Raw genomic sequence first — 61,068 nt, 5'->3', positions numbered from 1 at the left:
AAGACAGTTAGGCCTCGGGCCATAGAACGCGTGCCATTCTGTAGATCCGTAAGAGACGATTTGGCTCGGGCCTTTCTAGGATTAGAAGACAATCTCCTTGTCCTCTTTCTAACGTAGGAAGCAACCCGTTATCAAGAATGCGTGTCTCGAATCAAGATGTCTTTTGATTTCCTCTCTAGCTAGTTTTATCCCGGGTATGCCTAATCGCATCTATACAATTCCTTTTCTGTCCATATTCGAGTTTCCTACCGCGAAATGCTTCACGGAGTCTGAGGTATACAACAAAAATAGCTCAAGCGGGGGTGGATGTACCCTATGTACTTACGCTAAAGTCTCTTCGTAGAAGTTAAGTTATCCCCAAGAAATAAAGGAAATTGTCTCTACACAAACAGCCAAGTGTCCGAAAAAAAAGTGAGTACGAATGAAAAGGAGGCTTGGAGAGACCAAATTCTTTGTCAGCCTCCCGCCCTTCAATACCGGTACCTAGCTGTAGCTCGGTATCAGAGCTCCGCGCATGTGCAATCGGCGCAACACAGAGAGGAAACAGAAACAGAGAAGTTCGTTTACGCCCAGTATTCTTAACGTATCACGTGACGTCTGGCTCCACGGCTCTGCACCGAGGTAGGTGCGCGTGAGAGAGATATCAGTCTGTGCCGTCATAGTTACCAATCCTCTTCGACTCTCCTTGTATGTGCTCACTGGAAAAACTAAGATTAAAACGTCACACTGCGTGAAATAAATGTTTGCATCTAACGCGTTTGGGACTATTACTTGTTGGACTCTAAAGAATGAGCTTTTGACTTTGGTTTCGACCGAAAATCCCTGGCTAGATATAACGATAGCGTCGACTGTCGACGCGAATAACAAGGAGTGGTGAGAAAATCTCGGACCTTGTTTCATGCATGCATTATTCACTAGCGGGATTTCCTTATTATACCGTTGCAAGCAGTAAATGACCAGTCGGCAAAGAATATAAGATGGAATACTAAAAGGAAAAGAAAATCTAGGTTTTCCTTGTTCACCCTTAACAACTTTTATACAAACACGGACATGAATATCCTCGAATATCGCTCCGTAGGCAAATCTACTTACTCTTGGTTTTTCCTTGGGAAAAAGATATTCTAACGATTTGTTAGGGAAACTCAAATAAGGATGGATCTCTTTCTAGAAATATTTATATTTGCGTATATGAAACGTCATTCCTTTGGGATTATTTATCTTGGTAAACTGTGTTCTTGTTACATTTGTGATTGTTGTTGTTTTTCAAGCTTGTTTGCCAGAAATATTTGGACTGTTAGGCATTCGTTTTAGTGCCAACGACCAACAGAATAGCGTTGGAAAAGACAATATTAGCTTTTAATGAAAAATACTTCATTTCTAATATTAATTATTTGCTTCCCAGATTATTATAACGTTTGTTTAATTAGGTTTGTTAGTTAAATTGTTCCACAGGTCTATGCGGTATTTAATGTCCTGAAATCAAAGGAGCTTCCTTAAAATGAAAATGTTTACTTTGTTGAACTTCTCTGCTCACGGTGAAGCTCACTTACAGTTTCAATATGAAAACCAAGTGTTGATAAAAAAATAACACTGAATATATAGGATATAATTTCAAATATTCAAATGTCATTTGTTTCAAAAATATATATATATTGTCTAAGGTAGGTATAAAAATATTCAAAATTTCACAGGCATTACCTGTTTAAAACTTTCAAGAGTTGTTGTTAGAGCTGCACGTAAATATAAAAAATCTTTTAGGCCTTTTTTGTTCTATATGTTTCGAGTTAACGAGACCAATCCGTATAAGAAAATAAATTGAGCCTTCAATTTTTTTCTCCTAAAGTCTGATTGAAGAAAATTCCGTGATCCCCTTCCCACTTTTTTATTCTTCTAAACTAACAAGATTTCGATTTCTTTATGCAAAATTCTTAAGACAAGGGCGGCGGGATGGAGAGCCTTTGGAGGATAAAAGGGGAAAGCTCCGAATAACGAACGATTCAATTATGTATTTGTTTTAGCTGTCAAGAGACGCGAAAGAGAAGCGAAGGCCGTAAGACGGATCAGCTTGGTATCCTCTAACAGGAGGAGCCGAGAGCTTCTTCCACCCCCCACTCTCCCGTACAAATCGATTCGAATATTTCTCGTATAAATTCAAGAGGGTACCAAACTTTAAGGTTCGTCGGAGGTGGTGCATGGTGGTGGTGGTGGCGTTTGGCTCTACCTCCGGTTCAAGCTAGTTTAAAACCGGAAAGCCCTTTAAATCCGAGATTCTGTATTGTTTCCAGTTGGTCCGTCTTGGCCGCCAGCGCGTTTCTCCATCCCAGTTTGCGGTTGAAAACGATTGCTTTTTTGCTCTGACGTTTCTCGAGATTGCCTCGTTTCAAAATGCCGCTCGCGTATCTTCCATTCTCGTCCTTATATTCCTTCATTCTCTCTCCATCCCTATTTTTCTATACACTAAGAGAGGCTGAGTGGTTTGGATACGCTACATCAACACTTTTAAATTCTTAATACTCAATTTGGAACATATATGGGAAGATGAGGAGTTACTACTCAAATATCTCTTTAATATTTTTCTTAATCAAACATCTTTATTATTGACACTCTTTATAAATAAAATAGCGCTCTATTTTACCATAAATTTATAAGATATATTCCATACAGAGAACGACGCGAGAATTGACTACACTAGGTTTTACAGTCCATCTACCTATTTAGTCTGTACTGAGCCTTTGACAGAGCCTCACCAGGCGTCGCTTTAAGAGAATCTATGACCTACGTCACTTCATGACAAGCTCTCGGTAACCAGTGACAAACGAAAGGAATATGTCTTATGAACTTATAGTAAAATGTATATTAGTGTTTAATTTTGAAACTAAAACTTATATCGTTGAGGTGTTTTATCTTGACCATTCCGTACCCAGAGATGGATCTTATTTCATGTAACAGGCTGCGTTTGCCAGCAGAGAGAGATGGAGTCTAAATTGGGTAGCGTATTCGTCGTATATATCCTAATATATGCATTATCTTCAATATGAGATCATTAAACCAATTTGTTTTTCTCGGATTCCTTCTCGAGTTTCAACTTCAGTAAAAGCATTCTTCTCCAATTACTGAAATAAGTATTTTCGTATAGTCCGGGTTTTAATCTAGGTCAATATTGGAATTTTAAAGTATACGAGCAGCCAGCATTCATTATGGGTATCCGATATTCGCGTAAGAGGATACTGTAGTAAACAGTCGCTACAATATTCTAGCCAATAGGCGAGGATATGACCAGTTCGATTTAGCTATGTATTCGACGCAAATACCTCGTCTTAAGCCGAAATATTCCCACTAGAGGGTTATCCTTATGGCTTTTACGAGAAGGTAATTTGAATATGTAACGATAGTACTGGCGGCGGTGATTTGATCTAGTCAGCGAGATCGAGCCTAATTGGACATCATATCATGAATATTTACGTGTATATTGGAAAGTTCCAAGTTTAACTCGAAGATTCTGATATATATATCGCCTTTGTGTACTCACTTCTGAGGGAATTCCACGGAATTAGTTTATTTCTATAATGACGCAAAACTTGGTAAATAATTCCAAAGTTAATGCTACAAAGGATAAGTTTAAATGATGGTAATAGAAGTGATGGAGCTAGTATTTGGTCTAAAATTCTGGTTGCAATCATGGACGAAAATAGCAAGGGGAAGAGAATTCAGAACTGGCTCTACCGGGCTTTTCATGCCAACCTCAGACGGTGTGAGGATATGATGGGCTGTAAGTGTATTGTTTGCAGCCAGGTAAAATTCAGTCACGTGACTAGCTCCCTCGCTTGTGGGTGGAAGGACTGACTTAGAGTGTGGTATTAACCTCTCCATCTATTTTTCCTCCATGTTCCAATGAATTTCGTATATATAAGAAAATATTTCACGACCTATTTTTTGACATTTTAATTCGGACTCGGGGATAAACTAGACGTGTAGGTATTTTGGGGTAGCTTAATTTAACCTCGTTTCTCCTTATTATAGTCCCGGATACGGTATGATAGTAATACTAAACTCTTCAAAAACTTCTTGACGTTTCTAGGCAATATTTTCCGGAGCGAACTTTCTCTGGCGCCGCTAAGATGAGCGAGGGTTAATAAAGTACGTCGGGGGCTTCTTTAAATTCGACTAAGATGGGAAGAGAAATGGCAATAAATTGATTAGATTTCTCGAGAACGGAGAGCTACGTCTTCTATCCACCGCGAGAGATGGGTATAAGAGAAAGACTAGGGAGAAGAGAAAAAAGTGGTATACAGAAGACCGAGTCTTCTTGAAGAAGAGGGGTCCCGCAATGGGTCGTCAGTTTGGGCGTCTTCCGAGCGTACCAAAAACATCCGAACTCTTTGCGGTTGAGCGGATGCAGCAGCCCGGCGTCTATCTTCTTTCTACAGACTCTTTTACCTCTCTCTCTTTCTCTCTCTCTCTCTCGCTTTCTCCCTCTCTCTCTCGCTCTCTCTCTTTCTCTTTCTCTCTCTCGCTCTCTCTCTCTCTCTCTCTCTCTCTCTTTTCTTTACCCCCAAAAGGCGAAGAACTTGACACACGCCAAGAAAAAAATAGAGTAAAAATCCCCTTTCAGTCTTCGATATTTCAGTTTTACTCTCTGAGGAAGCTAAACGGTGCAAAAAGCTTAGCAAAGGAAAAGAAAAAGGGGCTAAGGAAAGGATACAATCTGATAAACAGCAGATGGTATATGTTTTAGCTGCACCGCATCGGAGTTTGGCCAAATACTGTAACAAATCGGAGTTCTTACGTATGTCTGTATGCAAATTGGAGTGTTACGTTGAGGAATAGGCCATTTTATGCCGAATTTAGTACCCTTTGAAGCTGAAATTTTCTATTGACACTCGTAAAGAAATATTTTTCTTATATCTTTCTCCATTTTGACAAGTAAGGTCCTAATAGTGTTCTTATATTTCAACCCATTTGAGTAACATGTTAAAAAATACTGTTCTATACTCCACCCTATAAATGAAAGAATATTTAATGTTGGGACATTTTAAGTTTAACCGAGGCAGTTACTACGTATAAAACAAAACGATATCGAATATGAAAAACTTAAAATATTTATCCATTTTCCAATATATTGTAATATTTTTCGGGAAATGTGGAAGCGGCACGCGAAATTCTGTTTATCAAAAGGAGTGTCCACGTAAGAAATCGAAGTTCTTGCCAAAATACCTCTAGCTTTTTCGATTCTAAGCACAAAAAAATATATATATTTTAAAGGAAAGGAAGCTATTAAGATGGCGAGTCCCTCCTCCGAATTCAATCGATATTTGTGCCGCACGCTTATTTACATTATAGTTATTCCCTATTTCGATATCGTACAGCAAATCTCCGCGACGGAAAGAAGTGGTTCAAGTTATACAGTGAAAGTTTTCCCTGAACAAACACGCGGTTACCCGAAATTCAAACAAAACTTTTCATATAAAGTGACTCGAAACTTTTTCACTTCGGATAAATATAAGCGGCGGTGCTACTTTTAACTACGTTTATTTACCTCTTGGGAAATATCAAATCAATACTATTTTTCCCCATAAAACTTAACAATTCAATTCAATTCAATTCAAGTCTTGGGTATGATGCGTCGCGTGACTTGTAAAGGTTGAGTTTTCACTTTTGAAAACTTTTAATCCGCTTTAGGTTGAGGCTTATTTGTTTCTTGTTATAAATACATGTATGATTTGTTAGTCTAATGAAGTATTTAAATATCTAGAGGAAAGAATCTTGGATGCGGTATAAGCCGCTTGCCAGTTTCGGTTTTCGACGTAAATTTTCCGAAGCGGAAGATTTCCTATGGTTAATCTCCATAGTTTGACGTTTCCAATCTCGCGCGTGTTGATCGGATGAAACTTCCCTTGTCATCCGATATATTCAAGATTTAACCTAAGCTCGTTAATAATTATATTGAAATTTTCGTAAACAAATTGGTAAACTATGATATAAATTTCTCAAAACATGAACAATAGAAACATAAGAGGAATTATATCAAAACTAATTATGTTACGACACTTAAACAATATCCTTTGTTGAGTATTTCCATTCTTAATGCAGATAAAATCGTGGTCAACGCCCATAACAATCGAGAAGTCCATTTAAGGGAAAATATCTGTTGATTTAACTAGTTTTGGGTCATGAGAAGCTCAGTTTCGCTAATGAACTTACGCGATTTGCCTTTTAAAAGCTGGCATTCATTCCATTCTCCCGGGACTGCTCATTAGGTTCCAACGATTCGCCATGCAGCAAAAGCCGATTTCTCAGAACACCCGCCACCCTCTTCCTTTATCCGGAATTATTTTTGCTTCGGGTGTATATTGGGTTTCAAGCCAATTAGTCGATTTTTGAAATCCACTCTCCGTACACGCGACACAAAAGACCGTTCGCTTCCAAAAAAGGGGTCAAAGTTCACGAGGGAATAATATATATAAGAGTATTTTTAATTAAACTAGCTTAAGGAATGGAAACTTCCAGACTATACCCTCCGGATTCGCTCGTTTTCGGTTGTTGGACTCGCTATTTGTTTTCTAAAAGAAGATATTTTAATATTGTCGAGCTAGTCCCTTGCTGAACCAATAGGAAACCCGGCAACACCATGCACAACGCGCTTGCAAAAATTTTTTCTCTTTCTTCTTAACGAGTTTTCTAGTTTAGGTTTGTTTGTACCACAACGGAAAATTCTCAAGCCTTGAGGCCAGAGGGTATTCGAGTACCACCTTGCTGAAGCGACCCCGGCCGGGTTTCGTAACTGTTTTATTCTTTAAAATTCTCTACTTCCTCTCCATTGTTGACAGCCAAAATTTCTACCAAATTTGCCTCGAACTTCCTTCTAAAATAGAAATGTTAGGATACTATTTCACTATGTGCAGGTTGTGTTCATAGTTTGTGGACTCCTTCGCGTTTTGGTAGCGAAAATTCAACTTTGGTTCCTGGGCGGTGTAGCGCGACGATATGGTTGAATGGTTTCTACTTTCAGGAGCTATTATGATACGATAACCATTGATTTGAAATGTTGGGATCGTTCAAAAACCAAGCTTTAATTAGAGAAATAATTACCAATTTTTTTGAGTACGTACAGTTGTTGTTAGAGAATATTTGGAATTTCTCGATTTCCTCCAAATGGGATTTTCAAGTCTAAATTGTAAAAGACGTACAAGCTGCAACGTTAAAGGCGAACATTGGCTGCTGCAGAGGAGAACAATCATTCGCAGTCCCTTGATTAAGGGATTTCCCTGAGGTGTTGGAGGGAATTACTTGGAACATTAAATATTCCTATCCAGCCTAGGGCCCCCATCGGACCCAAGCTTCTCATCGTTCTCCGTAACTCCGCTCATCCTAGATACACCACCCCCTCGTCTCCTCGAATTTGGAAGGACTCCTCGTGACTGTTTGCTCTGCAGCTTCACAGTCAATATTTAAATGAGGGGAGCATGGTAGAGAGGTCGCACCAACCCTGGAAAAGCTGTTAAAGAGACAAACCGACTTATATATATATGTATATAATACAAAGCGAAGGCAAAAGTGTTAATCCCCCAAAGCGATTCTACTACATATTAAAAAAAGTTAATTCCGCTCTTTGAGACAGGGTGGCAGAGTTTTGGATATATTTGCGTTGTTATGGGTCTTTATCTTTAATTCTAGTATTTTGAGAGTTAACGATTTAGTTTAAACTTATATATATTTGGGTCAACCTTGAACCGGGAAACATAAACAGGGTGCTTCTGAAAGATCTGTAAGAATTAAGAGAGGTGTATGTTTTTTGGGAGACTGACACAGCCTTTAAGAATAATCTGCGACTGCGAATCTAGTGTAATCTTGTATCAAGTATACAATTTTCGTAAAGAGTTGTTTACCCCTCGAAAAGAAAGCCTTTGAAATAGATTATAACAATAAGAAACACTTTCATCTTTTTGAAAAACGAAAACATAAAATTTATAGAGTAAGTTTGAGAATATTTAAAAAGCATCTTTCCTTTGGGTCTATTTTATTTCTCCTTGTTTCTTAAGTTATATAATAAAAGTTTTTCTTCTTTTTACGATCTTGTCGACGTCAAGTGTCGTTAAAAACCGTTGTTTTCTTTTCTTTCTTCCATCTCCTTATCTCAAACTCCATCCCAAGTCTCTTATCCGAATTATGCTAAAAAGACATTTATTTTATATTTCAACGTTATTTTTCTCAAAAAATTAAGAGCCAAATTCGCAGTTCTTTTACTAAATTAGTAGAGATTTAATAAAAATATTGCTCGATGATACTTGAAATTCATCTAAATTATTAACAAATAAAATCAGAACATACCAAAGATGCTAGGCTAGCTAGATTCGTTGGAAAATACAGTGTAAACAGGGCTACTATTTACAGCACTCGTAATCCGAAAATCCAGGCATGGAAGACATAAGATTTAATTATTAAGTTCTGCTCTGTCGGATTATGTATAAGATAGTGAGGATTAAAAATTAATAACCTATCCCTGTTATTTCCTAGACTGTAGAATCAACTTAAAATCGATTTAATTCAAGATGATGTACTGTTTATACGAGCGTTGTTTACGATTATAACAATAGACCTTAGAACTAGAATACGTCAATATCTTAGTGGACTCTTATTTCGCTGTTTCGGCTTTGTACCTCATTTTAAATTCCCTGTGCACTTAGTTTAACAAACTTAATCTAATTCCGATTACAAATTTTCACTGTTGACAAACTCGAAGGAGTTAAAATGACGTCATACCAGAGGAACGGACACTATTTTTCGCATTATATATTTTTTTTCATTTTTAAGAATAGAAGCTATAAGCGTAGCGTGGCTTGTGACATAAATCCAATTCACTCGACGATAAAATCTAAGATATAGCTCTCTTCCTCCCCCCATAACTACCACCACCATTCTGGTACGTTTTTCTCCCCCTCCCCCATATGATGGCAGATTGATGACAGTGTTTTGGCGCGATAGTACGAACGTATATATAAAAGTTGACCTAATCGAAAACATCATGGTGGCCGCAAAAATACATTTTTTCCATTTAAAAAAGAATCTATCGAAAATTTCCCAATAATAGATTTTTTCTACCCATCCATAAGTTTTTGTATCTCGGGTGTACGTAGTACGCACTTGACGATAAAATAAAAAGTATGTCGAATGAGGATGAGGATGAGGGTTCGTCCACCGATTCGGCGTTAAAGTCAATGGTTCGAGCAATAAGAAAAGCGTTATCCTCAATAGAGAGAACTTTTCCGATGACTTTTTCTTCACTTTTTTTTATCCCCATCCTTCTATTGCTACAAAATGCGTGGAAATGGATGAAGTAAACGAGGCGAGTCGAAGAGAGGCTTCGAAGCGAAAAGCGATGGAGCTCTTATAGAGCGCTAAAGATGCCTAGAACGGAAATTGTATTGAGGCTCTCACGCCGCTACACCCGATATACTTTGGCGAAATTCTGGCGACGAAGGCAAGCAATCTGTAGCCTACAAACCTATTGGTCCTACTAGCTTCGAGACGCGAATAGTTCTTTAAAAAAAAACATAGACGACCAAATCTCTCATTTCGAAAGTATATCGTTAAATAAAATGCACGGTCGTTATTGCGAATATAAAGAACATCTTTAAATATACAGGTTTTGTTCGTATGTGGTTTCTTTAGTTAGACCTGTACTTACTTGGCCATGTTTTGTTTTTACAATTTTAGTTAATCTCTGGGACGCGTTTTATGATGCTGAAGGTCTTAAGTTATTAGTAAGTCACGTGTGAAGTGAGAGTAATAAAACCAAGACACTCGTTATCTCTTTTCGTATGTAAAATTGATTGGAGTATCCCATTTTCAAGTACTTTGGTAGGGGGTATAGTACCCAAGCCCTTGATGTGACTTCATGACCCTATCTTTCAAACCTTATTAAATAAATAAATATATGTCATGTTATATCTATAATATTTAGCAATACGTTAGTTTACGTTACTTGTACCTAGCAGAGATAAACCTCTAATTATATTCACATTATACTTCTGGAAACGATTGAAGCCTCAAATCTCCTTTTCTACGTGTCTAATAATCTTGAATTTTTCTAGAATACACGAATGAATTTAAGAAAATGAAATTTCCATTAAGTTAAAGAAATACTTTCTTTTATTCAGCAGTAGTCATTGTTTTCGAATTATTGGAGTTTGAAGTCACATCACTAGCTTCTGTCTTTAATTTTGAAAATCGCTTCAACCCAAACGAAACGAAACGATAATATTTTAATTCTAGAAACTTTTGAATAATATCGTAGTTCGACAGCCGGCAACGACAGGGTTATTTAAATGGGATGAGTTCCATGAAAGCGACATTATGGAACTCAACCTATATTAATGCCTGCTCTTAATATTCAGAATCTTTTCTCTGGAAATTAATCCCCATAGGATACCGAGACCTATGCCTATATAATAACTCCATATTTCAAAGAGCCTTTCACCCGAATACTTAGCTTTCACCGTACTTAATTCAAACCCAATAATATTAAAGAACGCATCAATCAACTTGCGCATGCGTCTTAACTAAAATTTATCTTAGAAAATTATTGATTTTATGTCACGTGTAGGTTTCCTAATTTCTTGAACCAATGCAACAATATGAAAATTTTGTTATTAGCAAATATAATTTCATCTCACGATTGATTAGATTTAAATTTGAAAACAGAGTCGATTTAAATTCCCCTTTTAGCAACGAATATAATTGGATTTAAATTCTCGTTCTAAAAATGATACCATGTCAGAAACATAACAAAGAAAGGAAAAGAAAAGATGGGCATGGAAGGATACGAGACAAAGGGCATTATAAAACGCTAGAACCCCGAGACATATTGGGGGAATCACCCCCTTCATTAAGGGCCAGTGAGGCGCAACTACCCAGGGTTTACATAATGCATTTATACAGGCTACGCTTAGTCTCTCTTCAAATATTAGGTTCAATCCCTAAACGAGCCAGATTCGGACTTTATATAATATACTTGTCTGTACGACTCGGGGATGGCCAGGGATATGTAGAAGTTAGATGGAAGACAGTATCATTAGCCCGAAGCAATTCGGAGAAACACGCTGCAAACGAAAGGCATATATCCCTGGAGAAACTGAGAGGGGGAACATCGAGATGTCCTCTCTTCGTATACGGCTGTCACCTTTTCTCCTTGTTCCACTCCACCTCCATGGTCCATGCGGGTAAACTTAATTCAACCAAGTTTCTAAGAGTGAGATATCAGGAAAGGAAAAATTACACCTCTTGGCCTTCAGGCACATTCGAGTCAGACTCTTGCAAGTCTAATACTGAAAAGGATATAGAGACACCATATTGGTGTAAAGGTGGCAAGGGGGAAGGGCTTTAAGCTCTAGTTTATTTCAATCCAAGTGTACATTCGGTACAAGCGCACTCAACTAGTATCTTCAAGAGGTAGATTACACTATTCAAGGGTTGGATTCGTACGTCTTTGTGATGCGGAAACCTCTCTTGAGACGCTGGTAAGGCGCCGGAACCTCCGTGTTTGGATGCCAAAGCGATAAGACGCAATCCGATTTTAAAAGAGCCGCGAGACAAATCAAACTCTCGGGAATTAGAATTTTCCATTTGGAAAACTAGGCCTAACGAAGAGTAAATACTTTTACATGTACCCTAACGAAACTCGCTCGCGATATTCCCCAGACGATTGCCTTAACTAAAGCGTGATTGAAATTTATTTGGCTGGAGTATTTACGTCTATGTTTATGTATAAACTTTATAATGTATACCGTAAGTTTTGCGTGATTTTAAAAATGCACCGTCGCAAGTCGTAAACATACATGAAGTTAAGAGACATAACGATATCGAATGATAAGACAAAGGAAGGCCTCATATTTTTCCTGGCAACTATAACGTTCCATCAGGGTCTAAATGGGAACAGACTCAGGATAAATTTTTGAAATCGTGTACTGGTATAGTTCGGGTTTCCTGAATTATAATCCAACCTAGCTATAAATGTGCCTTTTCTTTCTTCAGTGTCTCCGTTTACGGATTGGCCATCGGATCTCTAGAAAGATGGGATCGGGTAGGGCGACACTAAGATGGGCGGTTGCTTCTCTCACGTACGGTAGACAAGGAAGGGCTATTAAAAGAGTTCCTCATTAAAATCTCGCGTTTCCAACAAAGCCCACTCTAAAATTCTCCCTAGTAATGGAGAGGGAGAGAGAACTGCTTTCGTCAATTCTCTGGAAGGGGAGCTGGCTTTCCAACGTACTCTGTCTGATTTTGGCTGCAGATTTAGGTTTCCAAAATTGAACCCGAATCTAATCGAGTGGAAAAGCGAACACTTTCCAAAGAGACGCAATCTCTGCTTTCCAACATCCGTTACTTAAGAAGAATTTTCAAGATAAATATAAATCTTTACGCACCCAGAATGCATGCAAAGTAGTGTAATGTGATATAGAGGTTTGATCGTCCATAGTTGTGGCCAGGCTAGAGTGGTTCCTTACATCTATTTCGAAAAGAATTATCTTTTAAATCAGACACGGCTATTTTTCAAACATTATTTTCAGTAACAAACAGACTCAAATCTTTTCTTTATTATATAACTTTTCGATCCATGGTGTCAAAAATATCGCTGCTATTGATTAACAATATACGTCATAAAAATGACACTTTTTTGCGCCAAGTTTTATAAAATAACATCCAAGGGTCGCCCGCCTTGTATGATAGAAGAAAAAAAACCCCAATTCTCTTTCCTTTCTTTCTTTACAAGGCGAATTTCTAACTCGTAAAACTTTTAACACGAGGCTTAGAAAATTTAATTTCAGCAGCAACGTTTTGATGGACAAGAGGCTTCTGCCCTGGCGAATAGGGTTTAAGGAAGATAAAAACAAGAAGTCGCTTTAAATCGTTAATTCCAAGGCACTGCTTTTATTACAACTACTTTAGAAAAGGGACATGTCTTAAAAAGAACCAAATTATGGACGGCCATTGGAAGTAAAACGAGAGAGAAAAAGCAAAATTTGAAATTTAAGCTAAAAATTGAAAAACCAAGTATGACACTAAAGAAAGAGTAGTTCGATAGAGTGGGGGAAAGGTTAACTGACTTTCTTAATGGAAATCTGATTTAAGCCTTTGCATTTGCATGTAGCTGTTCCGAAACAAGACTAGGGAACACTCTCTCTCAATTCCTTTCTTCATTCCATTCGCTCTCCCGAATTTAAATATTTGCCCTCGATTTAATTTACTTTTTAGCTGTCACTGAAAAGCGAAGCAATCGAAAATCACCGACATTTTTGACAGCGTAAGATTATGCAGTGCAAGCGTTCTTTTCAAATCTTATTTATAATTTTCGCATTGAAATGGAAAAATCTTTTTGGAGTTATATTATTAAGGGTGCAGGGCTGACTGACTACATTTGAAAATGTGAATTTGTTCTTTTTTCTTTTAATAACTTTAGGGTTCGTATAAAAAAATAGACCAAAACGTTTGAAAGGGTGAATCATAAAAATAAGTAGTTGATTGGTTCAGAACATAACAGTCATGAATTAAAAATTACTTAACAAATATCTTCTTTGGTTTAATATTATACATTGATGCTTTTTCTGGTTCTTGTACCATTATGACAATCATTTAAAGAATAATAAGTAATAATATAAGTTCGTTAGATATGTTCCATAAGTTTGTCACTGGTTACAAACTGGAGCTTTTCATGAAATGACTTAGGTCATAGATTCTTGTAAAGCGACGCCTGGTTTTGGCACTGTCAAAGGCTTAGTACAGACTAAATAGGAAGATGGACTGAAAAACCGAGTGTAGTCAATTCTCATGTCGTTCTCGAACTAGATATCAGTAAGTCTCTAGCGTTCCAAAGCATAGTTAGTGTCATACTTATGGAACATATCTTATAAACTTATGGTATGGGAGCATTAGGGCAACGCGATTAAGTGGTCGTCTAATGCCACTTCAAGAATGGATCCCCCGTACGGAACGTATCTAAGTCAAGGACATTTTACGACAAATCAGGTATTTGTCAGAGACAAACAAAGCCATTAGTTCTATTAAATGAGTGTAGGGGGCGGGAAGGACACTCTAGAGAGTAACTTGGGGAAATGACAGATAGTCACCGGGGCGTAAATAGTCATACATTAGCCTCGGGCTTAATTGCTACGGCCCGAGCGGCTCTAGATAAGCAGGAGCTACTTTTTCTTGACTGATATCCCTCCCCTATTCGGTCTAAGGCTGCCTCTGTTTGCCTAATGACGGTAAATCACCTTTTTCTCTGCCTCCAGACCGAACAGGAAACTACAAACGTCGGCGACTTTTACATAACGTTCCAGTCGAAGAAACCAACCCTCTTTGGAAACGGATGTAACTCGGGCTAGCCTTTTCCACTGGAAATGAGGATAGAGGCTGTTTTAGCTTTGGTAGCTAGCCTCTTTATTCTCGAGGAATAAATCACACTTTTCCTAATCGCCAGTATAGAGTATATTGAAGTTCCATCTTTGGTAGGGGGATGGTCCTCGCATCCAAAGGCAATAAGATTCGAGGGAAGAAGAGATGAAAAAAGAAAGAAATGTCGCGTAGCTAGCCTAGGAGATGCGTGAATCGGATGGAAGCTGATATCTCCCGAGGGTGAGATAAAGTCCGGCTTAATGAACATCCGTCTTCGAGAAATTCCCCTAGGAGCTGTTAGCTATGGCGAAGGAAAAGGGACGCGCTTTCCCGAGTCTTGGTCACATTTCAAGCGGCGAGTCTTTTTCAAAAGAAGAAGAAGAAAAAAAAAGAGATTTAAAATTCGGAGAAAACTTTTCAACTGGCATTAATATACTCAAAACTTTTCACTCTCCGTAAGGAAACGATTAAAAGTTGAATATATTTATGTCTATATATAATACATTCACATATTGCCATAAATTTATAAGATATGTTAAATAAGTATGACTCTTCCTATACTTCGTAATGCCAGAGACTTACAGAGGCTCGATCTAGTTCGAGAACGACAAGCGAGAATTGAAGTCCTACACTCGGTTAGTTAATTTTGCAGGACTTCCATCTAGGTCCTATTTATTCTGTACTAAGCCTTAATTTGACAGCGGTTCACCAGGCGTCGCTTTACCTCGAATCTATGACCAGGGGTAAATAACGAAAGGAGTTAGAGACGCTAGCTTCCGTAGTGTAGAATACAGTGGGACTTTCAAACGTAGACACAGAAATGAGAAAACGCCTCGGTCACGCCGTCTATAATTCAAAATAAGTATGATATTTTCCAACCAATAGCGTGGCAGCAAAGTTTCGAAAGTCATTCTGGGATATCGATTTTCTACTGTCTGCTAGTGTTCGTCTGCTTACGACTGAGTGATAATTAGGCTTAGAGTAAAGTTTATTCATTAAGGTGCACTTGAATTAGAAACATGCAACTTTAAAGTTGGTAAATTCCTTATTCGATTATGAAATGGAATTAAATGTCGTTTTTGCATCCTTCAATACAGTTTTAGTTGTTTTAATTTCTTTAGTAACAGATACAGTCGATGATCCTGATCCCACAGTTCCCACTGGCACTGACTCGGAAAAATCACTAAGCCTTGGCTCATTGGGCCAACTCTGTAACCGCGCACTTACGGCAAAACAAGTTTGAACACATTGTGAGGATTTCCCCGGCTTCAAATTGCAAATTGTTGACTTATTTTTCTTCTTTAAATCGCTGTTTTCTCGAGATTGAATATACTAATTATATTGGGTTGATTTATGAGACGACTTCACAACATCGACACCCGCCATTTTACTTTACCCAGAATACCTTGCGGCGCGAGATTTTAAGGCAAAACTTTTAAGGTTCTGGTCCTATTTACAATACAGTACCAAAGATGGCACTACGTTAGTTACAAATTCTATGACGTTTCAAGGTCCCACTGTATTCTACACTACGGAAGCTAGCGTCTCTAACTCCTTTCGTTATTTACCCCTGCTATGACCTACTTCAATCACCTCATGACTAGCTCCAGTTTGTAACCAGTGACAAACTTATGGAACATTTCTTATGAACTTATGATATTACTGGAAGGTAATTTGCAAGGCGAAAACTTGATGAAAGCTGCGTCGTCGAGTTGAACTGAATATTAATGGTGTTTTGATCTAAAGTATAAAATTTTATACCGTCGTGATTTATTCTTGCAATATAGTCAACGTCAGAATTTATTGGATTTTGAAAGCAATTTTCTTCTTCGGTTGAAAACTTTTCTAAGATTTAACGTTTTTGACAAGTACCATACCCTAATCTACATGCTCGAATAATGTATTTAGGTTTAATATTTATCAAGTAATTAGTCCAATAAATTTATAAGTACAAAGGTTTTGCATAAAATTAAAAGAGTTCCTTTCAGATAAAATACTGTTATAATTTTTGGTTTAGGGTCTTGAAATTTTGGTACCTTTTGACTCGCTAAATTCCAAAGAATAATGCGCAAAGAGAATAATAGTTTTCTATGTACCTATATATCTAGAAACAAAACCCTAAAACCCCTAAAGCAAATATGGGAAACAGAATGCAGGGTCTGAAAAAAAGGGAGGTTGATCCAAGTTTGGTTTGGGCAAAGCGACACTCGGGGCGTATATGGGAGGAGGGTCATTTATTGCCACGCGTTTCTCGCGGTTAGTTACGTTTATCGATTTAAAGAGGCGGAAAATATGTTTGGCCTTATTCGTCTCTTAAACCCCTTCTTCCCTTATAAAGAATAACGCGGTAGGCCACAAAATAAGGCCTTGGAGTAACCCACCCAAACCCTGAAAGGAAATATGGATTGTAAATCTTCCGTTTAGCCGCCAAGTAAATAACGCCAAAACGCTATTTTATACTTGGGAACTAAAATATTATTTTTGTGGCTCTAAACAGTCTGCTCGATGCTACCAGGGATGTGTTTCCATTATGGATAAGTGACGGTGTGAGTTTTGGGTCTAACGAACTGATCTAAGTAGGCGTGCAGACAAATAAATCTAACTGTAGCATCTTTATATCGTCTTTGCTACTTTGTGTACTTCTTTAAACATTTCAGGTGAAATACGCTGTGTATATAAAGGAATGCATACAGCTAATCGGAATCTTAGTGCTATATCCATTTTCACTCAACGTATCTAGGCCGATCTTGACTACCAGCGTTGCTACCAGCCAATGAAATCGCAGTTAGAAAGACGTCAGAACTCAAGCCCGGCCCACAAACACCGCATGGGGCACAATGATTTCTAACTGTTGTATGCATTCCTAGTATAAATTGTTATTTATGGGTAGCAGTTTTCATTAGTCAAATTTTAGAAACATCGATCGATTTAAACTTAACACGCTTCGATGTTCAAAAATTCATTCCCAACAGAATGACAATTTCGCAGTCACTTGACCCTATTACTATTACGTTTTTTTTCTTCAATCAGAATTGAAACGTTAAAACTATCAATTTCTTCCTGAGTTTATCAGGAACAAAGTATATCGGTGAGTTAATTGCTTTCGAGGTATAAAGTTACGAATATTTACTAGAGCAGTGAGGGTTTGTGTGGTGGGCTGATAAGATTTGTTCTTATTGAAGGAAAGGAAGCTCTATGCAAAAGGTATTTTTCTTCGTATTGTTTGTTCGATGCAATCACGAAAACCTCCGTCGCTCCAATCCAAGGAGAGAAAGGGAGTCTTCGATATACGATCCAAATCAGGAAAGAAGGGAGAAGAAGGATTTTTTCTTAGTTCTTTTCTTTCAGATAACGCGTTAGCCGACGGTGTGATTACCCACGGAGAAAGCGTGGTTATACTCTGGCTGCAGTCTCCGTGGGAATCGACCATCGGTCAGTCAGGATCCAAACGTAATTGCATTAAGTTGGTCCCCTCCCAACGCTGAGCTATATCGGTTCGTTTCTCGATCTCCCCTGGCACGGAATGGGTTCTTTCACTTTCTCAATTAGATTTCGATTCCGGGTAATTGAATCTCCCACTCGTCTTGTTACTGTCGGATTTCTGGACCTAGTCGAGATAACCACCAATTCGTATACCAGAGGCTATAGTCGACTATAGTGGTGGTGGTGGTGAGATATTCCTTCTCTTTCAACGTTATATCAACTTTCAGGACACCGAAATACAATTTTTATATACTGCTTTGTCGATAGATGCTTACTACTGCGAAAAAGTGTTACTTTATATTTGATTTAATTTATTTTCAAGCTATAAAACATTTCCTTTTTCATCAATGTTTGCAGTTTCAAAAATACACTAGACGACTAAATAATCCAATTTAAATTTCATTCACTTTTAATTTAAATATTAAAATTTTTAAATTAAAACTAGCTGCCATTTACTAAGTTAAATGTTTCCTATCCTGTTTATTGGGAAAGTGAAGGTACTCTTTTTTTCGCCTCTTAGTGGCGCCCTGATTATTGTTCAATTTGCATATCCTGGTTATGAAATTTATAAAATAATGTATGAAGATTTCCAATAAGAATATAGTCGAAGAGACGGCAATTAAATAGCCGTAAAATATTAAAAATACTCTCAGATCTTGGAAGCTGTAAACGGTATCGGTCAATTTTTGTGGCGCTGACCGTCCAAGACACGAATAGAGACGAGCGCGTAAAATAGCCATGTATTCCATGGCGTTTCCGGTTTCAAAGAATCTTATTATTCTGTAACGAATAAAGATAAAATTATTTCTATTTTATTTATGGCTGTACGCTTTAAAACATACTTAATATTGACTTCATTCATAAATGGTTTTCCCAAAACTTTGGCAAAAATTAACGAAAGTGAAATTCTGCCGAAACTTCCTTTGCTCATGAAGTACTTATCATTAGTTAGGCATTCCTTTTTATATTTCTCCATCAAGCTAGGTCTGTCGGCAATGATAAGAGATTTTCCCAACCTTGTCTCCTCCATGTTTTTCTCCGAATAAAATTCTTTCACTTTGTCTTCGAAACCATTCGTTCCCACGATTTGCTTATAGACTGCTTGTTCCGAAGCCATTGGTGATTTCTAAGTGAAAGGAATCGTTGACGTACTCTAAGATGCTGACTATAAATGCATAAACATACCTGCAAATACTGCACGAGATTCGGATCTTGGAACGCTATAACACGAATATTAGGGTATTCAATCACATCTTGTAAACTATCAAAACGAAACGGAGTGTAGAATGATGAATTATTCGCTGTCAATTCGCTACTGTATAAGTTCATCATGACCACCATGGTCATCCACCACATGATGAAACAGAGTCTAGCCGGTGATGAGCGAGGAATCACATTTTTATTAGTGATCGCTAAAAATGCACACAATGTTCAATTAACGATTCTTAAAACCATATAAATAATTACCTTGATAAACTGAAGGCTTCACGAACAATGTGCAATGTTTTTGAAAGGATACTTTAAAACTTTTATGCTGTTTTGGAAGTACTTTAATCATACTGCGTTCCATAATGAAAGATATAAAGGTTAGGAGTAGGAATGAAACTGCCATGCAAATTTCCGTCTAATATATGATATTAATTAGTTCAAATATAATACTTAAAAAATGTGAAATATTTCTTACTTGTCTGTCGAATGGCAGTAAAAACTGTAACAATTCTGATTCAATACCGGGAGAGGCACCAGAAAGCATAACGTAGGAAGTAAACCAAATTGGGAAGCTTACTTCCGACGTATCTAGTTCGTTTTTATTATGAATCACGGGAAAAAATGAAAATTGTGTTTCCTAATAAAAGCATACTAATTGTGTTATTTATTTATTAAGATTTAGCCTCATATTTAACATATTCTTACGTTTCTATGTATTGACCCAGCAATACCATTCCATGATCCATTGCTTAGTTTATCTCCTAGTAGTATTTCCCTGTGGTTGTTATATATATTACATATACACAAAAATAAATTAATATATAAATATATATAAAAAATCATGCTTTGAAATTAAGTTCTTTTGTTAATCAACAATTTTGCTCATTAACATGGCAAACACGCTTGCTCTGTATTCAAAATCACTTACCCATCTTTGGCCCTAACCAGCTCGTACCTATCAAATTTCTTGCATTACTAATTATAAAATTTTTACGAGTACATTAATTAATTTTTAATTATACTTAATGTTCATTGAATTTGTAATATACTGCAATACAACTGCGCCTATGCCTTCCATTTTACTTCCATCATCACTCAATTGAAAATACGGCATAGACTAAAATAAATATTCTATATTGCAAGCCCTTAGCAAATCAATTACAATATAATGAACAACTTACATTAAAATACAGCGCCTTGAGAACCGGCAAATCCTTAACGCTGGACGCATTCATATTAAATGGATATAGAAGTTCTCCGAATATAAAATATTATTTGCCCCTTAAATCCACAATTTAATAACAAGGGCTCCTAACCTTCTAGGCTTCAGTGTTCAGGTGGTTGAATAATATGCGTTCCGATTTCCTATCAGTGTAGATGTACTTTCCATTTGATGTGAGAAAACGATTCAAACTACACGATTTTTACATTATCGCTGTGTTTAGAACGACACTTTTTTATTTTTATTACTTATGTAATGGAATGTAAAGGTTAAGGGAAATATTACTAGGCTACGAATTGTTAAACGTGCTAAAGTGCAGAGTTAATAAAGATATTTTTTTAGTATAAAGGTAAACCAACACAAAAGTTAAAATTTATTTCATTTAATGATATACAGTGCGGAAAAATATTTAAAAGCAGCAACAAATTTTAATTGAAACGAAAAAATTTAATTTTGATACCAGTCATTATTGAACTCGAAGGAATTTTTATTTTTATTGATAAAATTATTTCTTTGAAATTTTTTGAGCAAGAGAGGATATTCTTTCCTCCTTCTTTTTAAGGAACGTGGGTTTGATTTAAATTTAAAGTTTAATCGACTGAACACAAAGACAATTAGCATATTATACAGTAATTCCACCATAAATACAGTAGAGGCCGTAGCAATTAATACAATTAATAATTTTAAAAAAATTCTGAATTCATTAAATTTGAATATCGTATCGGCAGCTTTTTCCACCTTAGCTCTTCCAAGGCAGCTAATCAGTGGAGAAAATAATCTCTCCATATATTGATTTGCGTTACCAGTTTCGAAAAATATCATGATCCTATAATTAGAAGAAAAAGCTTAATACTTTTTAATTTTGAATGGGTTTTAGTTAATACCTAATATTCATTATATAAAAAAGGACTTGGTTTGCCCAAGCCTGAAAAACAAAACGATAAGAGTTTTTTCCAGTTGACTGAAGCGCGGATATTTTATTTTTCTATATAATTTTAAAGACAATCCGTATTTTACTACTCTTTAGAATTTAATTCAATCTCCTGATTTTACTGGTAATGGATTTATTTCCTATAAATTAATTGAAATAAAAAATTACTTATCTCAGATTTTTCAGGATAAAATTTTACGAAAATGGAATTGTTGAAAAATCTGAGATAAGTAATTTTTTATTTCAATTAATTTATAGGAAATAAATCCATTACCAGTAAAATCAGGAGATTGAATTAAATTCTAAAGAGTAGTAAAATACGGATTGTCTTTAAAATTATATAGAAAAATAAAATATCCGCGCTTCAGTCAACTGGAAAAAACTCTTATCGTTTTGTTTTTCAGGCTTGGGCAAACCAAGTCCTTTTTTATATAATATCTGTTCCTTCAGTCTGCATTTGTATTAATCTATTATAAAACAATTTTTTGCCTGAAATGCGAAATTTTTCACTTCTAGGACGAGGTTAAAAATGGTTCTACACTTCTACTAATTCTTATAAGATACGGCTCACAATTCGTTTTAGAACCCGAGCTTAATAGTCAACTTCAAAACCAACATCCTGCCACGATTTTTAAACTATCAAATCCGTATCTTTTACAGTCCACTCTACGATTACAATTATCCATGACATTGCGTTCACTGCCCTTGTACGTTTACAGTGAGTGGCACCGTGGCCAGTTGTTTTAATAAAAATACCTAGGCCACAGGTCCAGTTTAAAAAAAAATCCTTATTTCCAACACTGATCCATCTATCCTTATGCCTTACTGAAGGCTACAGTGAAATATCCATGAAGCGTAAGCTTCTATTATAAATCCATGGCCTAAGTAAGGCAACTTAAGCCTTGGTCGAAACTAACATCTAAAATATAAATTAAAAAGGTATCTTAAGTATATAATTTCAACCGAGACACATAATTAAACGAAAAATAGACCCGCCAAAGAAATTTTTAATAAATATAGTGTTATATTTATTGAAAAATATCAAGTTAAAGTTTCAAGGCGGTGAAAGGGCAAATTAGCGTCGTCTACTGTAGAGTAATGAACAATTAGCGTCGTCTGCTGTAGAATAATCTTTTGAGGTACTTACATTTTTAATTAAATTAACATACTTAGACTTAATTAATTTTGATGAAACTTGAAAAAGGCACACCTTGAATAGTTACTTGTTAATTTGAAAGTATTCCGAAACGTAACTTCGCTTTAGTTTTTAAATGATTCGATGTACAGGAGCACCAAAAACACCATGTTATTCCTATGGGAAAATCGGCGAAAATCTGTGAATTTTCATTTAACATTACGGGAGGGTGTGGGATCTTATCTAGAAGGGCCTACCGGCCCTCTAGAATTTGGTCTAAAAACTCCTTTCCTAAAATCTTGGAGATGATAAATGACATTGGAACCTTATTAAATGCCCCTTTACTCATTTGATACGTGCGATTATTTTTGCATTCATCCTTTAACTTTTCCATTATGGCTAAGGTATCGGTAACATAAATGGATTTTCCTAATATAATATTTTCCATGCTAGGTTTTGAGAGATAATCTTCCGCTTTATTTATGAAACCGTCTGTCCTGACAACTTGCTGATAGACAGCACGATCCACGGAATTGGGGGAGTCCTATCATAATGTGTAAAGTGTTGATATTATTATCAAGAAAGGATCAAGAATTACCTTTTCAGTTACCTTGAAATACCCTACTATCCCTGGCTCTTTGAACATTATAACCTTTTGATTGGGATATTTTAATACATCTTCTAAAAAATCGAAACGAAATGGTGTCGAGAGTGTCGAGCTATTGGCGGTTAACTGACTTCCAATTAAATTATCAAGAACAACAATGGCCATCCACCAAATCATGAAACATATTTTAGCTGATGATGAACGTGGTATAAGTTTCGTGTTGGTAATGGCTAAAGACGTAATTAATTATGTTAATAACTTATCTCTTACGCGTTATTTGTTATTTGCTTTCTACCACTTGCCTTGATATACAATTGGTTTTAAAAACAATACGCAATGCTTTAAGAACGATATTCTTTGAGACTTGCAGCTTTCTGGCAACAGGCGAAACATGTTGCGTTCCATGCCGAAAGACAGTGTTGTCAATGTTATAAAAGATATTGCCAAACATATTTTGGTCTAAAAGCAAAAAGAACAATTATGTTTTAAAGTTTTGGATTTTTTTTCCAATAATATACTTACGGCTATGTCGAACTGTATTAAGTGACTAGCAGACTCTGTTTTGAGTTTTCGTGAAATTCCAGATAAAATGGAGTTAGATGTGTACCAGAAAGGAGAGCTCAAAACCGAGCTCTCTAAGTTGTTCACCTTCAGAGCTGTAGGATATAGTGAAAAATGACTTTCCTGCAAATTTATAAATAATAATTCATAATTAGTGAAACATAATTAAAGTATACTATTTTAATTAACTCACGTTTCTATCAATCAGTCCAGCAATACCGCTCCATGATCCGTCATCTTGTTTTTGACCAATTAGGGGTAACATGTCAGCTGTCATTAATTTATATCTGAAATCAAAATTAATAATGCACAGAAATCTGATACAACAGTATCAACCAACTAGAACATTAAGCTCATCTGCTATCAACTACTACACCTTATTTTCATTGATTTGAGAATAAACTGCATATAAACGCCGCAAATTCCTTGCATATTAATTCCATGTTCATCGGTGTTCAGATATGGCATGTACTGAAATAATTTATTTACATATGGTTTATTATATAAAAAAAATTCAGATCTTACATTGAAATAATGCACTTTGTGAATAACCGAGTCATTCTTCCCTGTGATATTCATATCAAATATTTGACAGAAGTGATACTCAACTTGACTTTAGCTGTAGGTTTAATGCATCAGTATTCAATACCACGCGCGACAATTTTATTCTTGTAATTTAGTTCTTACAAAGTGCACGGAAAAATAAGTGCTTATATTGTGAACGACACGACTTTAACATTAGACCAGGAAATAAGAGCCTTAATTCTCAATCTTACATAGAGGGACTGGTCACTTCGCTGTCACGCACTATACTCGTGGAATTAGAAAGGATATCCTTTACAGAGTACATAACCCCTCGTCTTAATGGAACAATGAATTTTTCCCACACATTCACCTTAAAATCTTTGCACTTAGTAGCGTACTTACTGAATGTAAAAAAGGGCTCCATTACATACCGCTTTTATGGTTTCAAGATTTAATTGCTCGTAAAGCCACGTTCGTTATTAATATTAATTGTTAATTCATCTGCTTTGTGTGATAATTTACACCATTGGACATATTTTCCATGACAGTTTTAGATTAATTTAATAACCGATTTAAAGTTCGAGCTCATGAAATAGTTGAAATTTCCCTGGACCATTAGTAAACTTTTTAAGGATATATTTATTTCATTTAATAAAATACAGCTCAGAAAAGTATTAAAAAGCACCAACAAACTTTAATTGAAACGAAAAAATTTAATTCCGATACCAATCATTATTGAATTCGAAGGAATGTTTATTTTTATTGATAAAATTATCTCTTTGAAATTGTTTAAGCAAGATGGGATATTCTTTACGCCTTCTTTTTAAGGTATGTGTGTTTGATTTAAATTTCAAATTTAATCGACTGAACACAAAGACAATTAGTAGATTATACAGTAATTCCGCAATAAACACAAAAGAGGAAGTAGCAATTAATACACTTAATATTTTTAGAAAAATTCTGAATTCATTAAATTTGAATACTGTATCGGCAGTTTTTTCCACCTTAGCTCTTCCGAAACAGCTAATCAGTGGAGCAAATAATCTATCCATATATTGATTGGCATTTCCAGTTTCGTAAAATATCATGATTCTAAATTTAAAAAAAAAGCTTGATACTTTTTAATTTTGAATGGGTTTTAGTAAATACCTAATATTCATTTGGTCTAAAAACTCCTTTCCTAAAATCTTGGAGATGATAAATGACAATGGAACTTTATTAAATCTACCTTTACTCAATTGGTACGTCCGATCTTTTTTGCATTCGTCCTTTAGCTTTTGCATTTGCGAAAAAGTAGTGGAAATAAAGATAGATTTTCCTAATAGAGTAGTTTCCATGTTACTCTTTGAAAAGAATTCTGACGGTTTGGTTATGAAGCCGTTTGTCCTGACAACTTGCTGATACACAGCACGCTCCACGGAAAAGGGAGAGTCCTACCGAAAGGTAGCAAATTTTGATAATATTATGAAGAAAGAACCCAGAAATACCTTTTTAATTACCTTGAAATACCCTACTATCCCTGGCTCTTTGAACATTATAACTTTTTGATTGGGATATTTTAATACATCTTCTAAAAAATCGAAACGAAATGGTGTTGACAGTGTAGAGCTATTGGCGGTTAATTGACTTCCTATTAAGTTATCAAGAACTACAATGGCCATCCACCATATCATAAAACATATCTTAGCTGCTGATGAGCGTGGTATAAGTTTGTTGTCGGTAATAGCTAAAGGCGTAACTAATTAAGTTAATACGCGTTATTTGTGATTTGCTTTCTACCACTTGCCTTGATACACAATTGGTTTTAAAAACAATACGCAATGCTTTACAAAAGGTATTCTTTGAGGCTTACAGCTTTCTGGTAATAGTTGAAGCATTTTGCGTTCCATGCCGAAAGACAGTGTTGTCAATGTTATAAAACATATTGCCAGACATATTTTTGACTAAAAGAAAAAATAACCGTTGACTTCATTAAAATTTTGGATATTTACTTTTTCAATAATATACTTACTTACTGCTTTGTCGAACTGTATTAAGTGACTAACATGCTCGGTGTTCAAATTTTGTGAAATTCCCGATAAAATAGAGTAAGGCGTGTACCAGATAGGGAAGCTTGAAACCGAAGTCTCCAAGTTGTTTACCTTCAAAGCTGTAGGGAAAAGAGAAAAATGACTTTCCTGCAAATGCAAAATTGCAATTAATGTTTGCAGAAACATTCATAATTAAAATATACTATTTTACTTAACTCACGTTCCTATCAATCAGTCCAGCAATACCGCTCCAAGATCCGTTCTTTATTTTTTGACCAATTAAAGGTAACATGTTAGATGTAGTTAGTTTGAATCTGAGGGCGTTATCACAAATTGCACTAGCATTATTATTTATATGAATGTAACCAGCACTCCCTTCAGCTATTATACCTTATTTTCATCGACTTCAGAATGTACTGCATATAAGCTCCGGCGATTCCTTGCATATTAATTCCATGTTCATCGGTGTTCAGATATGGCATTATCTGAAAGAACATACTTTCATATTGAATTTATTTTTGCAAAAATTTCAAATCTTACATTGAAATAATGCAATTTTAGAATGCCCGCGTCGGTATTCCCGGTGGTATTCATATCAAATATTTAAAAGCAAGTGATATTCAACTTGACTATAGCTGAAGCAATTTCTATAGGGCAAGTGCACCAGTATTCAATACACGCGCAACAGTTTTATTCTTGTAATTTATTTCTTACAAAGTTCATGGAAAAATAAGTGCCTCTATGAACGACACGACTTTAACATTAGACCAGGAAATAGAACCTTATCAATCTAACAGAGAGAGACTGGTCACTTTACGGTCACGCACTCTACAAATAGAGTCATAAAGGATCTTTAAAATTGGTGTACAAGGAATCTGAGTAACTAACCCCTCGACAATGAATTTGTTCCACGAAGTCACCTTAAAATCTTTGCACTTAGCAGCGCACTTAGTGACCATACATCTTAAATTTGAATAAAAATAACTCCATTAGCCACCGCTTTTTTGGTTTCAAGACTTAATTGTTCGTAAAGCCACGTTCATACTATTAATGGCCAATATATCTGCTTTTTTTAATAAACTGAATTGAACTGATTGAAAATATTGGACATATTATCCGTGACAGTTGCAGATTGATTTAATAACCGATTTAAAGTTCGAGCTCATGAAATAGTAAATGAAAAATGTTGAACAGTTACTTAAAATAGGGTACAAGTCGTTTAAAACTAAGTATTTATTGAATTCACCAGGATGCCAATTAATTTGTTTGGTAGAGTAGAGATAGTCCAGAATAGCCATAACGACATAAGGTGTATAACAAAATATGAAAATTATTAAAATCGAAACTAGCATGACACTAAGTTTGCGCTCTTGCTGTTGTTTTTTGACATTAATATCCAAAATTCTGCGATTTTTAGAAGCTCTAAAACATGTTAATAGTAAGATTTATCCGAGATAGTTAAATGTTATTGGGTTTTGATGTTATTTTGCATACGTACCTTGATAACGCGTATAAAATGTAGACTGTTGAGATAATCAAAACACTCATGGGCAGTAACACGATTAGAACAATATACTCGTAGGCGAAAAATGGGCGAAGTCTATTGTAAGCTTCTTTTGGCACTAAATAGTAAATAGTTACGTTTTCCGGATTGGTTTTTGAAGTTTGAACAACTTTCACGTTGTACGATGTGACACTTAAATGACATATCATCACTAACATAGCGGCGCTAAAAATAATGAATACGAGAAACTTTGCTCTGCGTCTTGTAAGTCTGATTGATGCCTTGACAGCGGAAGTGACTGCGATGCAACGCCATACTCCAATTGCCGCGACTAACCAGTTTGACGCAATGATAGAGCCAAATCCCAGTGTCATATGAATGCTAAGAGTGAAATTGAGTAAATTTGAGAAGAAATCATCGTTCGTTTAATTCACCTTACCATGTAACGATGATCCAATTGTAACTCAATACGTAATTTCCTGTGGAGTAATATTCAATCGCTTGATGCAAAGACACGATGAATATAATTATACTAAAAAACTCAAAGGAACCCAGTAAAATGTTGATGGAACTCCTCATGGATTTGCTCGTAAAAACCCAAACGTTTAGTGAATTGAGAACAATTCCAAGACAACATAAGATCACTTTCAATTCTATTGGAATTGCATAGTGTGAATGGAGTGCGAATTTATAATCTCTTACGATTTCTGCGGCCGTCGCGTTGGTATTCGGATTGAATGGTATAAACCACTCGAAATTCATTTCTTTGGGAAAGGATGAAACGTTTGAATCCATCCTGGACGTGTAGCGTTGTTCAATATCAAAAATAATTCTAGATAGTCAAGACTTATTTATTATTTTTGTGTCTAATTGCGACGTAAATAACCTATTAAACTCGATCGAGGTATCCAGAGTATTCTAAAAACACCTAAAAATAATCCGGGGAAATTTAATATGACCAACTCTATTTCAATTTCAAATATGTTTCTGAAACAGTTGATTGCTCATTCTTTAACTGATAATTTATGAAGTACTTATACAGCGTGGTTCAGATATTCCTAGCTCTGTTTATAACCTTTCTCTACATGATTTTATTTTCTATCATGTTTTGATCTATTCCATTCTGTAAAAATTTCGATTTACATTGATAAGGGGCTTTGAAACTACCGTAAAAACCACGAAACTAGAGCATATTTTTACTAGAATTTCAATTTCAATTCTAAAGACATAGAAGTCGAAGCTCAAAATATCCTTGTTGTTAGGACCGTTAGTAAACTTCTTAAGATAATCGGATTACTTGAAATCATTAAGTTTTTGATAAGACAAAAACGTTATTAGACATGCTATGGCAACGCGGCGCACAAATAGATATATTATAAATAATTTTAGTGATTCTTACCTTTGAAAAAAGCCTGAACGCTCCATTCTGGATCTCTGGGTGGATTCAACTGCTGTAATAAGTCCAAAAGAAATGTTTTAAAATGAAGGAAATGTTTCCTATAAAGGAAACTACAGAAATTAGTCATAATTTATCTATTAAATTGAATGACAGAATTTGCGGATTAACATGTGTACCGGACCTAAAAAAAATGATACATCCCGGAGTAAGGTGTGTTATAAAACCTAGATGTTCGTAACTAATCGTAATACAGTGTTACTCCCACAGTTAATTATCGTAAATAAAATACTAGAGTGTCTAGTCCATAGCAACACTTTGAGTTGGCCTTGATTAATGTAAATAAAAATTATTACCAGACGATGGGGAAAAACCCTAAGTTCGGGGATTGACGTTAATTTCTCAATCCTCACATTAAACTGCCATAAATTGTAATTCGTACGTGCTTACCATACCAAATTATTAAGCGGTAGCTGTAGGCCATTAGACTGTATATAAGTATAATGTATTTCATGAAAGTAACTCAGAACGTTTAAAACATAAAAACTTTATTAAAAACCAAGAAAAAGGAACTATTTATAAATACTTGAGGAATATTTTCAAAATGATATCATGTGTCTTGGTAACATCTAATACATGTCGTAACACTTTCACTACAGTCTTGATTTTAACGAAGTTTGACTGCTACTGACAATTAATTTGGGTTTTTTAAAGAATCTCCAGAACACTAATCGAAAATTTTCACTCATATGGTAGTAAATAAAGAAGGTACACGTGTTGTTTAATAGTGGCAATGTGTCGTCCATTAACAAGTATTGGATGACCTTTTGTGGACTCCAAGTAATTAGCCCCATTCGGTATTGGTCTATGAATCCAAAGTATATTCCAGAGGCGATTATGTAAGGAACCCAGTTCAGCAAGAACAATAGAAGGACAGTCAACATCATGACGCTTATTCCTTTCTCTTTTCCATCATCATTACTGGTGACCTGTCTTGTGCTGCGTTTCGATAGTGTCTTACGTAGTCCACTTGCTCTACAGAAATTTTTTTAATTGATTATGAAGCAAATTAAGTTTAATTAATAAATTATTAAATTTTCTAACCTGTACAATGAATAAATTAGATACGAAGTGGACACCACTTGTATTACAGCTGGTATGACAGCGCAAACGATCATATTGACGGAAACGATTATGAGACGATGTTTGTAATAAACTTTTGATGGTAGAAGGCAATGAATGGTTCTATTCTCGCCCGTGATTGGGTCCATTCGAACCTCTTGGTAAAAGTTTGAGATAAAGACGCTCTGGATCGAGAACAAAAACGACAGGACGGTGATGGTAATAACCAGTTTGTTAGCCCTGGACTTTGTCAACCATTTGTGCGCCTTGATGGTTGAGGCTACCGCAATGCACCGCCACACCCCCACAAAAGCAGCGAACCAACTTAAGGAATTGGCACCGAATAGACGCATAAACGGATATAACCTGCAAGTAGATAACTTCATCACATCCGATGGAAACAATGAAGAAATACAAGCAATTGCTTACCTCAAGAAAAACGCCCACATAAACGTGAAAATAAAACTCCGAGGTGCGAAATAGTCCACGGATTGAACGAAAAAACTTAAGAAAATGAGGATATTGGCTGTTTCAAATGCCATTAATAAAACACTGATGGAACTGATCATTGCCTTCCTCGAAAACACTATTATGTTCACCGTGTTTAATATCGTTCCGCAAATACAAATTGCCACTGTTATTTCCATTGGAATAATACGATTTCCGTGCCATCGATTAAAATATTCTTGAGCCACTTCGTCTGTACTCATATTAGCCGCAAAATACGCGTAAACCTCAAAATCACTCTGAAATTTTATTGACAAGGGCGAGACTGAGGTAGTCATCGAATTGGAAACTGCGGAGCTATTCGACTCCATCGTCGCTCGGAGCCGTTTGGAAAGCCGTGCCTCTTAACAAAGCCACATTTTTTTCGGAAAGAACTATACGTAGTGAATAGCAAATATTTTGAGAGACTTTTCGTACGAGGAAAGTCGATGTTTTAATTCCCTTAATGTCTGTAATAAATTTTAAAACCGGTACCATCCACTTGTAATTTGGCTTTCTTTCTTGTTCGACGTTTCAACGTCACAGACCTTCAAATTTTAAAATCCTACCAGGAAAAAAAATACCAATTAACAACTAAAATTGAACCGTGGTACTCCTTTTTGGGATTTAGCTAATATTAGGCATCTTTGATTCTTTTATAACTGGGATGCTAAAAAATTATTCCTCTAGCACTTAACTTTCAAGTACATTGTACAATCAATCATTTTACAGTCATTATGCCTAAAATCAAGGGTTTAGATTGGCACGTGTGTGATGCACGTGGTTTAGAGAAAAAAAGCCATTTTTTTATTATTCTACCTGATTATGATAATTTTGGTAATATTACTTAAAGATTACGTAATTATTTTTCAAGTCAGACATAATAAGCTTAGGAAGAAGGAATCTTATATATTTTTACCTACTTTTATTCACCTAGATTTTTACATAGCTTACGGCAAAGTATATATTTATGGAGAATTTATTACAATTATTTTGCAAATTGAAATAAAAACTGGGGTTTAAATCTTGTTAGAAAAGTTTGGGCGTTTCATCTTAGTTATAATCAATCTTACCATGTTTTAGAAAAATGTTCCTAATGCAACTTTAAGCGCAAAAAATGTTACTAAAGGAAACTTCTAATACCCGAGGCTTTTTTCAATTAAGCAAATATATGATTCAACGCGTTTCTTATATTCAAATTAATTGTAATTTCCTAAACTTGTCACAGTGAATTTTCTCTCCCTTATTACCAAGATGTGGTCCTTTTATACTACTTGTTACTATCGTAGCCCTCATTTTGAAGCCAAACCCCGTGTTTTTCCGTGGTTTAACAAAGTATTTATCCATCTACACGCGAGTCTTTACCAGAGATTTAAAAAAAAATCAATTTACTGAAGTCTTAACTTCGCTGGAATGCAAATTGAAATGGCCCCAAGGACTAGAGATCAGCTAGTCATTTTTACTTAAAAAATAAACTACCAGCGTTTCTAGAGTCTTTGGGAAAATTTCCTGTAATGATGGATGAAAAAAAAAATTATTGCACAACGCCTAAAGCTCTAAATTTATTCCAAATTAATGCAAATTGGAATGAAATTTTTGATGGAAAGAATAAATTGAAATAGGGCGGGATAGCTGAGACTCGATTGTTAGTTATATATAATCTTGCTTCAGTGATTTGGTTTTGGAGGAAAATAGGCTTAGAAAGTGGTTTTCGGTGTATTCCCTTGCCTCGGATAGATTAATTTGAAAGAGAGACATTCTCCTAATTACCGTAATGTATTTAATTGTTGCTTATAGGCGAAACCAAGGTTGAAAATTCATTTCAACAAGTACAACGCCAGTGTAGATAAAGTCTCTCTTATCTTTAACCGTATCGAAAATATTATTGCTTTATTATGTGTAAACAGTTGCCTAAGTTGGAATAAGAGTGTACATACGCATAATTACAATAGAAGGAAATAATTGATCAGCTGAGTAAATTCAAAATTAACCGAGTTAACTTCCAAATTAAAGATAGGTTGTTGAGTTTTCTCAATTTATATATTATGGGACTGACATTATTAAGCGTTAATCTTATGCACATCATAATATTTTAATTAATCTAAAGGAAACTAATTAGCTTAAAACCAGACAAAATTGTTTTTCAATAATAACACTTACTCTACTTGTATATTTAGGGTAAAAATTTGTTTTTCGCTCCTAAATAATTCTAGTGAGTAACGGTCCGCAAAAAAACGCCAGTAGCGATAAAAGCCTGAGCAAATTTTGCTTATATTACCAACAACCCAGATAAAAGAATATTTTTTGCATAATTACGCCGCTTCTAGTAGTGTTCCAGACACTCCTGGTAGAGAGGTTCATTGTGAAAAGATGAGAAGCGGATGCCACACATTCCCCATTCAAAAAGAGAAAAAGCTTCTAAAAAGAAGTGTTAGCCCCACTTTTTCAGCGTCCTTTCCATCACCAACGTATTTTTTTGTACCGGCATTGACTCAACTCGAGTTGAGTGAAAGTGGAGTGGAGTGTAGATGTGTATCTTTTTGGTTAAAGAGATAAGAGGGGAAGCTGCGGAGTTGAAGGATGGATCATGTAGGCCTAATTTCTCTCTCAAAAAACCTTCCTAACCTATCCAGTATTACCAACTGTCTGCTTTTACCTGCCAATGAAGGATTAGGCTTAAGAGGGTGATAGTATTACCATGAAGACATTAATCGGGCTAGCAACTTAACCCGTCGTTGTCGATAAGCCTTTCACTTCAATGGGTCGTCCAAGGTAAACGTACTTTTGAGAAAGCCGCACTCATAATGAATCCGCAGTGGTGGTACGTTGGTTAATATAAAAAGAGGTGATAGGGATAGAGCGGATGGGTAGAAAAATCGAAAGCAATTACTCAAGAGTGGGAAGGGTGATGTCGGGAGGAAGACACTACTAATGCAATAACAAGCCGGATATAGGCTATCATCACCACCACTAACACTTGCCTAGGAAACTAGGAAAGAAAAAAAGTTCCCCTTCCTCTGGATCTTCCCTAGGATGGGTTGGCTGCTGTGGATGCGAGATTGTGGGGTGGGTGCAAATTAAGGACTTGCTGTTTCTCCAAGAGCTTCCTTTCTCGGGAGTTTATTCCGGAGGATGAACAGGCAAGACTACTACCAGTACTCTTGTGGTTTTTGATGAATAATGAGATCTAAACTTCTAAATGCGTGGATGAATTCGCTGCGAAAGAAGATTTCCATTTTTAGACTCTCGGATTCGTCGAAGCGTTAATAATTATAACAACTAGTGTCAGATTTACACTCTTTAAGCCTAGTAATTAAACATGGGAATTAAAATTGTGGGTTAACAAAAAAGAAAATTCAATTAACTTGAAGCTTATACTGTAAGACTTTGTAATTGCACTGCTTAAATCGATCCAGTACATCACTGTCGGTGTTATTTGAAAACATATTTGTGTATTTGTAATCACGCAAGCTTGACATTCCTTATGTCTCACCTTTCACCTACCACATCATTGTTTTAAAAATGACAGCCTAAGTACCTGTATACCCAAAAGAAAACTAAATTTGCTTTATCAGTACACCTACTCTATAATCCCAAGCGTGAAGTCTCCGACTTTTTAAAAGTATACTTTACTAAAAATGGGAACACTTTCTTTAAGAAATATTTCCATTTCAGTGTATGAATCCAATTTCTCGCTAGGCTAGACACGCCCATAAAATAAAAAGGGGATTTAAAGTGGTTTCCTAAGATTTTTTGAGAATAAAATCCGTGCCTATTAAGGTTTCATTTCATTATCAATCAACTATCGTTATTTCCTGTTATACGTTGTATTATCCTACATCTCTCACGAAATGAAATCATTATAAGAACCTCGAAAAAATTAAAATGAAATGAAATTTCTCAATTTTTTTTTCTTTTTTCGTTTTTTAATAATAAACTATTTCTTGTCAAATATCTTCCCCGGTCTTATCCAATAAAAGTGCATTGTGGGTAATCTGAGTGGTCGAGATATTCTAAACCATCATTGTATAATCCTGCTTGCTCCTCATTGGTCGCTGTGAATTTGATAAGTTTGTTTTTCTCAAATAAAAGTATTTCAGATTAAACTTGAAATTTCTAAACTGAACTATAAGGTCTGTAATTATTCACTTTGTAGACTTTAGCTTCTAAACGTTCACCTTCCCTAACTTTATAATATTCACCTTAAGGTCAAATCAATTGATGCGTTTGACCCCGACCAGTCGCGTATAACGGATGGATCTAAAAACCGAACGGATTTCCATCGCTTTTCTTTTCAACAAACGGGACCCTAGCTGTGGCCAGCAGCAGTTCTGTATATAGACTTTGGAAAATGGATCTTTGAAACTCGCAAGCTGTTGTCCGGGCCGTAAAAATCGTTTTTATACTCTCCCCAAATAAACGTCACCAACTCCTGACAGAATTTTAAGGTTTTAGCAATCTCGAGTTTTGCAAACTTGTCGCTCCGAAACTTTTCTTCCCCAGCACAAACTTTCAATCGATGCTCGACAAGACCAAGGGGTTTTAGAGCGCGCTTCCACCACTTTTAGCAGGAAATTAAAGTTTTCCTATAAATAGCTAGCAAACTACCTTTTCGTGCTTGCTAGAAGGATCTAAGACCCCTCTAGGCTCTCTTTGCTGGAAGCGCTGAAACGGAGGAAGTGCTCGCCGTTATCATTAAGGTGTTGCAAAACTACCATTGGAATATATAAGTTATATGAGGGAAAATAACATTTAAATACAGGTTGTTTCTGATAAGTTTGCCATAAATTAAGGGGGGATGGTCTTTGGGAAATCAATTTTGAGTCGAAAATATAACTTCTATCTCCATTTTGCCCCAAGGGACGCTGTTTTCGAGTTACGATTTGATGGGCGTTTTAGGGATGATCCCTTAATTAAATTAGAAATCATTGTCTTAATCAGTTTCTTAATTAAATTTAAGGGGTCATCAGTAAAATACTGATATTCCTATCTTAACTTGAAAACTGTGGCCCTTGTGGCAAAATGGAGATAGAAGTTACATTTTCGACTCAAAATTGATTTCCCAAAGAACATCCCCCTTCATTCGTTTATGGCAGACTTATCAGAAACACACCCTGTAAACATCACTTGTTCCCTAAAGCATGTAAATTAAATATCTGGCTAAAGCCATATTCTTCAACACTCGCTAAATGTTTGTCAAAGCTACAAAATATTAATCAAACTTACTTACAAAATCAACACGCTGAAATATAACATTTCAAAATACAAAGGCTACAATTTATACTTTTACTTTTTGTTTCATCCAATTCAACGTTATATTTATTTTTCCTTTTGAAACTCGGGTTTTATTTCAGCAGCTCGTACTCCCAAGATGATTCTATTCAAAGAAATTTCAAAAGCACCTTGAACTAAATTCATTAATTTTCCTTAAGAGAAAAGAAAAGTTTTTTCGAAGTCCTATAAATTAAATTAATTATATTATATTACGTTACACGCAACCTAAAGAAGAAAAAGATTTACAATATAAAAAGTAAAATTCATTTCGCCGTAGAGGTTTCATCAATATCTCGTACAGTATAGCACGTTACTTGTCAAGCTAGCTTCATAGGCTTTTTTAACGTCAAAAAACTTCTGCATAAAAGGAAGTTAAACCCAACCATGGATAATAAAGAAATAAAGGCTGAACCCGAGAGAAAAAAAAAAGAAAAATTGGAAGATATCCCATCGGATAGTGCTTGTAGCGAAGTAAAGTGAAACTAGCCATTATTCTTGGGCCTGTCAAATATTAGTTGAAAGCGAACCTAGGCATCTACCGTTACTCTGGCCAACTAAATCCCTTAATGAAGCTACGTCAAAATCCCACCTCGATTTTAACCCCCATACCGAATTTCTTTGTGTTGAAGCTTTGGAGGCATACACGAGCGAACGACACTTTTTTGTTTGCTGTTCCATTAGTATAGATTTTTGCGTTTCGGTGCCAGTAATGCCCTGAATTTGCAATGTAGTCAAGGGATAGGGTAGGGAAATTCCTTGGTTACCCACAACATCCATAAAAACGTCATTAAGGCATCACCCCATCATTTTAATCAGCGTTCCACGGAGTTCTCCAACCGAATGCGGCACAACTCTTTCCACTAGTAACATTCTTAGTATTCTAGGGAACGTTATTAATTACAGGCCGATAAATAGGAACCAGGCAAGGCCAAAATAAATGGACTCGATTTACAATTCGCCATGGCCGTGTTGAAAGCCATTCATTTTATTTAAAGGAAAATTCTGCCCATTCTTTCTCTACCGCTTTTCATTCAAAATTGCATGGGACATAATGAAGAATTGAAATTTCAACTGTGTATTCATCAGTTAAAATTGAAGGCTTCGAAATAAGATAAGGCTACAAGTTCAAAACCAGTTTATTAAGTCGTTGAACCACTTTTTTAATTCAGTGGTCACAATTATGGACTATTTTAAAAATTCCAACTAAAATACATGGAGTTAGGGGAACTGGTCCTAGGGACTTGTCTTAATTATTCAAGACACCAGAGGTCACAAATCTGGAGGACCAGTTTAGAAAAAATCCTTAATTCGAAGCCTGGATACAAGCATTTTAGTTAAGTAGGCCTAAGATGGCAATGGAAGTCTAAAATTAAATGTTATTGGGCGATTAGTACCACCTGACGTATAGTTTCATAACCAGAGAAGCCTAATGCGCGGGAGTTATTGGTTTTTGGTTCTAATCTATTTTAATTTTCCAGATAGAAAGTGGTTCCCGGATCTTACCTTTAAAATATTCTTTAGGTCTCCTTATTTGCATAGTTAATTCATCTCTTGTTTAACCTAAATCTATTTTTAGATACAGTCACTTTCGAATTGTTACAAATCTTTTTAGTGATTTATTGTATTAACGCGGAGGACTGTTATTACGTTATTTTAATCTAATTCCTATTGTTCTTAAACGAGAATATAATCATCTTTATCTCTATTCGCATGGGGGGGATCGAAAAGGTTAGTTCGATGACCATATATGTACGGTCGTTACTCGGTAGTGGGTAGCCTCTAATCGATCGATTTATCTTTGTTGCTGTATAGGGAGGAATGAAATATAGTTTCGCGTTAATTCTGGGTTGGCGCGAATGGGTAAAAGTTATGGGAATTGCCGCCAAGAATATGGTAGAGCTAGGCCTAAAGGTTTCCCCCGTATTTTAGGTGATAGGAAATAAAGAGGCTATAGCCAGCCGTAAATGCCAACCGAACGGTCAGTAATCCTCATTTTGGCGGCGACGTTGAGCCCGCAAAAATATTTGAGAATCGCTTCCTTCCCGTACGTCAAACGGTGTGAACCCCTTCATAATCACTATGAGTGTTATTTATCGTGCTTCTCTTTTTTTCCCAGCGTCTTTTTTTTACCAAAGCTTTTCCTTCTAAAGAGTATTATTCTAGTCGTTAATCATCTATAATTGTGATGTAAAAGCCACTGTTTAAAATTTAATGAAGACTAAGTGACCCTTTAATTAATGCTATTAAAATTAATAATCATTAAGTTAATAGGATTATATTACTATTTCTTAATTTAAAATTGCAAGAGTAATTACTTTCATAGTAATGGGGAATATGGGTTTTTTTATATATAAATACGGACAATAGGTCTATAGGGAAATAGCAAAAGGGCTGGGTTAATGAAGGCTCCTCCCTTTTACATACAGGGTGTTTGTGAAAGGTCCATCAATAATGAAAGGGCGTATTTATTGGGCTATTTTGAGTCGGAAATGTTCTATGACAGTTTTCCGTTCGGGCCACTGTTTTCAAGTTATGATTGGAGTAATTTACGGATGACCCCTTAAATTTAATTAAGAAATTGAAAGACAGCGCTAATTTAATGAAGGGGTCATCCCTAAAATATTCAAATCATAACTCGAAAACCGTGGCTCGGACGGCAAAATGTCATAGAACATTTTCGACTCAAAATGGCCCAATAAATACGCCCTTTCATTATTGATGGACTTTTCACAAACACCCTGTATACATGGTGGAGGATTTTATTAATTGTATGGATAGTGGGGGAATAAAGCTGATTGGGCAATCAGGGGTATGATGTTGGGTAGGAGGGGTTTCCACCGTACTGCTGTGTCCCTATTCTTATATCCCTAATTGTCTGAGTGAGATATAACAATATTGAGTCACTTTATACGTAAACAAACTCAAAGTAACAGAGCATCTCTAATCACAGTGGCAGTTGTATTTCCTAGTTTTAAAGCCATTAATTCTTAGATCATCAATTCACAGTCCTACCGGTTTAAATAGGAAGATGAATTTAATGTTAGAATGACGTTACTCTTCAGCTGCACTCAATAAGAAATACTTTTCTAATTTGACGCCATTTTGGAAAATGGCGGCTGCAGAATGTAAAGAAGCTTCCTAGCTAACTTAATCTCCATTATGGTTTTTGTTTGAATATTCATTCATCTTTTAAAATGACGTCCAGAAATGAAAGTAAAACATTCCAGCATCCGTGCATTTTGAGCTAACACATACCAAGATAGAGAAGAAATAGTCAATTGCGACATCACTTGGGATTTCACATCATTGTTAACACCCCAAAATTTGGGCGGACATTTTATGTTATTTATTGAATGAAAGAGTATTAAACCCTTCTTCCCAACAGGGTTTTTTGCTGACTTTGAAACTTAATTTAATGGCAAAAGCGTGGTGAGGCCTTAGATACAAACGAAACGAAACACTAGTTTCCTTTTCTAATCTACGTGTAAATATGCAAGGGAAAATTATCTCTAGGCTTTCCTGTTGAACCTGAAACAAAGCGTTGAGAACTCGCCAAGCTATACCTTCTGTATGGTAAAAGGTTGTTCTGAATTATCAGCTTGGGTAACAGGTAACGTTTCAAGTTGGTTAGGTATTAAGTTAAAGGGCAGTTGAGGTGAAACTTAAAGAATGTTTATAGCCGGATTCCTGGCATAGATTGAAGTTGTAATTACGGCTCCGTTTTCTCATTGAATACCCTGAGACGTTTCCTATACCTTTCTCCCCTTTTGGTAGTCCTACAGTTTTATCAGCATTTCCCGCGAACTCGAGCTCGTCCTTTGAATTCTGCGGAGAATTCCTATACTCTTCCTGGTCCAAGGACCCCTCGTCTCCTTTTGCATCTCTAGGTTTCGGCGCTTATTCTGTGGCGCGAGACTTTTGCATAAATACATCCCTAAGAATCGAAAAGGCTGGAAGCATCTTTCCGAAATGGCCAAAAAGTACTCGTCTTTTCGGAGACAAATGGCGGAAGAGAGCTCGGGGGATCTTAAGAATAAGATCTTCAGGAAGAAAGGGGAATTGCGGCCGGTTTCCATATATGCGGACGATATGGAGGGGTCCTGTTCTCAAACAAATAAGATTTCATATTTCTTGAGCTAGTTTAGTCAGTTTTCCGGAAACAAACTAGTTTGATAGACAAAACAAGGAATAAATTGATAACGCTAATATGTGTCCCTGGCGGAATAAATGATAATTGACTAAAACAAATTCGTGCGTTATACGGAAAGTCAAAATGACCACCAGAGTTTTGTAATTACCATAAGTTCTTAAGATATTTTCCGTAAGTTTGTCGCTGGTTACTGAGAGCTTGTCATGAAGTGACGTAGGTCTTAGATTCTCGTAAACTGACGCCTGGTGAGGCGCTGTCAAAGGCTTAGGAAGATAGACTTATAAACTTATGATATTTATAATATAATATAATAAATATATCTATTTATTTGTTATAAACAGATTTTGCGTTACTTTTAAGCACTGTTTTGGGAAAATGAGAATTTTTTCTATTTATTTAAAGCACTAGTAACAACACAGCACTCTAAACTGCCATTTCAATTATTTCTACCAATATTTCAACTGAGATTAATTTAATATTACTTTAAAACAAATCTATAATTAAATTGAAACTACACTCGAGTCTATCTAGCATTTATAAAGCGTGTAAAAAATAAAATAGCTCTATACATTTTTAAATATTTATCAATAAATGTACATTCCTGGCTTATGTATAAGTAATAATATATTTTTCTCTTTCATCTTTATTGCCTGAAGGAATTTTATTTTATTTCTTCTTTTATTTCGACCTCAGTTGCTCAGGAGAGAAACAACGAATAAAAAAAAATGAATTTTTAAATGCAAAATTTCAATTTTATTAGAAAGATTCGAACAGGACGGACGCGAAGCCCTGGGGAAAGTGGAAAAACAGTAACGTTGTACTACTAAGTATGGGGACAAATGAAATTTAATGTTTCTTCCTACGCAAAATGAAAGAGGATGAAGGCGAGGCAAACCCTTGGCAAAAAAAAATTAATTTATAAGAATAAGAAAGAAAAGCTTTTTAGTAGTGGCCTCGGATGCCCCTTAGGGGTGACGTTACAGAAGCGAAGAAGAAGAAGAAAAAAACTTTAGCAAAAGTCATTTTTCAATTTTTTATTTCTATATCTCTGAGAAGGATTTGTCACATAAAAGTTCCCATCGCTTCTATTTTGTTTTCAATGAGCTTGTTATATAAGGGAGCTAAAAGAGCAACGTCACGCTACGGATAAAAGTAGATAGCTTTCTTTTTTCTCTATTCAGAAACGCCTTGGAAGAGTAGGATCATAGAGGATATACAATAGAGGAGTAGAAAGTTGTTGTAATCAGTTGTCGTTAAATTATATGGAGCTACTTCCGGCACTCTGTTTCTTGGTAGGCTTGTTTAAATGTCACTCTCCACCTCCATAAAGGATTTACGATAAAGCAGACGACATTTATCGACCAATGATATGTCTTGCACAGAATTCAATCACCCAATGGAGAAAAACTGGAAATGTATTGTAAATAATTTGGAAAATATTCCCTTAAGGGCTAAAGTGTCTACTCCTCTACTGTATATCCTCTATGGAAGGATAAGGTCCCAGTAGATGACGAAAGATCCCTTCAAAAGATTTATCAACAATCTAATTACCAACCAAGAAAGAGCTAGTATACGATACCGAGGTCTTTCTGAAAAGAAAGGAATGTAAGAAAAAAAAACCAACTTTATCGTGAAACTTCTTCCCGCTTCGTTTAACCGTATCTCTTACGATTCATTAATCTAATTTAAATATTTCACTAATGCTGAGAAAAACTCTCGAGTAAAGACCAGCGTAGGTAAAACAAGAATTAACGAGTACTAAAACATAGGTGTTTCTTTGTTTTATGAGGGCCTTTTTCGTAGCGAGTGAAGAATAATTTCGCGTGGCCTCAAGAGGCAAAAGAGGCTGTATCGCATTCCTTGATCAAAATTAGAAGGGTTTTTATGGATGCTGAGTTAAATCTTGCTTCTTGGTGTGTTGCTATTATAATATAAATGATTAAAACGTATGCTAAATTGCTATTCCAACCATAAATATTGTAGTTGTATTTGTCCTAATTCTAAATTGAAAGAAAATTAATATACGCATGGAATGTCATTGACAAAAATATTCTGTCTGGGATATGCGATTCATTATTTTCAATATTAATTCTTTATATATTAAAATAACAAGATGTTTTGCGAGATGAAATGGAGTTTCGGATATAAAAAGTATAAGTTCATCCTCTTTAGAATATGTACAAATATGTTCATACTCTCGAAGGAGCTCGTCTTCGAGAACGAAAGCATCTTGAGAGAGAGGGAGACTCATTTTCTTTTTCCCAAGTTTTCCTTTGAAATAATCCGAGGATGCGAGTGTACTTTCGTGATTTTCTTTATGGGACGGCGCCTGGGATATGGATCCAACTATCTCGGTACGGTAGGCTAGCTGCACTGCGGGAAGCTACGAGACAAAAGAAGAGTTTCCTCTTTTCCTCGGAAAGTTCCTCCCTCTACTTCCTCTTCATATTCAAGAAAATGATATCGATTGCTTTTGATTGTACCCCGAACTACCACCACACTCGAGGCCCCTCCGGCTTTTTCTTCTAAGACGAAAAATATTCTGCCCTCCTAGATTCTGTTTAGAAGTTCCTCGGAGTTCTCTGCAAGTTCCTTTTTACGTTTGCTCTTTTTATTTTCATTTGTCGGCCCGCGGCCGTCCTTCACTCTTATTCCATCCACCTTTACTGTTCTCTCAACGCCCTTTTTCCTTACATATCCTGCAGGCTAACTGTACGTTCATTCTTATCCATATAGAGAGGTACTCATTCCTAATAAGTTGTTTCTTTTATTTCCGCCTTCTCGTAACGCGCCGATGAAGTTTCTCTATTCAATTCCGAAAGACTTTGTTTACAAATCCTAGGCCTAATTGAAAGCATTTTATTATCAACAACGGACCCTTATTCTATACTGGTGGATAAGAGATAAACTTAGTTTGGAAGTTAAGTTTATTTGTTGCGCAAGTAACATTGTGTAAGCGCAGTCAAAACTAGATCAATTTTCTTGAGCTTAAATGATATCTCTGGACGTCATACCACTTTCTAAAACAAATAGTTTTTAACTAGAGTTCCTACATCGTTCATGGGTTGTCTATGTGGTTAACTAAGGAGTTTTAGAAGACAGACTACTAAAGAAAAATAGAAACTCTTTGACGAGAAATTTCCAGGAAATTAGTTTCTGGAGAGAAAACATCGTTTCTATCAAGGAGAAAACAAGGGTGGTCGGTGCATGAGCCAGCCAGCACCCCATTCTAATATCCTTTGGCCGGTAATCGAAGGCCCTTGCGAGTTATACGGAAGGGGGAGTGACACGAGGACGAAGAGGAAATTGCGTGTATGATATATAGCCCTGGACACTTCATTGTCTTTGTTATAAGGGGGTTTGGCGCGAGATAGAACTGGGTACAGTCGGGGTCAAACGCTATCTTCTGGTATCCTTTGGAACATTTTATCTTTCGAACTGTCTCGTCAAACTGCGTATATCACAGACATTAACGCGCAACATCATAGCGGTAGATGAATGAGATATCTACTAGATATCGTCGGGTTTTTAGTTAGGACAAAAACCTAATCAAACTACTGGATAGGTACTACTATTTAGTAAATTGGTTCGTGGGAAAGTTTGAAAGGGTTCATATAGAGTCTTTTACAGTTATTTAGAACCTAAAATGAACTCCCGGAAGTAGAGTAGCTGTCACACTATGGGTCTCTTTCCATTTTTGCGTCATTTTGTCGGAGGAAGTTCAGTTTCCTTCCGCAGAAACGTACGATAAGTTTTCCTCCCCTCCCTATTTCCCATTGTCCGGGCACCAATTTCCCCTTTTGGTTCTCTCGCCCTTGTCATTCTAATAGCTAATAGTTGAGGTGCTAGTCCGTAACGCTTCGGCTCTTAATGTAACGTTCGAGCGTCCTTATCGAATTTCGAAATTGTATAAAGTGTTAAACTTTTCGTTAAGTGAGCCGGTTTTATAGATAAGGCGTGTATATATTGAATTGTAACGTCGAAGGCCATGCTTTTCTCTTTGGATAGTCTCCGGCTGATTTCAAACTCGGAAAAGATTGAGTGAAGACTGTGTCGACGTCTAGCTTCAACCGAGCTAAACTGGAAATTCCTTACCGCCACTCTTCTTCGAAACAAAAGTTATCTAAGATTTCATGCAAAAATGTATTTTGAGAGGAAGTTAAACAATACAGTCTGAGAAGAGCTCAGGCCCCATACTTCACCATCTCATTAGATTTAGAACTTGTAATACATTTAAGTTCATAAGATATGTTCCATAAGTTTGTCACTGGTTTCTGAGAGCTTGTCATAGGTTCGAGGTAAAGCTGTCAAAGGTTTAGTACAGACTAAATAGGAATATGGACTTCAAAACTGCTTGTACTCAATTCTCAGCTCTCAGGAAGTCTCCAGCGTTACGAAGTATAGGTAGTGTCATACTTATGGAACTAATCTTACAAACATATGATTTGAGGTACAAACAAAATTTGCATAGATTTAAAGGGTACATTTTAAAGCATCGGTATGAATTTTTCAATACATTAAAAAAAAGTTTAAATTAAAGCGATGAGTAGCGGAAGTATGCAAATCAAGCAATAGTCGGATCACGCAAATTTCCTGCAGTTGGTTATTGGAAGCTCGAGAGCGGATGATAAGAAACCCTTTTTAACGTTTTGAGGCTTGAGGTTTGGGTTAAAAAGGGATAGCGTCCATACTAGTGGTCATAAAGCAAAACCATCTTTTACAGACTGCGCGTTCAAAATCCCATCAATCATCGTGATAAACATCGCGTTCATTTTTATTTATTCCATTTTTTTCGGTGCTCTCTTCCCTCGATTTATTTTTATTTATGTTTTTTATTCTGAGCTTATCTCTTTTCGATTTGCCTTTGCCGAGCATTTATTTCCTTTTCTGTTTATACGTAATTTTTTCTTTGCTCCCTAAAAGTAGAGCATGCTTCTTTCTATATGACACTAGGATTTTAAACCCCCATTTAGGCTTAAGTGAAGATTAGATCACAACTGGATTTATATTTCAGATAAAAAAGCAACATTTGAAACAGTGTTTTCCACATTCGAATGTCATTAAAATGTAGTTACATTTAACATGTATATATATATTTTTTTTTATATCATGCTGGGAAAGTGTAAATACAATTTGAATCAAGTTGACATTTCATAGCTCTGTCATTTCAAGCAATTCTTAATTGAAGGCCCAAATTTTTGCTCGTATTTAACTACATGTACAATACGTGTGCTTTTATCGATTGAGATGAACTAATTTTACTTATATTAATTACGTGTCTGCGTTTTAAACACACAAACAATTTGTATCGAAGGCAAAAATTCAAATTAAGAATATATACATTCTAGTTAATTTAAAAAAAATAACTCCTGTACACTAGATGTCAATGTTTACAGTTTTCAACCCATTCGATAATATTCTACGTATAGAGGAGTTACATAATAATATCTATTAAACTATCGAGCGTTTTATCGCGTGACACCAAAATTTCTATCTTTGTTTGCTCATCTGCCTACTAAACTATTAAAATGTCTGGTTCAGTTTACTTTCTTTTGACTTTCGCTTACGCATTTGGTTAAACATCTACACTATTATGTTCTTACGTACTTTTTTTTTTTTTTTTTTTTTTTTCCACCTACGAGCACTAGTGCTTAGCCGTTAGGCCTTGAGCACCAGGAAGAATGGAGCGCGAGACCCTACGCGGCCCAGCACAGACGGGGGCCGCTAGGTCGTATGTGGATAAGCAGGGAAGGAAATGAGGTTTACTTGGGAGGTGACGGAATTCTTACGTACTTTAATTATAATTAACCTAGAATTGGAAATAATTTTTGTTAGTCTACGTGAAATGCTTTTAATGAGAAGTCACTTTTAGTTTTCGTTATAACATGGTTCACATTATTAGACATATACTGTTAAAAACTGCCTGGATTAGATCATCCTTATTGAAAGTTTTATCAGTTTTAATTTTAGCATCGGCCTTGGTGTTATTTTTAACCGATTTATTCGTTATAAATGAAAACCGTAGCCGCGTTATAACAACAACGGACGGTTGGGGTACATGGAACTGGTCTATAGTTAAAGTTGATAATTACGAAACCTTATACGAAACATGGATACAAGCGCACGCTATGACGCCAATCTTTAATGTAAGATTATAAAAAACTGCTCTACTACATTTTTAATTCACCACCGTATTACATTTACCAGGAATGTATACAGTTAATTGGAATTATTGTGCATGCATTTTCACTCAATGTATCTAAGCGGATTTTGTGGGAAGAGTTAGACTAATCACTATGTATGACTAATTATACCTCACGAATAATCTATCTCGTTGCGCCTTGGTACCAACCAATGAAACCACAGTTAGAAATACGTCACAATTAAAAGGCGTTCTCAAGCCCGGCCCACAAAACCCGCATAGATATTAACAGAGGGAATATGAAGACACTATTATTCCTATTAATTGTATGTATCACTGCCTTTACTCCCTACTTAGATTAATGAAAAATTACGTATTCATAACGACTCTGACGAAATGAGTAATAGATTAAGAAACCTGGAGCGTGTTTGCAACTATTACAAGTTAAATGAAAAATCAACGTTTTGGAAAATAGAGTCGAACAAAGACGAAAGTCTAGGAGATGGTTGCAGTAGCGACCGTTGCAGCATCTTAGTGGACGAAACCACGGATTTGTTCTTCTGTTTTATACCCAAAGTCGCCAGTACAAATTTCAAGCATTATTTTATGACTCTGATTGACATTAATATCAGTAGTAATTATTTGGGATTTCATTCCGACGCTAATTTCTTTTTGAGTCGCGTAAGTCCATCGTATTACACGCGTACGGATCTTTTAAAGTATTTTTACAAGAAAATCGTATTTGTAAGACACCCTTTTCGAAGGCTGGTCTCGATATATTTTGATAAATTAGTGAAACCACGTGGTCGTACCATCATCATAGATGGAAAGGAGTTGCCTGATTTGTATTACGCGTATTCAGTGCCTATTATGAAAAGATACAGAGGTGATGACTTCAATGAAAAGCTTAAACCAAAATTAACCTTCAATGAATTCGTGGATTATTTACTGGAAACTCCACCGATTTACTACAACGCTCATTGGATACCGTACTGGATTCGTTGCGAGCCTTGTTTAATTAAGTATGATTTTATTGGAAAAGTTGAAACCATGGAAAACGACGTCAAGTTCGCGTTTGATTTGGAATTCGAATCCCTCACTCATAAAAGTTTAACTAACGAAAGTATTGCCCTGAAATTATTCGGACATCTTCCCTTAACGACAAGATTACAGCTGTATCAAATATACAGAATCGATTTTGAGATGTTTGGATACACAGCGGACAGTTATCTTAATATTTAATCTTGTGTTAATATTTTTACCTCTCCGAGTGACGTATGTCACGGAGAGGTTCTAATTTCGACGTGTGTGTGTCTGTCTGTGTGTTTGTCTGTTGTTACACCCACGTGACCGCGTTCGCAGTTTCCAAATTGGAGCAAACGTGTTCGCCATTTCCGAACTGCTTTCACAGTCACGGAAATGGCTCCTTTACTTGAGTTCTCACACCACCATCTTCTCGTCTTTGTCCATCCCACACGGACACCAGTCTGTACTTACTGGCTTCTAATCACCACCATCTTTTGGTCTTCGTCCATCCCACATGGACACCAGTCTGTATTCATTGGCTTCTAATCACCACCATCTTCGGGTCTTCGTCCATTCCACTTGGACACCAGTCTGTACATACTGGCTTCTAATCTCCACTATCTTTTGGTCTTCGTCCATCCCACATGGACACCAGTCTGTACATACTGGCTTCTAATCACCACCATCTTCTGGTCTTCGTCCATCCCACTTGGACACCAGTCTGTACATACTGGCTTCTAAACACCACCATCTACTGGTCTTCCGTCTATTCCACATAGACACCAATCTGTCTTATTGGCTTCTAACTCCATAGTCATCGTTTGGTTTAAGACATTCGCGGCGATCAGCTAGGGTTACGAGAAACGTCTAGCCTCCCTAGGGTGGGTTGTCCACCAAAGGTTTTCGCAATTGCGGTTGTTCTTGCTTTTAGCTGTAGTTCGACACCGTTATATACTACCTATTTGAGTAAGGTAATGCAACCGGCGTATGCTTCATTTCAAACGCCAAAATTAGTCAAGTCTCTCAAGAATGTCTAATTGTTCTTTATCAACGCGATGTAACGCTCTATAAGGCGAACAACTAACGAAGAAAATATTTAATATTAATTATATTTATTTTAATATTTAAGATAATCTAGTTTCTCAACTCAAAATTAAAACGGAAAGAGTTAAAAAGCAGCCTATGTTTTAGTCTGTGTGTGTCCGTCCGTTAGTGCACCGCGTTAGCAGTTCGCTTTGTTTTGTGGAAAGAAATCCTACAAAACCTTAATATTTGGTTTTCTCATAATATATTATTAATATATGGAAATATTTTTCGTAATTTCGATGCCTTTAGTGGTTTTGTAGCTATAAAGCTCCTTTTCATTCTGATATCCCAAGAATATTTTTTATTATTATTATTTGAAATCGATGTTTATATATTACTTAAGCTATACTACATCTGTTTATAGCATAATTCTTTCTAAAGTGATTTCAAGAAGAACGCAACTATATTGGGCAAATGAACTTTTATTTGTCATTAGGCCTAGTGAACCAAAAAGTAAACGCTTGGGTTTGGTTTTCGTTTCTGTAATACAGAGACATTAACGGTTCAGAGTGAGCCGAAAGTTAAATACACTTTTAAATAATTAGGCTTAGACTTTATAATCATGGTGGAAATCTGGGCCGCGTTCAGCAGAGCTCAGCGCTGTCAGGCGCTGTTAGCAGTGTCATCCAGAACGGGATTTTGTTATTGAATTTTGACGTCACGGTGCTCAGTGAGCCAGCGCGGTCTTCAAGGAAAATAGTCGGGTTTTTGGATAACGTGACGTAAAACGCGTAGTTCTCAGCTTGGCGAAAAAGCATGGAGGAATTAATACAAATAGCTCTTGCTGATTCTGATGGGACTATAGCTATTTAATTGGCGTGAAACAAGTTGATCACGCGAGAGCGGCGAGAAGTTTAAGAGACATGTTAGTTTCTATGTTTAATTATAAAAGTTGTTCTTATCTATCTCCATAAATATGTTATCATACAATTTTTGTTAAGCCTTTGTACCTTGCACGCTTTATTGCGCTAGCTTCATTTTTAAAAGACCGATGACCGGAGAAAAGCTATGACGACAGATCTCACCAGAAAACGTTTTCCAAAATCCGCTGTCTTTTTTGGTGAGCTCTGCTGAACGCAGCCCAGATCAGTGAAAGGTCTGATCGTAATCGGATTATAGCTTCGTGTGTTCATGCTTTTTATGGTGCGCATTTACCTTCAGTGTGTGTAGCCACAAATTAGCTTTGGTGTTATGTAACTTTAATCGTCATGTTGACAAACTAAGAAAATTGTTGAGGTGAAAGGAGAGGATAGTGTTTACATGGCAACCCTGTTGTGAATATGGCTTTGAACATAGAGGGTATACAGTTGAGGAGTAGCAAATTGGGCCTTTACAAATACGTAAAGGTAATATCCCTCCAAAGTTTTATCTCTTCATTTCCCGTTTTTCCCCCATCGGATGATTTTAATGTGTACAAGTATATCCTTATTGGATGTAAAATGTCGTCTGATTTACAGTATATTTGCTATGCTTTGTATACTGCTTTAATATTTCATAAATTTTAACTTCAGTATTTGTTCATAAAAAAAAGAAACATTTCCATAACTGGGTAAATAAGTTTGTAGGTAGTCCTTCTCTTGACTCGGAGAGGTAATATTTTGGTTTTCCCAACTTGTTATTTCTAACGTTAACATTTTTTTAATCAAAATATTGGCCATGTTGTAACTCGGAAAATATGCGTGACTAGAGAATTATTCTGAACTAAATAAAAAAGTGTAACAAGAAAGGAGAAATTACAGTAGGTCAGTGTGTTCTTGACCTTCGCGAACGCGACTTCCAGGCTAAATTTTGTTAGAAAACTAAGAACTAAGAACTTAAGTTCAAACGTCTCTTTCATACTATTTCCCGTAACTTCACAATGCACCTTTTAAAATTGTATCTGTTCCATGTATTATTATTTTAAGCCCAACTCTGGATAAGTGAAAAACAAACCTAGGAAGAAAAAGAATAATTATTGTTTGCCTACAACTTTTCCAATTTCGTGCGACATCTCAGGACTTTGTTGTATTTCAAGATCGAAACATTCCTTACTTGGCGTTAGCTAGTAGACCGTTACTTCGTTTGCCTTATTGACGTGGGTTTAACAGTTCCCAGGTCCCCAACAATAGGCATTTTACGGTTCGATCAATAGTTTTAAACGTAAAAACGTGGGAAAATGTACTACCGTATGGTTCAATCCCCATGCCTGCATATAGTCTCCCCCAAAATCTTATACTTTTTATTTGTGCGAGTTTGATGATTTAGGTTAGACTGTGAAACGATAAGTCTTATTAAAGGCCTTGACAAAAGCATTCGGTAGTTAGAGTTACAAGGTAGAACAACACTGAAAGCTCGATAAAATGTTGTTATTCGTTGTTCTCTACATAAACTTGATTATCGGAGTTTTGTCACAGATGAATATCAGGTATTGATTAAGTGTATTTTTTAAAGAAATTATGTGTTCGAACATAACAATGTTAAATGGTTTTCTTTGAAATAAGTTACACTGATGATTGGAATATATCAGACGATAATTATAAATACTGTCGACAGAGAACGAAACCTAATTTGAAAGGTTTGAAAAGATGTTAACTGTTTTATTTTCAAATTTGTTCACGCCTTTTTTGCACGTGCAACTGAGTTAGGTTTGAACTTTGTAATGAACTGGAAGATAAATTCACTTTTTTTTGCACGTGCAACTGAGTTCGGTCTGAACTTTATAATGAACTGGATGATAAATTCTCTTTTTTTGCACGTGCAACTGAGTTCGGTCTGAACTTTATAATGAACTGGAAGATAAATTCACTTTTTTTTGCACGTGCAACTGAGTTCGGTCTGAACTTTATAATGAACTGGAAGATAAATTCACTTTTTTGCACGTGCAACTGAGTTCGGATTGAACTTTAAAGTGGAAGATTATTTTTAAGCTTTTTGTAAATTTTGCCATGCAGAAACCTAAATTTTAAAATGCACTTTCACAAAGAATGAACTAGTCGAAAATAGATTTAATAATTCCGTAGAGGGAAGACACGTGATACTTCTATCCATGGAAGTTATGGATATTGATGAAATTCGAGAAGATAATATGGTTAGAAGTATGATTGAAATTTAATCAAAAATATTTTGATATTTAAAAAAATAATTATAACCATAGGAATTTCGTCTTCATTGTTATATTTTACTTAAATGGTTCAACGAAAAAATTCAAGTTGAGGTATCGAACCACAAACGCCCTATAAATTTACCAACAGAATTCGGTGATTGTATGTGGAAACCCGATGTCATATTTCCCAATTCGAAAGGAATTGAAACCTTCTCCGATATGTTACCAAACAAAGGATACAAATATCTACCTTCTAAAATGTTTTTCAAAGTAGAAAGGTTTTTAATGCGAGTTTCGTGTCCCATGGAATTTTATTATTACCCTCTTGATACTCAACAATGCGTTATCAAGTTTGGATTAAGTAATTAAAGAGTTTGATTCAAAATTTAACCTTATGAAATTAATGAATTACATAATAGTGTATAGTTCTGACGAGGAAGTCATGTTGAAATGGGATGTAGATGGAAAACGAGCCATTAATTTCGCTTACCCATTTCAACCTCTAAAATTTCGCATCACTAACCCGACTACCTTCAGTAAAACTGTAGAATGGGCAACAGGTATGACGCATGCGTACAGCGTTAATTTAATTAAAATTTTTAATATATGAATGGTTTAATTAAGGTAACTTCACGGAACTATGGGCTAATATCACACTACATCGGAGATTAACTGGAAGCGTTATTAACGTATTTCTACCCAGTTCCTTGGTAGTCGTTTTATCTTGGTTATCATTTTGGATTGATGCGGATGCCGCCCCAGCTAGAGTAACTTTAGGCGTCACTGCCTTATTAACAATCACGACGCTTATGATTCAATCTAGAAACGTTCTGCCACCAGTTCAATACGTTACGGGGTTGGACGTATGGTTATTTGCCTGTTTAAGCCTCGTATTTGCATCTTTTATCGAATATAGTGTGGCCTATACGTTTAGATCTAATTTAAATCCAAGGATGAGTTATTCTATGCCTCCAGGACAGGTAATACTGAAACTGTCTGTTATTCTGTGATAATACCGACTTTAATATGGTTATTTTAATCTAGGTTTCCGTTGTAAATGTAAATAGGGAATCAGCCAAGTCTGTTAAGATAGAGCCTCTAAGGAAGGGCACTGCTGTTAAACAATTTCAGTCATTAAGAGAAGTTTCCAATCGATTTGACAAAATTTCCCGAACTGTATTTCCATTGATTATGATTGCGTTTGCCCTTGTTTATTGGGCGTATTTATTACTCGTTACTCGTAATAATTAATAATTAGTCAATTATATTTGGTATTGAATAATATTTCTGTTTAACTATTCTATTAGTGTCTAACAAAATTGTTATATACTTATTAACTTATTAGACTTTATTTTTGCAAAGCCCCACTTTCAATTTACTTTTGGTAGGCCTAATGACATACTTGACCTAACTGTTTGTTAATGGTATATATTCAGGTGAAAACGACGAATCATTTGTATTACTTCAGATTTGTTAATAAAAAATCACCATTTCTAAAAGCTTTTAAGATAAGCGTTTATTTCATTCCAATCGTTTCTATATATATATAAGCTTTTAAATGTTCCTTATTGAAAGCCATAGCGTGTACACATTTAATAAAAACTATATTACGTAAGACCTTAAATGGATTGCGTGGAATTAATGACTTTGAAATGCCATATTTCGTGAAGTTAAAATGAACTGCATTTACTTTTTAAAAATATATCGATTTGAATCTTCATTATTAACATATCTAATACGTAACAATTACCTTAATACAACTTCATCTTAATCAAAATAAATGTTTATTTAAGACTTAATTTGTTTTGAAAAAGATCCAATGAAAGATTAATTTCACATTTAGAATTAATTCTACTGTTATTGTATGCAATTAAAAATTAATACATAACCTAGTTTTGCCAGTCAAATTAAGCAATGAAAGTATATTACGTTGCTATAAATTTTACAACAGTTCATATGCATGAACTCAAGAGTGACATATGGTTAATGTTCAGTATTTCAGATATTCCTTGCGTAACGCAGTAAGCTCTATTTAAAATGGGCAATATTTAATAAGAACAGTTAAACCTTGAATATTTCCAGCAAGATTTCGTTATATATACAACCATGAAACGACATTTATCCGGTGGAAATTCCCATAGGAAAATGAGCAGGATGTCATTTTTATTGTTCAAAATATTGATCTCAAATATGGAGTAAACATTTCATCACGATTAAATTTGATCTCCGTCGTTATATAGTTATGTGTAGTTATACAATACATACACATTGCCTTATTGATCTTAACAAAAAATAACAGTCAATACAAAGATCAACAAATCAACCAAGGTCGTCTATGTTTATATCGTGTACTAGATTTTCTATTGTGTTTTCATATATTGAACACCACAATTGAAATATTTATATGCTGCACATGATATTAATTTAATGTTGCTTATATAATTACATATTTGAAATGAAATTTATCGATTGTGTTTTTCTAAAGGTTTTTTCGGCAACTAGATCGATACCGCAATGTTTGCAATGCCATCTTAAGCGTGGAATTTATATTTTAGTTAAGAGTTAGTTTGTGACTTAATTTATAGTAATTGGGGATCTTTATGCAACAAAGAGTTAATTAAAAACTTTTTAATATGCGTAAGTTGTCGTCTGCTAAATTATAGAGAAATCAATAATTTTATAATTTGGAAATAAAATTACTAAATTCCGTGCTTGGACTTAAAATAACAGGAAAACAATTTAATGTCTTGTTGAGTTGCACATTAATTTATTGCATCGACCATTAGCAACACGAAAGGAATAAGGTACAGCTTCGAAGCAATTTATATGAGAAAACTGCACAGCGGTAGTGTAAATTTAGATGCATTAAATTGAACTTAAAATCAATTTATTTCGACATACCTAGACATGCAAGCGAGCCTTAATCATACCCAAAAGAATAATAATATTTTTCCGCGCTTCAAAAGCATATTTAATTAAACGCTCGATTTTTAATTATTGTTCGGTTGAGTGAAATATGCCCTTGTTCGTTTTGGGCCTAAACGAATCAAGTTTTGTCGGATCGATAAAGTTAATTATAATATAACACGTTTTAGTATATAATTTCGAAAGAGTGCCAAATTTAGGCTAATATTTCGTTCAAGGGTACCGTATAGCCATAAAGACTGTGAGTAATTTATATGAAAGCAAAAGCATAATCCGCTTTTGATGAAAGTAAGCATTCGTGGAAACTTTCATTTAATGAACAGTATTAAAATTCCCTGAAAGTTGTTTATTTATAATCTACTGGTCAATTAAGGGAAAAGGTAATCCTTGTTGTTATTATTTTATTTAATCTAAGTGAGTATAGCAGCAGATCTATCAGGAAAAGCACTATTGTTCAAATGTGTAGCCTTCTTTAATATTAATAATGTTATTCCTCAATTTTCAACAACACTATTTATAGTCAATATAAATACAATAACGTTTAAATGACGTAGGGTGTCCTTTTTCCCACTAATATATAGCCTGGTATGGAGAGATAACGATACAGTTTTTTTTTCGTTATATCAGTATAGATTTGAGTTTAGACAATGCACCATTTGACTTCGAGCCATTGGTATTGATTGTTGAATCCTCGGAAGTCGTTCCGCGAAAATGAGTATTATTGAATACTTTATTTTAATTATTTCTTTAATGGAACCGGTTTACAGTCAACGACTTAATGTGACGTATGTTTTTAATAATTTCGAAAATTTATTTATGCTAACTTTTCATAATAGGTTAAATTTAGATGAGAAATTCAGTGTTGAAGATTTGAAAGATTGTTACCATAAAACAAATCCGACACTTTTCGGTATATTATTTGCTTAATGATTTATGTAATGTTCATATGGAATAAATTAATTATATTTTAATAAGGAAAACGTCAAGATGTTTACATTGGAGTAGCCATTATGGATATTGATCAAGTTAATGAAGGAAATATGGTATATAATGTAATTTAATTATGAAGTTTAATTTGTCTGAATTGATTCCATTTTGTTTATTGCAGGACTTCCGTCTGCATAGTTACGTTTACGTAATATGGAAAAATCGTGAGATGAACATTCAAATTGAAAACCAAACTAAACCGTTACTGTTACCACCGGAACTCTCAAATTGCATGTGGAAACCTGATATCATGTTTCCAAACACGGAAGAAATTTTAACCTTTGTGGACATGGTCCCGAACAGGGGATTTAAATACTACGCCACCGGTGAAATTTACCTGGTTGAAAGGTAGAATTTGGCCAAATACAATTACAATTTTCATTAATTTGAAATATAATTTTAGATTCATGTTTCGAGTTTCATGTCCCATGGAGTTTTCACTTTATCCTTTGGATTCTCAGCACTGTTATTTCAAAATAGCCTTAAGTATGAAATTAATTAACATAAATGTACGTTCCTTGTTGTAATAATGTTGGATTTAAAGTGATTAACTCAGACGAAAAGGTACTTCTTCACTGGAAAAAGGATATCGGGAAAGGTGGAGTTTTTTACTATTACGACATTGAGCCTTTGCAGTTTCGAATTTCTGATCCAATCCCAGATAGTGCAACGGAGATCTGGGTTACGGGTAATGTTTTTAACAGCAAGAATGAATCTGAATGATATAACTAATAAAATCGTTCCAGGTAACTTCACAGAACTATGGACCAACATAACATTCCATCGAAGGCTTACTGGTAGCGTCATCAACTACTACCTACCCAGTAGTTTAGTCGTCGTATTATCTTGGTTATCTTTTTACATCGACGTTGAAGCGGCACCCGCTCGTGTTACCTTGGGAGTTACGGCTCTACTTACAATTACAACTCAAATGATCCAAGCACGCAACGCGTTACCACCTGTTCAATACGTAACAAGTCTCGATGTCTGGTTGTTTTTCTGTCTCAGTCTGGTCTTCGGATCTTTTATCGAATACAGCATCGCTTACACGTTTAGTAATTCAGTGGTGTCGAAAAATTCAGTGTCGTCTGGCAAAAAAACTACCAAGGTAAGTAGTATCGTGTCATTGTCGGTTTAGTTATTCGTGTAAATAGAGAATGGTTTAATTTAGAAAATTTCAAGTGGAATTAATGAAAAATCTATACGAGTTGGTTGGACATCAGAAGCTGAAAAACCTAAAGTTGTCAAGAGATCAAGAAATAAATTCGATATAATATCTAGGATAATTTTTCCAATTATTATGATTATCTTTACCGTAACTTATTGGACCTATCTTTTTCTCAAAACAGAAATCAATGTATTCTAATTAAGTTAATATTTAATGTGAAAATACTGAACATTAATATTGATCAGTACATCGCGTGCAATTACCGTCTTAAACGTTTAATTCCCTTAATGTACTCTAAATCGTACAATATAGTGTTCCTTGGAATCTTGCTTAGTTTGTTAATGCTCTAGTTCGCTTGCGACACTGGGGGGGGGGGTCGAAAAGTTGGTAAATGTTGAAATAAATGTGTTCACGCGAATGTTTTACCAAAGATAAACTTAAGTAAATTAGGTCCATTAGGACAATTGTCCTACATGTTTAGTCGAACGTGTTTAACATACACGAGTGGATTCCACGTGGAATCGATAAGTAGGTGTATGAAGCAATGAAAATTTCAGTTCAACGTTTGACCCAAAACATTTAAACGTAAATTGTAATCGGTACAGCCCGACGTATTTACTGATTCTGTAACCTGAGTGTACCAAACGTCATGAGAATAAGTATAATATGAAAAGCTGCTAAATAAACAGTTGAGAAACAAATTGATTCCGTTCAACAAAATGAAATTAACTTCAGTGTATCATTATATATAGGCAGGAATACATAGAGCCATCGGAATCATTGTGCCCTCATATCTCCCATGTTCATTTCTATGCGGATTTTGTAGGCGAACTTGAGCCTCATATTTCTGACGTCTGTGATTTCATTGGTTGGTAGCAACGTGAGTTTCTAGGCAAGCGCAAGGTGCAAGGCGCAAAGAGGTATATTTTATCAAGCGGAATTCGTACAGCTCTTCTATAAAATCCACCTAGATTAGATTTCTATTAGCTCTATATATTCCAGATGTAGGTCATAGATGAATTTTTTGTAAGTATAGTATTGCATTGTTTATATACCCCTTTATATTTCTCATTTCCTTACTTGTCAATGGTATAGAAATCTACAGGGCTCACAGAATTCAAAGTGTCACGCAATAGAGAATACATGACTTACAAAGTGGCTTTCGCTTAGAGCTCTATTATTAAGACTACCACAATTCTTTTCATACAGAACTTGAATTATGTTCTTGAAAAAAGGTTTAGTCGCGCTGTTTCTCTTATATAGTTGTATTGGAAGCCACTTATTTGCAACTAGCAATATTCTAAATATTACGTAAGTCATGAATTAAAATTAATTGGAATGTAATTTAACTATGAATCCTCAAGTCTAGATGCCTCGAAAGGAATTGATGAAGCTGACTTACGCAACGCGTACTTCAGATCAAACCCAACATTTTCTGGAACCGTACAAGACGTTTACATTGGAATTCTGGTTGTAAACATTGACAAAATAAGTGAAAGCTCCATGGTAAATGATGAAATGATTTATCGGATAACATTGGTTATAATTAAGGTTATAAATTTTGATAATAGGACTTTCGTTTGCACTGCTATCTATACACCAAGTGGATTAACAATCGCTTAAAAATTAAAGTGGTTAATCAAACATATCCCATAGTGATACCGTACGAGATAACTTCTCGAATGTGGACACCCGATATCATCTTTCCCAACAGTGAAGAGATTAAAACCTTCGTGGAGACAGTTCCAAATCAAGGTTATGAATATTTCGAAAATGGCGAAATACGGAGAGAAGAAAGGTAAAATAGTTACAAGTAGTTGTGATATTCCAATTTATTTAAAATTTTAAATTTTCAGGTTTATTTTTCGGGTTTCTTGTCCGATGGATTTTTTCATGTACCCATTTGACACTCAACATTGCCAATTTCAAGTTGGCTTGAGTAAGATGCTGTGCGCCAAATGTCACATCACCTAATTCAGTTTGGTGATACTTGCAGTGGTCAGTGCAGACGATAAAGTACTTTTACATTGGAATGAAGACATTGGTGACAACAACAATGGAATTGAATATTATTACAAAGTTCAACCCTTGCAGTTTAGAATATCTGAACCTACTCCATACTCGCACACAGAAGTTTGGCTCAAAGGTAAGATAATCTTTGAAATAGTTAACGGTTTCCTATCAAAAGCTTTATGAAGTTATATTTAGAAAATTGCACCGAATTGCGAGTTAACATGACCTTCTACAGACGTTTGACTGGTAGTTTCCTGAACTACTATATGCCTAGTGGTTTGATCGTCACGTTATCTTGGATTTCATTTTATATTGACGTGGAAGCGGTGCCTGGTAGAGTTACCATTGGAGTGACTGCTCTTTTGACCATTATCACGCAAATGATAAACGCTAGAAATTGCTTGCCACCTGTCCAATACATAACCAGCATGGATATCTGGTTGTTCTTTTGTTTAATTTTGGTCTTTGCGTCTTTCATTGAATACAGCATCGCTTATTCGTACCGTCAAAAGAGCAAAACTATGGTTCCAGATCTTCGAAAACCACCCAATACGGTAAAACCGAAATCTAATATCAGAAGTGTATAATACTTCTCTTCGAGAGAAGTGTACCTAGCTTAGCCATGTGTACTTAACCATAATGGAATTCAATAAGAATTATTTCAGGGCGAGAAGAAAATAACTCACAAGGAGACATCTCAAGCCTGGGCAACAGAAAGAGAGATCATTTGTTATAGTACGTCTCAAAAAATGGACAGAATCTCTAGATGGTTATTTCCAACCATTATGATTCTCTTTTGTACATTGTATTATTCTATACTCTACTACAACACTGAAATTAAGTACGAATAATCTTTCTACAAAAGTTCTTGATAAAAAAGACTGTTATTCATTAACTTTTAATATCTATCTGGATTCAGAATTTCATAAAAAAAATTGCACATATTTTAATAAATGTACCTTACATTTCGTAGTATTGTGCCTACGTTCAACATAAGAAGCAAGTTGAATTAAATAGTTTTTTCTTGCATCGGAAGTAGATTGTATAGTAAACTTTTTAATATGCCCAGTCAAGCGAAAATGTCAATATTCGTTACTTTTCATTGTCAATATTAAATAAATAAGGGTGTAGTCAAACGCCTTTATAGCAAACATATTGATTATTTAAGAAAATACAATGTAATATAAATGAAGGTTTTCCTACAGTTGATGTTTGGACCAAACTTACAGACTGTCTAACTAAAACCATACTTTATCAGGTGCTGCACGCACTCATTCTCCACGAAAGCTTTTGATCATGAAGGTTCTGAATTATTAATACGGTTCTAAACTTTTCGAGACACTTTTAATCTAGATCTACTCTAGAACAAAAAAAATTATGGATGTTTAGTTTATTTAATTAAATTGTTTAAAACTCGTGATTTGTATTTAGTACTTAGTTTTCAAACCCTGGAAATAAAGGCAGTACTAATTTATGTTAATTATTAATCATTAATCATCGTATTTTTCAAGTGAAATGAGGAGTAACTCATATTTCAGAAGTAAAATGCGTAGTATTTTTTTACTATTCATTTGTCTCAGTTGTCAATCTGTCAAATCTCAATCACTGAATATTACGTAAGGTTAAATATTATTTTTAAGAGAAACGTTTATGAAGATTTTAAAAATTACAGATTAGATCCATTGCATGGTATTGATGATAACTCATTGGACAATTGTTACTTGAGATCGGACCCAACCATTGTGTCAGGTAATTGCAGTAATATTGAAATTGACATTTTTAATAATTGAATACTCTTTTACTACTATAGGAACAGTCCATGAAGTACTTACTGGAATTCATGTCCTGGCCATAGATCAAATCAACGAGGGTCTAATGGTAAGTAAATTGCAAAATTTAATATATTTTACATCTCAAGTGTAAATCGTACGACTATTCACAGGACTTCCGGTTACATTGTTACTTTCAAGCATCTTGGAAAAATCCCAGACTGAACCTGACTATCTTGAACCATTATGGTTCCAAGGTAGTTATGCTCCCGCAAAAACTGACAAATTGTATGTGGAAACCCGACATTTACTTTCCCAACACGGTGGAGATCAAAACCTTTAATGACATGGTTCCAAATCATTCCTTCAAATATTACACAGATGGAAAAGTCCTCCGCGAAGAAAGGTACAGTACACTTCTTTGTAACTATCCTCCGCGAAGAAAGGTACATTTTTAACTACCGCAAACTACGTTAATTCAATCATTTTTGATATTCTAGATTCATTTTCCGAATAGCTTGCCCAATGAAATTTGCCATGTTTCCTTTTGATTCTCAACACTGCACTTTCAAAATCAGTTTGAGTAAGATAAGTTTTATCCTGAAAAATTTAATTATTACTTAGATTCATTTATTTTTAGTGGGTAATACCGATGACAAAGTTACTCTTCGTTGGGATACCAAGTTAGGAGCTGGAGGGATTGCCTTCCACGAAAAGATGCATCCCTTACAATTCCATATCTCTCATCCAACACTTGGTTCGCATATCGATGACTTTGGAGACGGAGGTGCAGTTTGCTTAAATTAAAACTGACTTAGGCCTATATTGCAAAATAGTTTTTCAT

At 35.5% G+C, this 61,068-nt stretch overlaps 8 protein-coding genes across 11 annotated transcripts; 5 read left to right on the top strand and 3 right to left on the bottom strand.

The window, feature by feature from the left end:
* Positions 1-24,683: 24,683 nt before the first annotated feature.
* LOC149651044 (uncharacterized) lies at positions 24,684-27,121 on the bottom strand. Of its 3 annotated transcripts, XM_089847803.1 has the most exons (10): positions 26,983-27,121; positions 26,809-26,922; positions 26,635-26,741; positions 26,485-26,579; positions 26,315-26,432; positions 26,080-26,241; positions 25,851-26,007; positions 25,564-25,790; positions 25,214-25,497; positions 24,684-25,156 (listed from the first exon to the last, which is right to left on the bottom strand). In XM_089847803.1, the coding sequence occupies exons 3-10, from the start codon at positions 26,686-26,688 to the stop codon at positions 24,778-24,780; spliced, it is 1,476 nt and encodes a 491-aa protein (XP_089703929.1). In that variant the 5' UTR covers positions 26,689-26,741; positions 26,809-26,922; positions 26,983-27,121; the 3' UTR covers positions 24,684-24,777. The 3 variants fall into 3 exon arrangements, with proteins under 3 accessions (XP_089703929.1, XP_089703930.1, XP_089703932.1); XM_089847804.1 differs by lacking the exon at positions 26,983-27,121 and having other exon boundaries at positions 26,315-26,408; positions 26,809-26,837; XM_089847806.1 differs by lacking the exon at positions 26,983-27,121 and having other exon boundaries at positions 25,023-25,156; positions 25,293-25,497; positions 26,809-26,837.
* An 80-nt stretch (positions 27,122-27,201) lies between these two features.
* On the bottom strand, positions 27,202-28,928 carry LOC149651043 (uncharacterized). Its single transcript, XM_089847807.1, has 3 exons — positions 28,038-28,928; positions 27,593-27,979; positions 27,202-27,516 (listed from the first exon to the last, which is right to left on the bottom strand). The coding sequence occupies exons 1-3, from the start codon at positions 28,391-28,393 to the stop codon at positions 27,207-27,209; spliced, it is 1,053 nt and encodes a 350-aa protein (XP_089703933.1). The 5' UTR covers positions 28,394-28,928; the 3' UTR covers positions 27,202-27,206.
* Positions 28,929-29,647: 719 nt separating this feature from the next.
* Positions 29,648-31,239, bottom strand: LOC149651042 (uncharacterized). Its single transcript, XM_089847197.1, has 2 exons — positions 30,099-31,239; positions 29,648-30,029 (listed from the first exon to the last, which is right to left on the bottom strand). Exons 1-2 carry the CDS (start codon positions 30,500-30,502, stop codon positions 29,648-29,650), a joined length of 786 nt encoding a protein of 261 aa, XP_089703323.1. The 5' UTR covers positions 30,503-31,239.
* Positions 31,240-45,858: 14,619 nt separating this feature from the next.
* Positions 45,859-47,428, top strand: LOC149651041 (carbohydrate sulfotransferase 11-like). The gene has a single exon (XM_089847802.1). It carries the CDS (start codon positions 46,565-46,567, stop codon positions 47,408-47,410), a length of 846 nt encoding a protein of 281 aa, XP_089703928.1. The 5' UTR covers positions 45,859-46,564; the 3' UTR covers positions 47,411-47,428.
* A 2,470-nt stretch (positions 47,429-49,898) lies between these two features.
* Positions 49,899-53,146, top strand: LOC149651040 (glutamate-gated chloride channel alpha-like). Of its 2 annotated transcripts, none has more exons than XM_089847799.1 (7): positions 49,899-50,684; positions 50,761-50,834; positions 51,280-51,347; positions 51,414-51,723; positions 51,782-51,922; positions 51,987-52,342; positions 52,407-53,146. In XM_089847799.1, the coding sequence occupies exons 1-7, from the start codon at positions 50,620-50,622 to the stop codon at positions 52,611-52,613; spliced, it is 1,221 nt and encodes a 406-aa protein (XP_089703925.1). In that variant the 5' UTR covers positions 49,899-50,619; the 3' UTR covers positions 52,614-53,146. The 2 variants fall into 2 exon arrangements, with proteins under 2 accessions (XP_089703925.1, XP_089703926.1); XM_089847800.1 differs by having other exon boundaries at positions 50,623-50,684; positions 51,211-51,347.
* Positions 53,147-55,103: 1,957 nt separating this feature from the next.
* LOC149651039 (glycine receptor subunit alpha-2-like) lies at positions 55,104-56,720 on the top strand. Its single transcript, XM_089847801.1, has 7 exons — positions 55,104-55,197; positions 55,263-55,330; positions 55,396-55,622; positions 55,678-55,760; positions 55,819-55,962; positions 56,021-56,382; positions 56,446-56,720. Exons 1-7 carry the CDS (start codon positions 55,104-55,106, stop codon positions 56,638-56,640), a joined length of 1,173 nt encoding a protein of 390 aa, XP_089703927.1. The 3' UTR covers positions 56,641-56,720.
* A 941-nt stretch (positions 56,721-57,661) lies between these two features.
* LOC149651038 (gamma-aminobutyric acid receptor subunit theta-like) lies at positions 57,662-58,244 on the top strand. The gene is made up of 3 exons (XM_089847196.1): positions 57,662-57,753; positions 57,807-57,948; positions 58,014-58,244. The coding sequence occupies exons 1-3, from the start codon at positions 57,662-57,664 to the stop codon at positions 58,242-58,244; spliced, it is 465 nt and encodes a 154-aa protein (XP_089703322.1).
* Positions 58,245-58,634: 390 nt separating this feature from the next.
* LOC149651037 (glycine receptor subunit alpha-1-like) lies at positions 58,635-60,567 on the top strand. The gene is made up of 5 exons (XM_089847195.1): positions 58,635-59,009; positions 59,121-59,190; positions 60,112-60,204; positions 60,266-60,333; positions 60,445-60,567. The coding sequence occupies exons 1-5, from the start codon at positions 58,635-58,637 to the stop codon at positions 60,565-60,567; spliced, it is 729 nt and encodes a 242-aa protein (XP_089703321.1).
* Positions 60,568-61,068: the final 501 nt, after the last annotated feature.

This window comes from Phalangium opilio, unplaced genomic scaffold (assembly GCF_054372755.1).
Source record: "Phalangium opilio isolate 3A_F unplaced genomic scaffold, DU_Popi_V2 ptg000082l_1, whole genome shotgun sequence".
NCBI lineage: Eukaryota > Metazoa > Arthropoda > Arachnida > Opiliones > Phalangiidae > Phalangium > Phalangium opilio.
This window is presented reverse-complemented; position numbering and strand designations above follow the sequence as displayed.

Excerpts from the sequence above, each read along its gene's own strand:
- LOC149651044 (XM_089847803.1), bottom strand. The coding sequence starts at position 26,688 with ATGAATACCACCGGGAATACCGACGCGGGCATTCTAAAATTGCATTAT. Across the intron at positions 26,242-26,314 it reads CTGGACTGATTGATAGGAAC|GAAAGTCATTTTTCTCTTTT; the intron begins GTGAGTTAAGTA and ends TTGCATTTGCAG. Across the intron at positions 25,157-25,213 it reads TTAGACCAAATGAATATTAG|AATCATGATATTTTACGAAA; the intron begins GTATTTACTAAA and ends TTTTAAATTTAG.
- LOC149651043 (XM_089847807.1), bottom strand. The coding sequence starts at position 28,393 with ATGGATTCAAACGTTTCATCCTTTCCCAAAGAAATGAATTTCGAGTGG. Across the intron at positions 27,980-28,037 it reads AATTGGATCATCGTTACATG|CATTCATATGACACTGGGAT; the intron begins GTAAGGTGAATT and ends TTTCACTCTTAG. Across the intron at positions 27,517-27,592 it reads ATTTTATACGCGTTATCAAG|AGCTTCTAAAAATCGCAGAA; the intron begins GTACGTATGCAA and ends AACATGTTTTAG.
- LOC149651042 (XM_089847197.1), bottom strand. The coding sequence starts at position 30,502 with ATGAAGTTATCTACTTGCAGGTTATATCCGTTTATGCGTCTATTCGGT. Across the intron at positions 30,030-30,098 it reads CTAATTTATTCATTGTACAG|AGCAAGTGGACTACGTAAGA; the intron begins GTTAGAAAATTT and ends AAATTTCTGTAG.
- LOC149651041 (XM_089847802.1), top strand. The coding sequence starts at position 46,565 with ATGAGTAATAGATTAAGAAACCTGGAGCGTGTTTGCAACTATTACAAG.
- LOC149651040 (XM_089847799.1), top strand. The coding sequence starts at position 50,620 with ATGTTGTTATTCGTTGTTCTCTACATAAACTTGATTATCGGAGTTTTG. Across the intron at positions 51,724-51,781 it reads CGTTATCAAGTTTGGATTAA|TGTATAGTTCTGACGAGGAA; the intron begins GTAATTAAAGAG and ends ATTACATAATAG. Across the intron at positions 51,923-51,986 it reads AACTGTAGAATGGGCAACAG|GTAACTTCACGGAACTATGG; the intron begins GTATGACGCATG and ends GGTTTAATTAAG.
- LOC149651039 (XM_089847801.1), top strand. The coding sequence starts at position 55,104 with ATGCTAACTTTTCATAATAGGTTAAATTTAGATGAGAAATTCAGTGTT. Across the intron at positions 55,331-55,395 it reads AAGTTAATGAAGGAAATATG|GACTTCCGTCTGCATAGTTA; the intron begins GTATATAATGTA and ends TGTTTATTGCAG. Across the intron at positions 55,963-56,020 it reads AACGGAGATCTGGGTTACGG|GTAACTTCACAGAACTATGG; the intron begins GTAATGTTTTTA and ends AAATCGTTCCAG.
- LOC149651038 (XM_089847196.1), top strand. The coding sequence starts at position 57,662 with ATGTTCTTGAAAAAAGGTTTAGTCGCGCTGTTTCTCTTATATAGTTGT. Across the intron at positions 57,754-57,806 it reads AGCAATATTCTAAATATTAC|TCTAGATGCCTCGAAAGGAA; the intron begins GTAAGTCATGAA and ends TGAATCCTCAAG. Across the intron at positions 57,949-58,013 it reads AAATAAGTGAAAGCTCCATG|GACTTTCGTTTGCACTGCTA; the intron begins GTAAATGATGAA and ends TTTTGATAATAG.
- LOC149651037 (XM_089847195.1), top strand. The coding sequence starts at position 58,635 with ATGAAGTTATATTTAGAAAATTGCACCGAATTGCGAGTTAACATGACC. Across the intron at positions 59,191-60,111 it reads AAGAGAGATCATTTGTTATA|ATTTTAAAAATTACAGATTA; the intron begins GTACGTCTCAAA and ends ACGTTTATGAAG. Across the intron at positions 60,334-60,444 it reads AAATCAACGAGGGTCTAATG|ACTGAACCTGACTATCTTGA; the intron begins GTAAGTAAATTG and ends GAAAAATCCCAG.